Source organism: Emys orbicularis, chromosome 10, assembly GCF_028017835.1.
Source record: "Emys orbicularis isolate rEmyOrb1 chromosome 10, rEmyOrb1.hap1, whole genome shotgun sequence".
Taxonomy (NCBI): Eukaryota; Metazoa; Chordata; order Testudines; family Emydidae; genus Emys; species Emys orbicularis.
Genome location: NC_088692.1, coordinates 6,572,016 through 6,629,762, shown reverse-complemented (window position 1 = coordinate 6,629,762; position 57,747 = coordinate 6,572,016). Strand labels below are relative to the sequence as shown.

The 57,747-nt window shown below is 40.5% G+C and overlaps 1 protein-coding gene across 1 annotated transcript; it reads left to right on the top strand.

Annotated features, from left to right (window-relative positions):
* The first annotated feature begins 22,510 nt into the window (after nt 1-22,510).
* On the top strand, nt 22,511-57,364 carry EPN2 (epsin 2). The gene is given in 9 exon segments (XM_065412224.1): nt 22,511-23,147; nt 25,482-25,484; nt 36,311-36,423; nt 39,495-39,587; nt 39,802-40,003; nt 47,085-47,258; nt 50,266-50,358; nt 51,392-51,607; nt 57,027-57,364. Coding segments are annotated over 9 exon segments (1,827 nt in total). The 5' UTR covers nt 22,511-22,552.
* The last annotated feature ends 383 nt before the right edge of the window (nt 57,365-57,747 follow it).

Below are 57,747 nucleotides of genomic sequence, written 5' to 3'. Positions count from 1 at the left end.
ATGAACTATTTTTGTGTGTTTCCAGATTGCTTTGCAGTTGTGGATTCAGTAATATTTTAATTTTGATTGTAGTCCATCTTTACAGTGTTTTTATGTGGAAAGATACTTGTCAAACATATCAATTTATTAACTATATAATACATGCCCCAAATTGTGAGGATTTCCTTCTAAATATTATGTAATATATTAAAAGCACAAACAGTTTGAACTAGTTAAGTCTCTCAAGCAATATTCTCTGGATCCCTTCTAATAGCATCCTAGCTTCCTTGTGGTGATAGGCACATAGAGCTGAACAGTCCAAAGTCTAACACAGTTCATTTTCCTAGATATATAAAATTTTGTTTTCATCAAAATAAATCTTCTCAAGTTTTAGAAATATATCATCTGTTCTCCTTGAGCGTCTTAATATTTGTTGGTCTCAATTCCCATATCAGACTTCTTCCTCTGATGTTGCACTATTCTCCCTGTAGATTGTCAGCTGCTCCTTTCTGTGCTCCCAATGCTGCTTTTGTAGTTAGCTTTATTAGAGTTGCCTGCAGCTGCTGAGTCCGCTGAAATGTAGGTTTATTTTAATAAATACAGAATGTTGCAAAGCATAGTAAGTATAGGATGGCTTTGCTCCAGAAGCCATACTGTAGGGGGAGTTCTTGAGTTGAATCAACTCCCAGACAGACAGAGTAGGGTACAAAAAGATTTTATTGTCTTTGTTCAAGATCTCCTATTCTTTCTACTTCTTTGGCCTCCACAATCCTACTACATTTTGTACAATTGGATACATATATGTGTTTTTGAATTGTATTAATGTTTGACACCTGAGTGAGTTCTGGTATGCTTTTTCCTCTTCCTGTAAACTTCATCACCCTAAGCATCTAGATCCAAAGTCTTGACAGAAATCCTCTCATGGTACCCTACAATAAGTCTACTTAGCTGCACATTAAGGGCCTATGTTTAATTTTTCTAGCCTGTAGCACAGCATTTGGTTTTTTTATATCAATGCATTCACTGTTAGCAACTCTCAAAATTCTTTTGCTAGATTGTCTTAGGTTCTGTTTATCATTTTACTGCACTCAAAAGTGTGCTAGGCACCTCCCTAAGATGTTGCATCTTTTCTTCCATCAGGTTGGTAAATCTGCAAGTCAGTTTGCATTGTTAGGAGTCCAGTGTGGTGATAGTTAAATGCAGGGTCATTTTTACCATGTGTGTGATTCTAGAAGTGACTGTATAAAGATAGACATGGGGCCTGAGGATCTTGGAGTAGATGACATATCTCCATCTTTTAGGTCTGAAAAAATTGCCCCCCCCCCAACATTTAATTCACCTAATTACTTTATGACCCCACTCCTCATTTTGACCTAATAAGCTTTTCTCCAAATTCTCCAGATATTCTCTTACATAACTTAGTTTTAGAAACCACTACATTAGCAGTCTTAAGTGTTTTGGAAGCTGAACATAAAAAGGAAAATCAGAGCGTTTGTCCCTTGGGCCTGTTCTGTTTGGCTGTTAGTTACCCACTCTGAAAGACTTCTCTATGATTTGTTGTATTTGTATTAGCCTAAAATAGCATCAAGGATGACATATAATCATAATAGTTAAATTCTTCTTGTTGTTTTTGTACTGCATTAGAAATCTTAATTTTGAGACTTACGGTCAGTTGTGTAGTTTTCTGAACATTTACAAGTGCTATAGTGTTAGAACAAAGAACATTTTAAGTAGGATCTTTGCAGAGAATTTTATAATCTTAGTACAGCTGTTCCTGACTGTTTAAATCACTTCCGTACACTTAAATAAAAATGTCTCATTTACTATTTCTTTTCTGTTTTTTGTCATCCCACTCTGAGTTTGTTTTGTAACTTAATAACTTAATAACCTTTATCCTAATTGTGCAACCCTTACTCATGCTGGTGAGCAATTACCCTCACAAATAGTTCTTTTAACTTCTGTGGGACTACTCACATGAGTAATTGCTCACCAGCTTGAGTATGGATTGCACAATTCACAATTGAGACCTTTATTTGCAAGGGGTATAATACTAAAAATTCCAAGGACTTGATTTATGCAGTTCTTCTATTCAATGAGGAAGGGCAAACCAGTGTGTGTTAAAGTTGTCTTCCTTTCAGATTTTTGTCTCCCAAATTCTAATAGTGTGATATCTAGGTGGCTTCTTTCTTCTTGAATCAGTTCTTAATCTATTCACATTTTCTACCTTGGACTCCCCACACAAGAAGTGTTCAAGAAATGTTTAAAAACACACTACATGGTGTGGCTGAACTTTGTTTTTTCTGAGTTAGTGCTCTTAGGGCCAGTAAATAGCCATTCTTGATCTTTAATATTTTATCCTAATTTTATGTCTACCCTCCTCCCTCAGACACATGCATAGTGACATACTCTAATTTCTTTCTTTTGTGGTTAGAAAGCCTGCCCCGATTTGTGCAGTTGTGTATGTCATTAGCTGGGCAAAAGCAGCATCAGCTAGCACCTGGGTGAACAGAAGCTTTGCCTTTTTATCCTTATTTTCTTAAGGGTGCTATTGTTTGAAGCAGCAGTGATTCTCCAGGCAGCTTCTGTTGCCCCAGTTGTCCCCCCCCCCCCCCATGTTCAACGCTATCTGGGTAGGGGCAAGGCTTTCACCAACAAGAAGGCAGAAATAGGAGAGGGTAGGTTGGAGGCCTCTATCCATATAAAATTAATGTCAAAATAATTTTAAAAGATCAAGATTGGCCATTCATTAATCCTGATTTTCACTTCTAAACATGAGTATAACAGTACTTTCAGTATGGCTATATTCTGTATTAAATGTCTATGGAGAAGGTGATCTGTCATAGGAATATATGTAAAGGAAAGCAGTGAAATAATTACTTGAAATCCAGAGCTTTAAAGCTTTTAATTATTCCGATAGCTAATTAATCAGCAAAGCACTTCACCAGCTTGTGATATTGCAGGAGTGTGAATAGGAATGGCTGTTTGGGAAGAGGAGGAGATGTATGAATCTTACACCTACCTAGCAAGTCAGACTAATAGAATTTTTGTGAGTCTTACAAGGACCAGTGTCCAGGTATTTCATCATTTAAAAAAATGTTCTCTGCATAATAACCAGTTGGAAGTATGCAACTGACATCTGTTCTCTTATTTACTGAAATATTTTCCTCCTAAAGCATGAACTGGCTTATTTTATGATTGCTAACTAGTATTGTGTTTCATGCACTGACTTTTTAAAAGGCTTTGAAGCATTTGTTATGGGGATCAGAAACAACTAATTTTTGTTGTTGTGCAAAGTTCACATAAATTAAACATTCGGTTTACTAACCTTGTAGTGCATTTCCCAGAAAGTAAAGATAATGCCTTAGTTGGTTTTTTTTTTTTTTTTTTTTTTAATATGGAGATATCCTATCTCCTAGAACTGGAAGGGACTCTGAAAGGTCATGGAGTCCAGCCCCCTGCCTTCACTAGCAGGACCAAGTACTGATTTTGCCCCAGATCCCTAAGTGGCCCCCTCAAGGATTGAATTTACAACCCTGGGTTTAGCAGGTCAATGCTCAAACCACTAAGCTATCCCTCCCCCCAATGTTTGTAGATTAACAATGAAGTAGGTGCCAAGTACCTTTCTCATTAGGACTGTGCAAATGTAGACCAGAAATCATTAGTTAACACTTTAACCATTACTTCTGAGAATCTCTGTAGTGTACTCCCATCTGTTTTAATACACATGATAGCTGCATGCTGCTCAAAAGATCCAGAAGGTTGTTAGTTTTTCGTTGCTGTAAACTTTATAATGGTGCAGACTGCTTTTTTGGGGCACTTTTTGCAAAGGAAGAGGAACTGTTTTATCAACATTATAAATCATTTTACTAGGATGGCACCTTAATATGAGTTATTTTTTGTGCTTAAGTTCTTATATAAATTTGGTATGAGTATGAAATATGCAAAAATTCTTAAATTGATTTCTGCCTTGTTTTCAGAATTATGATTGTATTGGAACTGAAGTTTTAAACCTTTCTGTGATTGTTTAAAAGTTTGGAACGCACCAAAATGTATTGAATTTTTAAAATTAAGAGAAGGATTGGGCAAAATCACTTTTTAAATGCTCCACTACAGAGAATTGTCTAGGTATCATCAACGAGCAGATATTTGAGTGTAATGTTTAAAATTTACAATTTGACTAATTTATGAAGTATTGGGAATTTGATAGACTAAAATGCTGTTTTCAACTGATGGTTAAAATGATTTCTTAGCATAACTGGTTCAGGTAATTCTATACTTCTGTGTTGCAAGCAGTTAGATTTTTGAAGGATGTAGAGTAGGATTGTTTTATGGGCTGCTTTTAATACCTATTTTTATGTGTTTTTGCAATATTTTTCAGTTTATGACCCTGATCCATTAGAATGCTTAAGCATATGCTTAACTTAAAGCATATAAGTAGTCCTGTTGATTTGGGACTACTCACATGCTTAAAGGTAAGTACTTTGCTGGATTGGGGCCTGTGTCGTCATCTTGGATAATGAATCAAAATGGCTAAAATAAAAGAACATATACTTGAGTATTCTGAACAAACTGGTCTGAATGCTACAGGATAGTTCAGCCAGTCTTCTTTTAACCTTTCCTGGTCTGTTTGCAAAGTTTGATTCTTCTGCAGTCCTTTTTTATTCTTCTGAAATCATATCCACTAACTTTTCTATGAAGGGTTTTCTTTCTTTTTTTAAAAATGACTTGGAGGATAGGGAAGGGAAGCCTTGTGCTGTTTTCTATGACAGCACTGTATACATGAAATCTTTGTCAGAAACATTTTTGGGTATTTTTAACATTAAAAATTCCGACTAGCAGTTGGGAGGGAAAAGGATTTTCAGGTAGGGCCTTTGTGTACACTAGAAATCTGTACTGTAACTGTACACTATAGTTAAAGCAGTACAACCCCCCCCCCCATTGTGTGAACGCAGTTATATTGGTATAAAGGAGCTTTATACTGCCATAGATATTCCTATAAGGGAAGGGGAATAACTTTACCAATGTGTCATCTTTATAGCAGTATAGTTGTATTCACCCTAGGACTTTTACAAGAATAACCATATTGGCTTAAAAAAAAAATCAATCCTAACTAACATAGTTATACCAGCAAAACTTTTAAGTGTACTCCAGGGCTTTTGTTTTGACTCTTCAAAAAATAATAATAATAAAAAAATCTTAAAGCCCCTTTTTATCTTCAGTGCCTAATAAACATGAGAGACGATGTTAAATGCATGAGGTTCATGAAGATCAACCTCTGCTGTATTTTTGTCGAAACCCCTGTTTTAATTATTTTTATTAAAAATAGTGAATCTTGCATTGATTTCTCTTCATGGAATACCCAAATAGGAGGGATTTAAGCTCCACCCCCTGCTGACACAACCACTGTTTTCATGCTAAGCAGATGTAATAGCCCTCTCAATCACACCTTCTTTACTTACAGGTTGCTACATTGTTTTGATTAAAGCTGTTACATTGCTACTCCCAGCCTAGAGGGCAGTGGAGAGGAAAAAACTCATTACAGCTTGGTGATTAACATATTTGTGGCATTTGTAATGTCACGGTTTCACAGAAAACAGTTTCAAGAGCTGCTGAGGTAATAGGGGTGTGTCAAAAAGGCAAACGAAAGTCAGAAGAAAAGTATTTAAAAATATTAGAGGGATTTAAAAACATACATGCTTACATATAAGAGCTGTTAAAAAATTTAAAAAGTGTTGGATGTCACCTTTAAAGATTTAACACGTTATTCAGTTAAGATGTGGGAGCTCAGGATGCGACCAACTCAGTCTCTGTCTACTCTGGCAAGTTTCTGCGCGGTAAAGCAGCTTTCTGCATTGTAACTCCCGAGGTGAACACACTGCCAAGCCGCTTAGTGCGCAGAAACTGCACAGTGGCTTGGCCCAGAGGATTCAGGGGGCCTGGGGCAAAGCAATTTCGGGGGCCCCTTCCATAAAAAAAAGTTGCAATACTATAGAATACTATATTCTCGTGGGGGTCCCTGTGGGGCCCGGGGCAAATTGCCCCACTTGCCCCCCCCCCCGGGCGGCCCTGGCGCTGTTTAAAAAAAGAAACCCCCCCGACGAGAGGCGTACAGCTTTCTGCGCCGGGAGTACAGCACCAGGGTGCCAGTGTAGACACCCTGGTTGCACTGTACTCCAAAGGAGAAGGTTGGATATGATACCTGGACATACACAAATCTTTAACCGTCCCGGGACCCACCTCCTCCTGGGACCCTCCCTTCCCCCAAACCCCTCAGTGCTGATGTGTTTTTTTGTTTTTGTTTGTCTCTCTCTCCTCCGGTTGTTGTTTTTAATAAGAGAATTGTTTTGGTTTGAAAGCAATCTTTATTCCATTAATTGAAAGCAAACAGAGCCCTGCAAAGCAACTGGCCATTTTCTTACACCTTCATAGTGCATTGCCTGCACCAATCACAATCACCTCCTAGCATTACAAGCACTGCACTCCCAAGCATAGCAACAAATATTAGTGGCTTTCAGCTTCAAATTGCTGCCTCAAGGCATCCCTGATCCTTACGGCCCCACGCTGCGCCCCTCTAATAGCCCTGGTCTCTGGCTGTTCAAATTCAGCCTCCAGCTGCTGCGCCTCAGCAGTTCATCCCTGAGTAAAGCTTTCACCCTTCCCTTCACAGATATTATGGTGTGTACAGCACGAGGCTATAAGCATAGGAATATTGTCATTAGCCAGGTCCAGCCTCCCATATAGGCAGTGCCAGCGGGCCTTTAAATGGCCAAAAGTACTCTCAACAGCCATTCTGCACTTGCTCAGCCTGTTGTTGAACCGCTCCTTGCTGCTGTCCAGGTGCCCCGTGTATGGCTTCATAAGCCACGGCATTAAGGGGTAGGCAGGGTCTTCCAGGATCACAGTGGGCATTTCGACTTCCCCTATGGTGGTCCGAGAAGAAAGTCCCTGCTTGCAGCTTCCTGAGCAGGCCAGTGTTCTGAAACATGCGTGCGTCATGCACCTTTCCAGACCAGCCTGCGTTAATGTCCATGAAATGCCCACGGTGATCCACAAGTGCCTGGAGAACCATTGAGAAATATCCCTTCCGATTAATGTACTCGGTGGCTAGGTGGCCTGGTGCCAGAATTGGAATATACATTCCATCCATCGCCTCTCCGCAGTTAGGGAAGCCCATTTGTGCAAAGCCATCCGCAATGTCGTGCATGTTGCCCAGAGTTAGTCTTTCGGTGCAAGATGTGATTAATGGCCCTGCACGCTTCCGTCAACACGAGTGCAGCGGTCGACTTTCCAACTCTGAACTGGTTAGCGACTGATCGATAGCAGTCTGGAGTAGCCAGCTTCCACAGTGCAATCGCCATGCGCTTCTCCAGCGACAGGGCAGCTCTCATTCTCGTGTTGTTGTGCCGCAGGGCTGGGGCGAGCTCATCACGGTCCAATGGATGTGGCTTTCCTCATCCGAAAGTTCTGCAGCCACTGCTCATCATCCCAGACGTGCATGACGATGTGATCCCACCACTTAGTGCTTGTTTCCTAAGCCCAAAAGCGGCGCTCCACTGTGGTCAGCACCTCCGTGAATGCCACAAGCAATCTTGTGTCGTAGCTACTACATGCGGCGAGATCAATGTCGCACTCCTCTTGCCTTTGTAGTTTAAGGAATAATTCCACTGCCACTCGTGATGTGTTAGAGTGAGCAGCATATTGGTCAACAGTGCGGGATCCATTCCTGCAGACTAAAGAGGCAGAGTGCGCAGTACACAAACTGTTGGAAGATGGTGCCAAATGTGGACGGAAGTACAGGGATTGCTGGGATGCAAAGCAATGCATTACGGGGCATTGGGACAGGACCCAGGATGCCCCACGACCCCCTCTGCCTTCCCACAACTCTTAGCAGCAGAAGAGGAAGAGATGCTTTGCGGGATAGCTGCCCAGAGTGCACTGCTTCAAATACTGCTGCAAGTGTGAACACGCTATTGTGCAGGCAGCTGACAGTGTGAACACACAACAGCGGTTTCCCTTCGGCACTCTCTGAGTGGCGCTGTAACTCTGCCAGTGTAGATATACACTGAGGCATTGTCTGGGCCAGAGAAGTTCTTGAAAATTTAACCATTCATGCTAACATTGGTTCAGTTTTACCTGTTTCGACACTGGGAGTGCTAATGTAATCAGCCTGTTGGTTTCTGACACCATTTTCAGTACCATGTTGATTGGTCTTCTTGTGAGCTGAGTTAGATGGCATGGTGCTGAAAATGATGCCAGCAGCCACTGGCTGACTCCTTTAGTACTTCCAATTTCCCCCCCAAGAACTTCCCTAGTGTAGACAAGGTTTTACTATACACAAGGCTATAGATGTGTCCCAAGCTATTACTTATTGAATAAGTGGTGCACAAGCTGAACTGACGCTGATATCAGTAAGAGTAAACAGAAATAAGCTCGGCTGAGCACTGTTTTGGAAACTATAGTTAATTCTTGAGGTTGACCTGCAAGAAGTACTCTGCCAAATCCAGGGAAGATCAGACTTGACATTCCTGACATCTGTAAGGTTTTAAAAAACAACAGAATAGTCTCTCTTCCATGCTTTTGTTGGAAGACCAGTCTAGGTAATCTTTATACATCCTGCAGAAACACAGAATGTAAAAAAATTCCAATTACTCCCTCTATTTCCCCCCACCCCTTTCAGATCACCTTTAAGACAATGGCAGTTTCCCATCTTTGACAACCTGTCCTTCCTATTCCCATCCTAATGTTCCACTTCTATAGACAGAGCAACAGTGAATTTAAAGTACTTCTACCTTTCTGTGAGGCTAGTTTTTGAAACCTCAGCAAGTAAGTGTTTGTTTTGTTAAGTTTAGCTGCTCTCTTGTGTTTAGAGCATTATTAGCATTTAGGAAAAAACTCTCCTTGTGGTATAGCAAGGAGATTCAGTCAATAGCTCTGTAAAATGGATAACAAGGACAGATCTGAGACGGTTGAGTCAAAATCCAAGGCACTGTAACATTTGCAACAGCCTTGTATTAAGGAAACAATGGAGTTCTTGTTTACAAACCAAAACCTCAATTTAATATTTAACAATATCCGATTTAAACATTGACAAGCAGGGAAAGGCATGGTCCCCCATACCCTTTGCAGGTAAATGGACAATGGCAGCTTCTTGAGAGCAGGCTGACGACCCTACGAAGGTAAAAGATGTCATCTGCTGCAGCTCTTTCAAGGATTTGATTGGCATGGAAACACTACCAAGCACTTCAAAGGGGATAACAAAATTGAGGGTGATCTTAATACACACATTCCCCCTCCTTTAATGAAATGGTTGTTGTCAGCTTAACGCAGAGATGCTGGAATTTTACCAGCTCAAAATGCAGTCAATAACAGGTTCAGCACAATGTTTTTGTACCCACACATTTAGGGGCAGTATTGACTGATTCCTAGCCCGTCTGCCAGTAGATGGACATCAATAGGTTAGAGCAGTGCTTCTCAACCTGCAGCCCAATCAGCACACAGCTGTGGCCCATGTGGCATCCTCAGGGTCATACAAGTAGTATATATATATGTGTGGATGTGGCCCACATAACACACAGAGAGCTGCATATGCAGCCCACAGTGGTAAATAGATTGAGAATCACTGGGTTAGTCTGCTGTGCAATTTGACTAGATGTAATGGAATGCTCGGGGGGGGGGGGGGGGGGGGGAGAGGGTAGTGTGGGAGGGGTCTCTAAGCAAAAGAGTAAAATGGCCAAAAAGCACAAGAGCAAGCTTGACTGCCCCTTCCTCAGCTAAGGAGGGAGAGTTCATTTAGAGAAGGAGGAATCTGACAGAGAAATCTGGCAAATCTGTGATTAAGAGAATAATTAACACTCTTGGAGTATCTCCAGAACAAGAGGAAGAGAGTGAAAGAAAACCTTTTTTTTTTTTTTTTAAATAAGGCTTCATGCTTTTCCATTCTTTACTCTTCCTCCTTATCCTGTCAGTTTTGGTCAGCAGCTCTTGTTCTTCATGTCTAAGTTTTCTTGTCAAAGGAGTCCTCTAAGCTGACACCATTGACCTACCCACGCCTACTGTGGGGGTTAGGTCAACCTATCTATGTTACATGGGGCACAACATTTTTCACAGCTCTGAGTGATGTAGCTAGGTTGATCTGATTTTTAGGTGTAGACCAGGCCTTGTCTTCACTACAGAGTCAGCCTGGGCTTTTACTCCGGTGCTGCTGCCAACCCAACTCCTGTCCACAAATACAGTCCTCTGGCTTGAGTTTGGTCGTGCTTTATGCTCTGCATTTTAGGATGGGCCAGGTCAGAAGGAGTTACTTTGACAAATAAAAGCTGCTGCTCTTCTCCATGCCTGTATGGTATGAAGCAGTTGAACTGGGTGAAGGAAATCTAAAACTCAGAGTGAATAGTTAGGCTGAATTGATTCCTGCTGGATTTTTAATTGAATTTTGTGCCTGTGGAAGATATTAGATTGTAAGCCCAGGAGATTGTAGTCCCCAGTACACACGAGACAAGATATTTCAAAAGTGACTAGTGATTTTGCGGTGTCTCAAGTTTTGGGTGCCTTAAAAGGCGTCTGATTCTCAGTGCTACGCACTTTCTGAAAATGAGGCCCCTTTATAGTGTCAAGTTGGGCTCCCAAAATCTCTAATCACCTTTGAAAACTTTCATCATGGTGGGATGTAGCAATGCAAGCTTCCTGCATGTAGCCAAGCTAATATATTAAAACCTAGAGTTGGAGAGCAGGTTTCCATTCAGCTCTTGGCCACCACTCAGTTTAAGAAGCCCAGCGATGCCTGTCTCTGCCGCTACTACAGGTTTCTCAAGCAGTAGCAGCATGAAATTGGCATTCTTGCAATTTACATTCTGGCTGTCCACAGGCGTCTGAATATCAGCAGTGAAATTGGATTTTGTTAATTTAACTATGCAGTGTCTTATTCATTTGGAATTTCAAGACAAGTGAATCACATTAATTCTGTAACCAAAATCTGGCTTGAAACTATCAGAAGTTGTAAGTTTGACCCACAGGCTCCTTTAGTGTTCTAGCATCTTGCCTATCTAGAAAGAAAAACTGTTTTTTGTCTGGATTAAGGCCTCAATATGCACGGATTTAGCTGCAATTCAAAATAACAGTAATAGTTTTATGGTGAAAGCCCAATGTATAGCAGAAAATATACATAATTTCCAATGGCTAAAATTTTGAGCTAATTATCTGATGTGAGCACACTGAATACTTCAGATAAATGTGTTTACATTTTAATTCACATTTTCTTTTGATAGGAAGTTTACCTTTGCTTTGCAGGCTTCTTAACGTCTGAAATGACAGGCACACTTCATTAACCGGTAATATATTCTAAAGGAAATGTCCTTGTGCAGGTATAGCCCCAACATGCCTTAATTTCTCTCTCCGTGTTCTTTTGAAAGTCTCCCTCTACCTTTATTTCAGTCTAAAATAACACCCAAGTAGACATGGTAATCTGCATTTATTTCAGATCTCTACACTTTTTTGTGATTTTTGGAGTACACAGTATAATTTTGATTATTTTCCTTACCCTTTACTAAAGGGAAACGGAAGTGCTCTCCTTCAGGTAGGTATTTTCTATTGTACTATTACTATTGCATTAATCTGCATTTAGAATGTTTGGCTCAGTGCATAATGGCTTGACCTATATTCTTCCACAGTTCTACCTTATTCTATTATTCATTACCTATCTAGTAGTCTTTGTATTACTAGTGAGAAATAAAGCGAGACATGAAATGAAGCGTGTGTACTGTCAGTGACACTTGACCTAGCCATAGGCAAAGGAATATGTTATTTTTAAAGAGACTCTGCCAAAGCTTGTAAGTCTAAAATTAGACCTACTATGTAGCTGTGACTTGGATCATTTGTCATGATCTGCTCTACTCTTCCAGAGAGTGTTGCACTGTATTAATTCTGGAACACAGTTGCTTTTCTTTTCATTAATCCCAGTTGTGTTACAAGCTGCAGAAGGAAACATACAAATCATTGGCAAGTTTCACTTTGCAAGTCCTGAATCGAAGTGGCCAGGTGATTCATTTATGTTCAGTCACAAAGCAAAACTTCCCATTCATTTTTTCCCTTTCAGTAAACTATACAGGTATGTAGAGATACTGTACAGAGAGGACTCAGATGATATAACAGATGATAGGTCCTTTAAAATTGCATGTAATAAAAAGTGGGTTTGATCAAATATCTGATTAATGTGGGCAGGGATTTACACAATGGATCTCCATACACCATGATAAAAATTAAAGATTTAATTTATCCCTTGGAGCCTCAGGCACTGCTGAAAAATCAGTGTGGAATCTAACAATCTTGTAAATCATGACTATGCATACAATTTGGAGAAGCATAGCTTTGTGCATTAACTCTTTCTTTAAAGAACCTCTTTAGCCACCTGTCCTTCATAAAAGCTGGCTTTGTCCCCTTGTTTGTGAAAGGGGAGTGGAAAGCTTCCAAAACGTAACTTTTGAGTCTTCCCCCCACCCCCAAAATTAAAAGTTTAAAGAAGACCCACGTTTAGATTTCAGAGAAGGAGGACTGATTTTTCTCTTGAATTGAGCCCTTGGTCAACCCCTGTCCCTAATTAGCTTTCTTAAATAATGTGTGAGAGACTCTGAAGAAGGATATGTATGGGGTTGGCAGTAATTTCACTGCCTTCATTATCTTGCTTTATTCTCATGAATCAGGAGGGTTTCTTGTGCTGTACAATAGCACTGGAAAGCTAATATGTACTTATTCCCTTTTATGCATTGTGCTAAGCTTCATAGCTTCTTTTAATATTCTTCTCTGAGGCATTACAAAGTACAATTGCTCCTTTTCCTGTTTGGTTGTGGAAACAAGTGTTTGTATTAAAGTACTTTAATGTGGACTAGGAAATACAATGATACCCATTTGGTTATCTGTTCATTCTGTAAGAATTGTTTATGAATAAGGCAAATCTGTGAAACAGAATCAGTTTGAGCCTGAGGATATCTTTCAAAGTGCTGTGGGGTTAGAGAATGAAATCTAAAATATTTGAAGCCATATAGGACTACAAGCATATATCCAGTATTAGAAAATTATTTGCATGCTGTCATTTTTCTGGACTGTCTTATTAGCAGGGTGGATTTGATTTAAATCAAATTGATTTAAATCACTAGTCAGGAAGACTTGATTTAATCGTGGATTTCTACATAAAAGTGCATTCTTGTTGGTTGTTATAACCTTAATACATATTCTTCTCTACTCAGAGATAGAAGTAGGTTTAATTTTTAGAAGGTACACACTATACATTTTTAAAGTGATTTATTTTGAAAACTTTTCAGATTAGTTTTACAGCTTGTAGCAAAGCGAAGCCTCAGTGGTGTGGCGCCTCCTGCTGGTCGTCTTGGGAATTAGCTCTCCAGCAATCAGAGTGCCTCATACTGGCCGGTGTCTCGCCTGCTGCTGGCCCCCGTGTCCCTCCCTGTCCCTAGTACCCTTTACTTCAGGGATCTGACCCCGCAGTCCCCCACAACGCTCTGGGTCTCCCCTCCCAGGGGAACCCCCAATGTTGCCTCAGTGGCTACTGCTAGTCAGCATCTAGTCCCGCTCAGTGGGGCAAACTGCAGTCTATCATGGCCACTCATCAATGGCAAGGGGGTTGGACCAGCTGCCTCTGCCTCACCCCAGGCTGCACCTCTGCAACCCCAGTACCTACTTTGGGCCTTTAACAAGCCTGCCGCCTGGGGAGTTGCCAGGCTGGAGCTCCCCTGCTCCTCTTAGCCTTTCCCCAGCCCTGCTCTGCCTCAGGTACCCTGTTCAGCTCCCAGGCAGCCAGGTCCTTCTCTCTGCACAGCTAGAGAGAGACAGATCTAGCTCCTCCCTGTGCCCTTATAACAGGGCCAGGTGTGGCCTGATTGGGGTGTGGCCCCAGCTGTGGCTGTTCCCCAATCAGCCTAGCCCTTTTTCTAGGAGCAGGGTAACTGCCCTGCTACACAGCTATATCAGAAAATGAATGATTGGTTATTTCATTTACCAAAGGTAAATTGAAGCAGATATTTATCAAGTCATTGGGAGATGAACTATCTCCAGTTCAACAGGTTAATCAATTAGTATTTGGAGGATTTTCTTGCCATGCTGTATTAGGAGGAGAACATCACTAGACAGACATTTAAATTGTTGTATTTAACTAAAACAACAACGTTTTATATTCTGGATTTTTTTCAACAGCAAACATATATTTTAACAAAACAATCATATGAATTGTTGAATTTAGTGAAACCTTCAAGTTTTTAAAATCAGATTTGTTTTTGTTAAAATTGTTTTAACTAAAATAGTTAAATTAAAAAAAAAAAAAATTAAATCGACTCTGTCAGCCAGGTCAACCTGAGAAACTTAAACTATTGGCTTCCGCAGCTAACTCAGTCGTCTTCACCTTCATTTTCCTGTTTGTTCTAATCTGGAAAAGAAAAACAAGCTTTCCTGCTTTTTCAGGTCCCAAACGATTTCTCAATTTGGAATGAATTATTCTTTCTACACCGGCAGAAGAGATACTGCTGTTAAAAGTGAGATTATCACTTCAACAGTCTCTGAATCCAAGTGCTTAAGTGACTTCCACCAGTTCACTGGTGTGACTTTCTTTAAAACATCATCAGCAAACATATATTTCCCAAACTGGGTCTCTTTTTTATGGCCTGCTGCCATTATAGGTTTTCCCTTCTAGTGAGAGAATGGTATGGTAGATCTCAAATCAATGAAGGCTACACTGAGAAATACCTCAAGATTTCTGGAATATGCTGATCAAATCGTTTCACTTTTATTTCTACTGCTTATCCCTCCCTTCTCACAGTTATCTCCAGACTTTCTCCTTGTCCAGAATCTATTCCACCCCCAACAATCTTCTGTTCATTGAACTTTTTGAAACTTTGCGCTTTTAGAGAGAGGTAAGGGATTGACTCTGTGTACACAAATTTGCAGAGGGACAGTAGGGTTGAGGTCTGTCATTTCTTACCTCTATATATTATTGATTGATTTATTTTAAAAACATTTTTGCTGTTAACAGGCATGTTATCTCTGGAGACCCAAATCCACAGTTTGAGAACTGCAAAGCTAAGCATCTCTGATGGTATCTTCTAGACTGAGCACTGAGTCCCATTGGGTAGATAGAAAGATTAATCTAAATAATCTATACAGATGCCCCTGAAACCCCATAAGATTGGGTCCCTAATCCATGAACTATTGGAACTCATTTACAAAACTTTTCTTACATGAATATATTGTCTCATACTATAGAATTAGAATTTATAATCCCTATTCCATGATGAGATATCTTTGAGCTATAATGTATCTTAATTAAAACTATCTTTAGATTTAAATTAAAAAAAAAATCAGATTTTTATGTATTTATTTATTTATTTTAAATCATTGATTTTTATCCACCCTGCTTATTAGTGAATTCTGACTAAACTCCTTCACGGCACGTATTAATGTATTAAGTAAAGGTAGTCTTTTTTTCTCTGTGGAAAGTGAGGACTTTTCACACAGCGTAGCTACTAAATTATAAGACGACTTACTTGCATCTTCCAGGGAGCATTAAAATGTAAGCAAAACAATGTTCCAAAATTTAGCAATTGATGTTAATAACTTTATTAGGCAGTTATTGTGTAATAACATGGCTTGTCATGAAGATTTACAAAATGGATTTTAATATAGCAGTATAGGATTTGCCATAGTGGATGTTATCACTAGTCCTTCCAGTTCAGTATTACCAGGTTGCTACTTCAAGTTATAAAACACAAATCTGTGTGTGTGTGTGTGTGTGTGTGTGTGTGTGTGGTGGGGGGGGGGGGGGTGGAAGGAAGATTTAACCTTAACTTCACCAGTTCCTGACTTGAACGCTTTACTTTGAAACTGAGAGAGAGACAGTGGTGAGGTAATATCTTTTATTGGACCATCTTCTGTTGGTGTAGAAGGTACAAGCTTTTGAGCTACACAGAGTTCTTCAGCTCTGTTTAGCTCAAAAAGCATGTACTTTCCACCAACAGCAGTTGGTCCAATAAAAAGTTACCTCATCTACCTTGTCTTTCTCATATCCTGGGACCAACACAGCTACAATAACGCTGCAAATTTACTTTGGAATTGTAATATTCCTAATTAGCTTTTGTGTGTGAAACTTTAGGAATAATATATTAACAGATGAGCATTAACTTCATTAGAGATGCTCCTGCTTACATTAGGGTCTATATTTGACTCAGCTAGCTTGATGTTAAAATTTGTGGCATAAGGCATATCTCACGGGATGTAGTATGTGGATGAAGCAATTGGACTGAGAGTTGGGAGACCTGGGTTCTGTTTTTATCTCTGCCACTCGCTTGCTGTGTGACCTGGGGCAAGTCACTTTACTGTGCCTCTGTTTCCCCTTGCACCCTCTGTCTTAACTAGTTAGTTTGTAAACTCTTTGGGGCAGAGACTGTCTGTCACTGTGGGTACAGTGCGTAGCACAACAGGGATCTTGGCTGTGGCCTCTAGGCTCAACAGTAATACAGATATTTCCGTATTAAGAGTTAGTCATGTAATTAATGAATGAATGGGGCTGGGGTTTGAGGATCTCTGATATTACTAATAAAATGTATTGTTTTGTATTGTATAGTTGTGTAAACCACTCCTTTCCATGTACTTGAAACTGCACACACAACACCGTACAGATGTTATATTAATCCATTGTGTATTTCACTTTTCTAGAATATGAACATTTTTAGCTATGTCTGGCTGAATCCCTTTTTATAAATGTAATCTGAATCTTTGTGAGAAAACTTGCAGATCTCCCTTTCTTGTAGGAAAAGGGGGGGGGGGGAAATTGGATATTTTTGTATATGGGTTAAAATATCTTGTTTGTAGAAATGTGTGCAGTTTAACCTGTTTGATAACTCTCTCCTGAAGTAATGTGATAATTAGTACCAGCAGTTCAAAAAAGGCATTTTTTCTCATATGTACTGATAGTAATGACTAGCTTGTACGTGTATTTCTTCTTCCCAATATGTCCTCCAGCTAAAATCTAGTGTCTGTGTTCTGGCTATTTTAGTTTTAGTAATATTTAAAACATTGCCACTAATGTCCGCTTGATATGAAAGGGATATTCACACCTGTATTTTTTTCAGTTTTAGTTGCATACTCAACCTGACCCTGTTCAAATTTTCTTACTGTTTCTTGCTTTGAGTGAAGGCTATTTTTTCAGTATAGACAAACTTCAGTGTGTGGCTTTACATTTCAGATAACTCAATGGATTCTGTTGAAATCCATACATTAGGTGGATTTATATTGCTTCTCTTTTGAATTAAGTTTTATTAATGTCTATGTGGATTGGGCTCATTTCTGTGTTTAGTTAGCAAACTAAAGATGGTGGTTTCTCTCTTCTGAATTTCATTTAGTCTCTTGGTAGAGATCTGATAGGCAGAAATAGCAAGTGTCCTTCCATCTGCATTTGGTATCTGAATAACTGTCATGAGGAGAATTCTTCAGGGTTATACATATCATGAAAGTGTTTGAATAAGACATAGAGGAAATTGAGAAATTAGATATTCTCATCACCCCACCCCCAAGATTACTCCTGACATTACAGGTAAACATTAGTTTTCTCTCTGCAGAATTGCATATTCCATTCCTATTTGTACAAAAGGTGACAAAATTATTAGAAAACAGAGGAAAAAGTGGCCCACAGTGATAGGCAGCAATATTAGGTGGATGAAATGTTGGGGGTCTCAGTTAAAAAAAGAAACCACCACCGACAAAAAACCTTGGCTATCCCTTTTAAGAAATCTGTTCAAGTTGGTGGTCCCTGCAGCTGCTTTTTACAAAGAGCAGTAAATTTAATAAATCAGTTTTATTTTTTGCTGCAGTAGCAATTGTACTGTTTACAATGGGGACTCTGATTTTTGCTGAAGTTGCAAGTATATTGTACTTTGTGTTAGTTCATTGGTGAGATGTTAATTCACTAAGGCCTCTTAAAAGAATCCTAAATTTTCTATTAAAATAATTTTCTATGAAACCAACTAATCATGCATTAAAAATGTTTTCTTACTTTATCAAATGGTGATATTTAACTTTTATCTCAAAGGCTGTTCTCATATTCTCCAAATGTTAAGGTCAAGTAAAATATTAATTTAATAGGAATGGGGAAGCAGATGAGTTGTGTATCTTTTGGTGTTTGCTTTATGAAGTGCCCAAGAACTTGATTTATTGCTAGTGCCAAAATAGCTGTAAAAATGAAATTAAACTCTTGGCAAATTTTTATTTTAGGTAAAGAGCATTAACACAAGGTGGTCCTTCCCCCAAGCCCTTCCTTGCTATTTTTAATAGGATAAAATGAAAGTCTCTCAAAATCCTGTAGTTTGCTTTTTAATAGCAAAAAGTGGAATAGCTGTACCAGGGTGGCGAAATGTTTCTAAACTTACCTTTGGGTCAAAAAAGGTACCATGTTAATGACTGGATTCAGCACTGTTTTGCTGACTCATATCAAACTAAGCTATTTAATTAGCAATTGAAATTGCATAATTATTTCAAGGTATGAATATGTAAAGTATCTGAATGCTAGAGTTTGCACTGTGTAGCAATCTTATAATTGCCATAGAAGTACAAATTATCAAATGAAGTGTTTAATTTTGTTGAAGAGCTAAGAACACCTTTGTTTCTGTTGCATCTAATTCAGTGTGCTCACTTATTAATATAGCAAATAATTTAATATTTTTCAAAGTTAAAGATCCCTTTAGATCCCTCCATTCTATTCTGTCTACTGCAGGTGTATCATTTGTGCCTGTAACATATGTCACTTTCTGTTGCTACTGCAGCATATCCCCTTCAAACTGGGAGAATTACTCTATAATCAAATAGAGTTCCCATCACATTCCAGAGCATATACACATAGTGCAAACTCACTCATTTCCAGTGCTTGGCTTTATTGGTAACTCAAAAATAAATAAAACATAAGCCTCAGCTTTCCCCCCAAACTTTGGATTCCCTGAAAACCACCTCTGTACTGAGAGAGGCTTCAAATCCCACTTGTATCTTGGGCTTTGTCTTCACTACAAAAATAAATGTTTTTTTCCTAGTGTAGATATGGCCAAGGTTGGGGCTAAATCAGTCTACCTGCTAGTATGATTGACTATCAGATACACTTTACTTTTATGCTGCGGTTCAAGCACTTGGTGACTCAACAGAGGAAGCTCTGCTCTTGGCCCGTTTCAGGGCATAGGATTGACTGTTTGGTTTCCTCTCCATTAAAATAGGTGCTTCAGTCTAGGTCACATTCTTGAGTCAAGACGCATGGTTTCTTATGCACATGATAAAAGTCAAGCAATAATTAAGGGTCTTTTCAAAGGCTACTTCACTTCGAAATTCTCCTTTCGAAAGCTTAGCAGAGCAATGCTAATTTTTTTATATGAATCCTCCTCCAAGGGTCTTGAACTTAATTATGCTGTGGTTGCTCTTACTTAGTGGTTCAGCTATGGATGTTGAAATTATTTTTCCAAACCGTGTCCATTTGTGACACTGCCAGTTTATATGTAGGTAGTTGAAGTTGCTTCTTGTTGCTGTTTCATTACTTACCTCTTGGATTTTTACATAACATTGTTCTTGTTATCCATGTAAATATCCAAGCCTTTTCTGAATGCGGCTGAGCTATTGGCTTCATTGATATCTTCTGGTAAACCTTCCCCCCCAAAAACTTCTCCAGTTTTTTCCCCAGTTATGGAGGGAATGGAATTCAGATGTTTAGATGGGGATTCCTCTGCCATACTCTGGGGTTGCAAAGCTGAAGAGACTTCTCTAGGAGCAGTGTAATCTCTATTTCCTATCCAGAGGCTGCTACCGAGCTCTGTTCCTTCTGGTGTTTGTCTGATGATAAATCAAAATTCTTTTCCTATGAGTTGGATTTAAATAAATGTAAAGGAATACCCTATGCTGATGCATTTTATTTGAAGTTTGTTTTTAACTCTTATTAGAGAGCCAAAGTGGGTGAGGTAATATCTTTATTGGACCAACTTCTGTTGGAGAAAGACAAGCTTTCAAACTTACACAGAGCTTTTTCTTCAGGTCTGGTCTTATGGCCAACTTAATTTTCTGCAATACTTAAACTATAATAGTTTTTATCTTAATTCTTCCAAGAATAAATATTATTACAGATTTTTTTAATCTGTCTCAATTAATCTTGTTGTCATTGATCTTATTTGCTGAGAATTGTCATCTTGAAAGGACATATTCTTTTGTACTGTTCTTTCACTGTTATAAAGTTGTACGTTTATTACTGACTTAGAAAAGTTGTCTAAGTTGAAACTTAATTCTGCCTTCCTTCAAAATGGCATGATAGTAATTTGAAGAATGATGGTAATGTTAAGCTTGCAATCAGTGTGTTAATTCTCACCCACGCCTTTTGTTACTGATAGTGCAGTTTCTTGTACAAGTCTGGAGAAACATTGCTGGAGAACATTTTTAAAAGTACAATCCTTGTTCTGCCAGTGTGGTAACTTTTTCCTTATGGAATCAGTGTTTTTTAAGTATTTAAACTGGTTTTATTTGTAATTTGTAAAACATTGCAATTATTTTTTTTAAAATTTGAAAATCAAAGGATATAATTAATAGTAAACATACAGCGTAAATATCTGAATGTCTGTTCACTTGAGTAATGCATTGTAAAGCTTAACTGGGCCTCTGCCAATTTGAAATCTAATCATCTTCAAAAAAGTTTAAAAGGTTTTGCATTTATAAAGCTTACACTTGAGTTCCCCTGACAATATTTTGGATTTACAATTACATTTTCGTATAATTTAAAACACATCCTTCCTCAGTGCTATGTGAAATATGCTCCCAAGCAGCAGAAACTGTGACTCTGGTAGACACACAGTGCTGTCAAATATACAAAGTAAACAAACTGTTTTCCCTCTGATCTGCTTAGCTTTGCATGTCGCCTTGAATGCATTCTTCTGCTGCCCCTCTTCAGTGGCTTCCAGTTGAATATAGAACCCAGTTCAAGGTGTCTGCCCTGATATTCAGAGCCCCCTATGAATTTGTCCCTGGATACCTTAGAAACAGTGTGATTAGTTTATAGGAAATTCTCACACTCCATGACCATGAGTTCCCACAACAGCTATGTTACACTAGAACATTGAAATTGTTAACCAACAGAGGGAGGCTCATGAGTGCAGGAGACAGAACTTTTGAAGGACCCGGACCTGACTCTGGAATTTGCTCACTTGATCCTATGAGATAATTACTATAGACCTCACAACAAAACTAAATTCACAACTAATTTCTTTGGCTTAGCTTTCTCTCATTGTCAATGTGCATGCTTGTGACAAAACAACCGATAAACTAATCAGAGTATAGTAGTAATCATGCTCTTTTTATTGTATATTCTAATGCTTTTTTTACTTTTGATATTTATATTGCTTATTTTAAATAGTGTGAATTTCCAGCAGTTAATCTTACCTTAGGGCTTGGCTACACTGGCGCTTTACAGCGCTGCAACTTTCTCGCTCAGGGGTGTGAAAAAACACCCCCCCTGAGTGCAGCAAGTTACAGCGCTGTAAAGCACCAGTGTAAACAGTGCCCCAGTGCTGGGAGCCGCGCTCCCAGTGCTGTAAACTAATCCCCTCCTGGAGGTGGAGTACCTGCAGCGCTGGGAGTGCTCTCTCCTAGCGCTGGCGGGGGACCACACTTGCACTTCAAAGTGCTGCTGCGGGAGCGCTCCCGCGGCAGCGCTTTGAAGTTTTGAGTGTAGCCACGGCCTTAGTCTTGAGATAAGGAGCAAAAGTGGGTTTCTTCACATAAAATGCACTAGGGACCTTGAAAGCACTGTCGGAGAAAAACGGAGTTCTCACTCTTTTGTTTGGGTGCAGCAAGTCAGAAGCTTTATTAACTCTCACAATTGTGCAGAGGGAGAGAGCTAAGCAGGTCTCTCTCTCTGATACCTAATTACAACAAGCATTTATACCTTTCATTACAGAAAATAATGAGGGACAGCTGGATTTTGTTATACATAAGCCATCTTGATATCTTATTTCTTAATTGTTTTGACTCTTGCCAACATACAATATTTCCTATACCTTATCTACACAAGGTCTTCTACACCTTATCTATACAAGGTCACAATAACTTCTCACACAGTACTTTCTCACCCGCCTCACACAATCCTCGCTTCTACAAATCTCGCGTTATCAGGGCTACAGTTAGCCTGACTCTTGCTAACAAACTGTCATGCATTGCAGTTCTTTTCTGACAGTTCTTTTTCTGCTTCCACAACCCCCCCTTTTGTACTTCTATTTTCTGCTTCCACAGCACCTTCAGTTGACTTCAAAGCTTTGGACAATTTTGTTGGATGTTTTTATTCACAAAAGCACAATTAAAGCTACAACTAATTTTTTTTTCTTTTTCTTTTTAGGTTATGGTTTCCTGTGTCTTGCACCTTTTTCTTGAAGAGAGGAAATGATCTTAGCAGAACTTGTTTCAAATTGATCACTGATACAGCGTCTTCACAGTCCAGAAACGTGCATTGGGGGGAAAAAATTAGTCTCTTTGAAGTTTTTGAAGTTTGTCTTATTAAAAGGGGAAAAAAATGACGACTTCGTCTATTAGACGGCAAATGAAAAACATTGTGAACAATTATTCAGAGGCTGAAATAAAAGTTCGGGAAGCAACTTCCAATGACCCCTGGGGTCCTTCTAGTTCCTTAATGACTGAAATAGCAGATCTGACTTACAATGTGGTAGCCTTTTCTGAAATTATGAGCATGATCTGGAAACGGCTGAATGACCATGGCAAAAACTGGCGGCATGTGTATAAGGCCCTTACTCTGTTAGATTACCTGATTAAAACAGGCTCTGAGAGGGTGGCACAGCAATGTAAAGAGAATATTTTTGCTATTCAAACACTGAAGGACTTCCAGTATATCGATCGAGATGGTAAGGACCAGGGCATCAATGTAAGGGAGAAGTCCAAGCAGCTGGTGTCTCTTCTGAAGGATGATGAGCGACTCAAGACAGAGAGGGCCCAAGCCCTGAAGACCAAAGAGCGTATGGCTCAGGTGGCCACTGGAGTTGGTAGTAACCAGATCACATTTGGCCGAGGTTCCAGTCAGCCTAATCTATCCACTAGCTATTCAGAGCAAGAATATGGCAAATCTGGAGGCTCTCCTGCATCTTACCATGGCTGTAAGTACAAATAATCAAATGCATGTAAAAATGAGGGTGGTTTTGTTCTGTAAATCTACATCTGTTCCAGACCTTTCAGATTCTGATTTGCAGTTGGATGAGAGAGTAAGTGGAGCTTTCTAGAATATTAGTGTACAGATCACAAGGGGTTTTTGCAGTGATTGAAACTCTATAGGTCTTCTGGGAAGTACTAATGCCTTTACAAATTACTAGGCTTAATTGCTAGTCGGGGAGAGGATGAATATGTTGATTTAAATTGATTTATAAAACAATTTTTACTTACCTTGTCCCAAAGGTGGTGAAATCCAGCCATTTCCATGAATGGATTCCAATGTTTAATATGACACATCTGACTGGGGCAGAGCAGCAAAGGGGATTCTTTCAGTTAATATTCTGCATACGTTTCCAATTTTGAGAGGTGTGTGTGATGAAAAGTGTGTTTTGTTTTACACTTCATTCTTTTAGGTTTCTTTCTGAATTGTACTTTAATAAAATCAGCACAGGGAATTCCCTTGCATCCATCAGTTTGACCAGACTTCCTTTTATTTTGTTGCTATTTTATTTTAGTATGAGCATAACAGTTTACTTCATTGTTCAACAGTTCTTTTAAACAAATACTGTTGTAACAGTTCAATACTTCAGTGCTTAATTCTCCACTATACACATTTATAGTATCAACTTTTGGTGTACAAATATCGGTACTAAATACTGTTTCATTCTAAAAATTAATGAGAATACAATGCCAAAGGAATGGGTTCTTTGTATGGCTGCTTGGGCCCACTTGTGTTATGAAGTCTGGTTTGGCACTTCTTAACATAAGTAATGATCTGCTGAAGGCTGCTTTGGCTGAAATCTCAGTGGTTGTGGTATAATGCTAAAAGAAAACTCTTTTTTTTGTTTGTTAAACGAACACTTACAGTATCTGAAGTGCTATAACAGAGTCAATGGTGAATTGAATAAGTGTCAGTTATAACAATAATCTTACGTTTGTCGGGCCCTTCATCCTAAATTATTACCACCTCTCAAGTTATAAATACTGGAATTGCCTTAACAGCCAATGACGTGTCACCCGCTTGTTGTGCGGAAGGCAGCAGCAATTTAGCAGCACATAGCAATATTACACAACAGTGTAGGATAGGCAATGAAAAATACTTTATCTATTTAAAGTTACAGAGAAAAGCACGTTAAGCATCATTATCCAAACTGGAATTTTATCAGGCACCAAACTAATACTTTTTTCTTGTGAAAAATACCATGGGATCTTAAATGATCCCAAGTACTCAGAACCTCTGTTTTACCTCTTATTAAAAAAAAAAAAAACACAAACCATGGAACATCCAACCACTGAGTACCTCTTTTTATCATGCTGGAGCATTGTTTCAGTATTGACTCTGAAAGAAGAGCATCTTTATTGTGTCACTAGGATATTAGGTTTTCTTTTGAGGTCTCCCTTCAGAGTACTAATCTAATTGAACCATACTTGGCTAGGAGATTAAGATGAAGTATCATGGCTCTTAATTTTAATTGATTTATTGAATTGATCCTCACCACGGTATGTTAATAATGTCTTGGTTCTATTCTTCAGCAAATGATACATTAGTTGGTATATTTAAACATTTTTATTTGCCATACTAAACCAGGTACCAGACGTTCAAACTTTCTTTTGCTATAGTCATGCTGCAGGAGAAGGTATCCTGCTGAATTCTTATTCCTTTAATGTTTTAGGAATTGTATTGTGTGCTAGATAGCAGAACCATGTTCAGGTCATTCTTTCAAAACAAAATATTAGTGTCCTGTGTATCGTTATTTGTCTTGTACTTGTGCACCTGAGTGCTCCACATCTTTATTTGCAGAACCACTTGTGCAGCAAGGATTGATTGAGTTCCTCTAGTAAGGAAGTTTTTGAAGCTCCGGAGCTTCTGGCTATAGCATCCCCAACACTTTAATGCTAATCATCAAACATTTTGCTGGGTATTAAAAATATTTTTTGAAACAATCCAAACAACAAATTCGTTGCATTTTATTGAGCAGACCTTTCAACTTAATAGACCAAAGCAACATCCACAGATGACCAGAGAACCAGAAACTATTTCAAAGCAGCGGTGTCTGTTACCAGGGGAGTGGGAGATTGTATGGTGGGGCACAGAATATTACAGTGTGAGCAAAAAACCAACCCCCCAGAAATTTAATGTCTTCTCTGTTAGTGTAGAATTAATTTAGGCTTGAAAATAAATAAATACAAGATAATGGAAAATCCTGGTTTCCATCTTTAGACCATTCAAAGGAAGATGAGTCATGTCTATCGTATTATCCTTTCTTCTCATATGGTCTGAGCGTGTAGCTCTAGCAAACTACATTGAAAGAGTAAACATTTCACTTTGCAAGCTATTGAGAAATATCCTTGAAAGGACGTTTAGGAGGAAGTCACTGAACTATCTATTCCAATAGGAAAATAATCTTTTTTCCCCCTGCCTAGTCTCTGCTTGAGATGAGTACAGGGGCAGCCAATTTAATTGGAAGGCATTTTCTCACCCTAGCATGTGAGGCTTACCTCTAGAAAATGTATGTAATTTACAGTTTATCTACACCTTCATTAAATATTATTAAATTATTAACTCATGTTAATAACATTTTGATTAAATAGTGCTATATTATAAAAGTTTGTACAGTGGTGGTTTTTAATTTTTTATACTGTAGTAGCACCTAGGGAACCCCAAAACTATACAACCTTTCCTTATATCTAGCCATAGGATATTTTACTTCTCCATACTAAAAGCTTCCTTCCTCTCCCCTCCCACCCCAATGCAAATATCATACTTTTATTTGCTACATCCCCCTATAATTTAATGCAAGGTCACATCAACATAGCCAATTAATCTATGGGTGGATTTTTATATGGTTCCAAACTTCTGCTTAAGGCCACCATAGCTACTTAAGTGCAGGTAGACAGATAGCTACATCACTTCTTCATATATTTATTACTAGTATTTTGATTTATTGCTATTCAAAATATTTTGTACTTTTGAAGTTTGTGTGTGTGTTCTTATATCTAGCAGTGTTAGTGTAAAGAGACAGTTGGGATTCGTTCCTTGAGTAATTGTCTTGGAGGATTTGTAGATAATATTTTGCTTCATTCTTGCTAGACAACGTAGAGGAATTCTGGGTAATACCTCTGAATTTTTAATCAGATGCTTTTTGTGTACGTTCCTTTTACTTGAGATGAAGTTTATTGTGATGGGGCTTATACACTTATAATTCTGGTTTTGTGAGAGATGAGTTTCATGAAAGTGATCTTAAAAGGGCTCTCTTGTCAGTTTTATGTGGGAGTAGTCATGAAAACAGGGGCAGTGGGGTCCAGTGGACAGTGCTCCAGATCTGGTGGTGGAAACCGGGGTTCTATTCTCAGTTCTGTCATTGACTTAATATATGACATTGCGTTGGTCACTTAACCTTCCTGCCTCAGTTTCTCCATATGTAAAACTGGGATGATGATGCTTAGCCATAGATGTAAAGCATTAGGTGATCTACAAATGGTAAACAGTAAGAGCTTAGTACTGTGATGTCAAATGTGTGTTGTTAAATAAATAAAATTGCTTGACTGGCAGGAGACAGACAGGCGGTGGAATAGCAATAGCAGCAATGGGAATGGGATGGAAAAGGCCGAATAAGCATGGCATCTGTGAGGTGCTGCCTCAGGGTTACAATGGTGGGATTACATGGCACCAAAGGAGAGGTGTTCAAATGTTTGTATTTGTAATTGGAAATTTATAATTGGAAGATTATTTTCAACACAAAATGTTCTTGCAAATAGTCTTATTTTGCAGTCACTGTTAATGCTTCTCTACTTACCATCTGTAACATTTCCATTTCTTGGAAAATTCCTGATATCCTGTTTAAACTCTTAACTATTTAATTGTAGCTCAAATTCTGAGTTTTAAAATAACACCAGACTTGAGCTCTAATTCCCAGCTACTGTGGAGATACTGACATTTAAATGATTTTACTTCACACTAAAATAATTCTGAATCTACCATTCTCAATTCTTTATCTGATATTGCTAATATATGTTCCTATTAACATCAAGTTAACAGCATGTGAACTTGATCACTTCTTCCAAAAAAGCTTTATTCCTTATTTGAGGATGTTTAAATTTTGTGATGTCGCTTTTGCCATTAGATGGGTGTCTGCCCAATATAAGACAATCTCATGCACTCTTTAATCAGTGCTTAGAAATTATACCAGTGTATAACAGCAGTTAGTATGAACGTTTTTGCTGCTTTAATTCCTAGTAAAGTCACCTGCAAATTAAGCCCAGCAATGTAGTGTAAAACTTTTTAAAAAAAGGCAATCATGTTGACAGATCCTGCCTTGATACCAAAGATGATTTGCTGCCTTCTAGTTTTAAATCATCTGATAATTTTCAGGTTTTGGGCAGTTGCTTAAAAAATGGTAAACTTTAAAATCTTAAATATATGCTGAAGTGAGTTATGTGAAATCTTATATCAAAATTTTACTTTATTTCAAGTTAATTTAATGCTCTTGATTTAGTGCTGGATTGATAGCACTGGAAACCAAAGCTGCATCTTGATGCACAGTTACCTGTGACACCTCACCCACCAATGTGCCTCATTCCTGACCCAGTGGGCCACCTCTAGGGGTGAGAAGGAAAGTTTAGTCCAGGAAATTGAAGTGATTGGAAGCTGTGTGTGAAAATCAGTTCAGTTTTTTATGGTGACTATGGATCTGGGTGCCCAATTTAGGTATGTCATTTTAAAATTTCTGTGAGAAATGTACTGATCAGTTCAGTACATAGCTTTCTTGCTGATAAATGGAATAGCGTTCCTAATACAAAACACAATTATGAGTGTCAGTGGTGATGGTGTTTGATACGGAAACCTATTCTCTAAGAATTTGACTGAAACCACCAACCATTCCAATGTAGCAATGTTTTTAATATTCACCTTAAACAGGAGCCTAAATTAGACATCAGACTGCAGGAATCCTGCATTATTCTGGGATTGCACTGGTATCAACCAGTCCTCAGCAGAATAAGAGTGAAACAATGTTGGTCTGTTTCAGTGTGGCACTCCAGCTGCTGCTGAAGGACTCAAGAAGTTGCACAGGTGTGTAGGGAGTCAGGCCTTTCTTTTGTCTCAAACTAGCCCCCTTTTCCTTCCCTCCCACTCCCAGCAGCAACTGAGAATCACATTATGTCTTTTCATCATCACAGCTTCCCAGGATTGTCATTGTCAATCTGCTGTGGCTACTCAGGAAGCACAGCAGGCTGCAGCAGGAGGTACAAGGCATGATCAGGTGTGTGTGAAACGTTTTAAGAGGCCTCAGAAAATTCATAGAAGTGGAGGGAAGAAACAGAGAAGAGAAGCCAATTGCTTGATTTTTATGGAGAATATTATATCTGTATTATAGTTAGTTGGGCTGGTAGCCAAAAGGAACTCTGAAACAAAGCTGCTCTTTCTTTCCTTTCCCATCTTGCCCCATGAATGAAATAAACTTTGTCTTCCTTTTAAAGGACACTACGGTGTTAGGCCCAAGACGAGGTGTACCCTGCTTCATTTTGATTGTATCCAGGTATGCTTCCTGTACTTTCCCCTTGCCTATCTGTACTAGGCAGTGTGTCACAATGGACAAAAATCCTGCTCTCTGAAGCACTTGCAGAGCAGGCTTCTTACATGTTTTAACACCCTGGCACGGCCCATGTGAACAGAGCAGACTAGATGGACAACATGATGTGCGCATGGTGCCCCGGTTTCAAAGAACCCTCTCGCCTTGAGGCAGTAAATGGGTCTCCTAAATGAGAATTTAGAATTCTGTTTTACAGTCCAATTTTTAATGAAGAGAGTGTGACAGGAAAGATGTCCTAAAAAGAGCATTTCTAAAGTTTGCAAAATTTGGAGCTGTCTTAAGATTGTTTTAAGAGTTTTCCTAAGTAATCTTAGATGTGTGTTTAAGTCTGAAATCTGTTTAGTTTTAACATTGCCTGTTAGTCATATGAAATGTTTTGATTTTCAGTTTTTGCTCTTCCAATTCAGCCTTTTCTCTCTGACTCAATATAGAGAGAATGTCAATAGAATTAATTAATTGGACTTCTCACCAAAGGAAATTCAGAATACTCCTGTTTGTAAGGTTTTTTCCTGTGTCCTATGCTAAAGCATCACCAGGCCAAATTCATCCCTGGTGTTCTAGCAAAGTCAGAGCATATAAAGTAGTGAGGAAAATGGACCAGCATGTGAACAACTCTAATTAGTCCAAGGGGGTGTGAAGAGCTCATTTATTTTCTTGGGCTGTGTATCTCCATTGACATGTCATAGAATCGCAGGACTGGAAGGGACCTCGAGAGGTCATCTAGTCCACTCCTCTGCACTCATGGCAGGACTAAGTATCATCTAGACCAGGGGTTCTCAAACTGGGGGTTGGGACCCCTCTGGGGGTCGCAAGGTTATTACATGGGGGGGTCGCGAGCTGTCAGCCTCCACCCCAAACCCTGCTTTGCCTCCAGCATTTATAATGGTGTTAAATATATAAAAAGTGTTTTTAATTTATAAGGGATCACCAGTAAAAAGAAAAGTTTGAAAGCCACTGATCTAGACCATCCCTGACAGGTGTTTGTCTAACCTGCTCTTAAAAATCTGCAATGATGGAGATCCCACAACCTTCCTGGGCAATTTATTCCAGTGCTTAACAACCCTGACAGGAATTTTTTCCTAATGTCCAACCTAAACCACCCTTGCTACAATTTAAGCCAATTGCTTCTTGTCCTATCCTCAGAGATTAAGGAGAACAATTTTTCTCCCTCCTCCTTGTAGCAACCTTTTATGTTCTTGAAAACTATTATCATCTCCCCTCTCAGGCTTTTCTTCTTCAGCCCAGCCCAACCAAACCCAAATTTTTCAATCTTCCCTCATAGGTCATGTTTCTAGACCTTTAGTCATTTTTGTTGCTCTTCTCTGGACTTTCTCCAACTTGTCCACATCTTTCCTGAAATGTGGTGCCCAGAACTGGACACAATACTCCAACTGAGGCTGTATCAGCACAGAGTAGAGCAGAAGAATTACTTCTCGTGTCTTGCTTACAACACTCCTGCTAATACATCCCAGAATGATGTTTGCTTTTTTTGCAACAGTGTTACATTGTTGACTCATATTTAGCTTGTGATCCACTATGACCCCCAGATCCCTTTCCACAGTACTCCTTCCTAGGCAGTCATTTCCCATTTTGTATGTGTGCAACTGATTGTTCCTTCCAAAGTGGAGTACTTTGTATTTGTCCTTACTGAATTTCATCTTATTTACTTCAGACCATTTCTCCAGTTTGTCCAAATCATTTTGAATTTTAATCCTATCATCCAAAGCACTTGCAACCTCTCCTACCTTGGTATCGTCTGCAAACTTTATAAGTGTACTCTGTATGCCACTATCTAAATCATTGATGAAGATCTTGAACAGAACCGGACCCAGAACTGATCCCTGTGGGACCCCACTCATTATGTAGTGTGTAGTCTTAAAAAGTGATGCCTAACAGACAACTTGATTTAATTATCCCTTATATATTACTTCGTGTACCACAGGAACGAAAAACAAAGATGAATATTGTTACTGTAATCAAACTTTTCAATAACAATAAATGCTTTAAACCCCTCTCTCAAGATATGGCTAAGGGGGGATTAAAGAACTGATACAAAAATCACTACTTAATTGAAACAAGTTGTAGGGATCTGTTCAATATTAGATGATTTTCAAAATGCACTTTAAGTTACCAGTTTCTCAGAATGGACCGGATAACAACTATTAATTTTTTTGCAAAGCAGAGAAGTGACGCTTTAAATCTATGTATCCGTGTAGGTGTATTTTTACAAAAAAAAGATAGGATGTTAGTATTTCATGAGCCACAGTAACTGAAAAAAGGCTGACGGGTGTGTACTGGTCTCAGGTTTGAGCTATTTGGTGGATGACTCTTTTTTTAGTGATCAAAAACTAAATTGAATACTGAATGAGAGAAGTTTCAAGGTTAACCCATAAAATCAGTTATTCTCCTATCAATCACTAACTGGAATGAGGACGTCCAAAGTTGATTATGAAGACACTGTGCAGTAAATCTGACTTCTTCACACATTACTTTATTACGTGCCATAATTCCCCTCCTGGCATTGAAATACCCTTTTATACCAATAGACTCATGGAATATAAATTAACTCGTAGAACGTACTATTTGTATGCTACATTTCACAGTTGGAGAGATTAGATATTGGTTCTTTGGAAGTATCACTTCCTCTTTATTCTGTTTACCTGATTGCTGTCTGATTAGACTAGCATACAGTATCTGTGTATGGCTACTACTGGGTTGGTGTCCGTTTGTAGGATGATGCACAGGTGGTATTATACAATTTTTAGTCTTGCATTAGTCCCCCTCTCCTTTCTTTACATGATAGGCATTGCTATGATGTGTAGATCATAGAAACTATCACAGAAGATACCATTGACTTTACAATCAAGCTAGACCGTGAAGTGAGTGCCTGGGGCAGTGGGGTAGAGACCAGACTCTCTTCCCCATAGCATATAAAATGGCTTGGTATAGAGATGCTTTCCAAAAATTGTAGTCTAAGTATTTGGGTGAAAATGCTAGACCTATTTTTATGCTGTGGCTGATTTTCTACTAGTGTCAGCAGTGTTATTGTTTACATCAATGTAGGTCTGTCTGTTTACTCTAATATATTAACTGAAACCTTTGGGGTTCTCCAGCTGGCTTTTAGGTATAGCCAAAATATAATAAATGATCAGTAAATACGTATGAAAGACGTCATAGCTGGTAATAAAGACAGATGATAGAACAGAATCCTGCTTTAGTGATTAACTGAAGTTGGAAATTATTTCTTTATACTGTAGATAGACTTGGTGAGAGAGCAGGACAATGGCATTTATCACTGTAACCGCAAATATCCCACACAGTTGTTTCCATGTGGCCTAGAGATGCCTGAATCTGAAAATGCTCAAAGCAGTAACAAAGCAGAGCTTAACAGGTCAGAATTGATCTATTCAGTTCCATCTTACATAAACATCTGAGTTAATGGTCATGTGCTTTGGTATAAGAGATTCTTTGTGTGGCAGAGATACTGTTACTAAGGCAATAACCTTTATATTGGATCCTTGCAACTAAAACATATTATGCAGTAACCAGCTGATATACAGGGACAGTTCTGATAATGCAGGAATTTAAAAGTGGAGTTGCTGGACAGAAAAGTCAATACTAAATAACACCGGTGCACTTTATTTTAATTCTTTGATGAAAAATGTGCTGATGGCCATTATAAGCACCTCACATGGGTTAATTAAAGATGTTAAATTTTCATCAGTGTTTAATAGGAAGCACAGCTGAGAATTTCAATTAGACAAAATAACTTTGGGAACTCCAAAATGCAATTTTAATTTAAAAATAATAAAAGCAAATATGCTGAATTACTGAAACTTCTAAAAGATGTTTAGGCCATTTTATATGGCTTAATCTTGTTAAGAGTTGTGTTCAGTTCCTGGCACTGCTGAATACTGGTCACTATTGGGAACAGTGAGGTATAAGGCAAGATTGTCATTCTTTAGCACATTTTTTCAGAGATAGGAGGAAATGGGAGGAGGGGGAGAGTTGAGTGAATTTCTTCCACTCATTCTTGAAGCTTTTAGTGTGGAAATAGTTGGGATATTGCAACTTGTATGCCCCTACAAGCTGGAATTACTACGAACACAAGCTCTAAGAATCCCTTTCCTAGGGGAAATGGGGAGAATAATAAAGGAGTTTAACGTAATGAGCCCCATCCACATAATTTTAAAGCCATGCTAGCAACAGCTCCCGCCCCTCCCCCCCCCCCGATATTCTATAGCACAGATTAAGAACACTTGTAGAGGGGAAAAATCATTGTGCACAATATTCAGGGAAGCCCAGCTAGATTCTTGCTGACAGCAGTCATTGCTAGTATACTTTCATCTGCAATGTAGAAAGGGTTTAATAGTCTATGTAGTATGGAGAAAAAAAATTGTATTTTCCTTGTCACTTTCCTGTACTAATAATCTGCCTACATTCGTTCCTTCGGATCCCAGAGCCGTGTTGATGCCCCTGTCACTGCTGCTGTTTAACACCTATATTCCACCTTTGGAGGCAGTTGTGAGAAGACAAGACATGAGCTATGTAGGGCTATGAAATCAGCAGCACTCAGCATTTTTTGTCCTTTACCTGCAGCCTAGACAGAACTGTCTTCTGTCTGTCATGATACATGAAGGAAATAAAAGCCTGGATGAGGAACAGCTGGTTTAAAATGATCACAGGATAGGCTGGACTGATGCTAGTTAGAAGAGAAGCATTTTGAGGACTATCCATGGGCATATGATGCTGTCCAAGTTCAAGATAGCGTGCCGCCAAACCTTGCTGGGCTCTGTGCTGATGTTGGGCATCAAGAGTGGCTTTCCATCTTTGGGTAGCAAGAACACTCCATTTCCCCCGTGCCTGCTGGGACAGTATCCAGCTACTCCGGGCTGACTATTGTAATTCACTCTACCTGTGATTGTATTAGAGGTTTACAAGGAAGCTGCAGCTTCCTTGTATTACATTTAAAAAAAATTCTCAAGACGACACACTACACTAATGCTACTCACAGGTTTCCCTGCTTGTCACCAAAGCCACTGGTAGGATACTGGTACCGGGCTGCAAAGCCCTTAACAGGATAGGCCCATGCTATCTCAGACTGCTTCTTTTGTCAGGATCTTCCGTGGCAGCTGCAATTGTTTGGCATGCTATATTTAACAGAGCCCAAATATAAACTTGAGAGCGGCAGAGGTTGCAGTGCATGACTCGCTTCTTTACCAAGGCATCCCCAGAGAACCAAAAGAAAGCGCAGGCAGCACATCAAAAGGCAGAAGCTGAGAGCTAAAGAAAAAAGCAAGAATGACGTTGTGATTAAGAATGAAGCTGGTTATTTACTTAGTATCTTTTTTGCTTCCCCTTTGCCATTCGTTCACTTGGCAACATTTTGGAGCCTTTTATATTTTCAGAGCACTTCAGATCTTTTGGCTTTCTAGAGCATTGGTTTTCAACCTGTGGCCCATGGGCCCCTGGGGATCTGCAAACTATGCCTAAGATTTCCAAAGAGGTCTGCACTTCCATTCGAAACCTTTTAGGCACCCGCGACTGAAAAAGGGTTGAAAACCAATGATCTTGAGGAATTATGTTATCTCCAAAAGTAGGGATGTAAGTATGCAACTCCCCTGAAATTCAGCTGAGTACATGTATAGCTGAGTGTTGAAATGTGTAATGAAGAGTGGAGATCTCGATTAGTGATTGGCATGCTAAGATCTGTAGAAGACTGGAGGTTCTTCCCATGTGTAAGATTCTTTTGGCCTTGTTTTTTGGGAGTAAAGGGTACTTTTGAAGCAGACAAAACTTGGATATATGGAGAAGAGGTCTGAGAAAGTAGTAAGATTGGCAGAGGTTGCAATGGTTAAATAATGTAGATATGGTTAGAATTCAAAGTAGTGGGCCTGGCTGACTGGTTTGGAAGTCGAAGGATCAGTACAGGGTCAGAGTATATAGTTCAGGTATTCAATTCATCCATCGCTCCTTTAGATTTGGAATGCAGTGGAAATGGCGTGCTGAGTCGAAGAGTAGGGAGGAAAGGGAACTGCCTCATGTTGCTCTGGCGCTAACTTTCCCTTGCAGCATAGACTTCCTCTAAGGTGACTTTCCAGCCAGAAAGAAGGATTGGTGAAAAGTCAAAATTTATACCAATTCAGGAAATGTTATTGGCTAGAATCAGGTGGAGGGGGTAATGCACTTATAAAAGGTGATTAAAAACTGGGTTTTAAATGACCATTTAGCAATTTGACTTTTAAACACCAAGCTGTGCTATTTAGAAGAAACATTCATTTTTCCTACTACCTGGGTAATCTAGCTTTCAATGTAAATTAATTTTTACCTTTTTTTTTTTTTTTTTTAAATAAAATGTTAGTGGATTATGCAAGATCACAATTAATATTTCAAATGTTAATCAGCAACTGTCATGCCTTGGTAAAACAATGTTTCAGTGTACACAGAATAATCCGTGACAGAGCACTAAAGCTAGTTAATAGTTGTTCGGTGAACATAGTGGAGTTCCAAACCTGATCGGAGTGTCTGGTTGCTATTGTAATACAAATGTTACAATTGTAAAAAGGCAGCTTTGACACACACAGAAACATTTTTTTTAGCATGTAGTCTTTCATCTTTGATTGCTTTTCATTGCCATATAATGACATGACAGCATAGGTTTGCAACTAATTCTCAGCAGATAAATTCTTGAACTTTAGATGAAGACTTCTGTAGTAGTTATAATACAAATATCTGTACCTGCTATCATTTTCTTTAAACAAGGCTTCTTATGAAATATTGCATCCTACTTTTAAGATATTCCTTAATACTAAACTTTTAATCTTTTTTTTTAAAATTACCAATCTGTTTGAATGAAATGTTTTTGCAGAGAATATTACTATTTTATAAACTATATGTGTGAATAGATTACTTATGTGTCTAGACTGAGATTGGGCATTAGCTTATAAAAATGTGGGTGGTATCCCTTTTTACCTACATACTGGCTAGCTCTCAGCAAAGTCTCTTACTGTACTGTAATATTGGTACATGTTACAGGTACTAAAAACATGTCTTGAATGATTAACCACATGGTTTATGAAACCAGTGACCCCATCTCTAAAGCTCTGATTTGCTATGGCATTATTATATCTAGCAGCCATTGTAGTCAGATACTCAGTATTTCTTGCTAATCCTTGTTAATAAATTAATCCCTTGTTTTTCAAGCATAGTTTTCCTCTAAGCTATCAAATTCTTCCAGAAGTCTCTCTTTATAACTTCTGTTGTCTTGTTTGTTGACCTCATGGAAGTGGGGCTGATCTTTCAGGAAGCTGAGCATGTTCTACTCTCATTTGACGTCAATGGGCATGGCGAGTCCTTGGCACCTCTCAGGATAAGGCCCAGTATTTGTAATTCTTGGCTTGCAAGAGCAGCTGTATAGAAGTGAAACGCAGTGTGAAGAGTGAATTTAATCAGGCATGTTAAGAGGTTCATAAAGCTTCATAGATACTCTTATATTCAATATGTTTCTGTTCCTTCAACAGCTACATCCCCTCGAGTTTCTTCAGAGCTAGAGCAAGCACGACCTCAGACAAGTGGAGAGGAAGAGCTCCAACTGCAGCTTGCATTAGCAATGAGCAGAGAAGTTGCAGAGCAGGTGAGTTTCCTGTGTATTACAATAATTCTCTGTCTATGCTCTAACTGCAAAGGGGAACACCATCTTCCATTAATGCAATTTGGTTTCACTCCAGTTGGGGAGCTGTGTGAAGCAATAGCCATTTTGGACAAGGGCAGCTGTGGCTTCAGACCCATTGAGAATAAGACATGGCAGCCATTTTGAAATGAGCCATCTTCTGTGGAAGAACATTATTCATCAGTCCCTCCTGAACTTTCAGTTATGAAAAATTATTGCAAAAAAAGATGAATTCCTAAAAAAAACAGCGTACAAAATTTCAGTGAGTTGTAACTATAAACTACTAAGATTGAACAGCGTTTTATTCTGTTAAGATCATTTGGGACCAAAAAAAAAAATGAAAAAATGGTCTGACCTGGAATGCTCATTTTCCTAAATCACTCATTTTTAATTAATTTTAACTCAAGCTAGTCTACTGTATTTTTTGTAACTTCACAGAAAATTCATTCTGTATTCACAGTAAATGCTGTAATATTGGGGAGATATTATTATATTCTTAATACATAACAAAGGGGTTGCATCTCAGCTATACATTCAAAACTCACCCTTAATCATGGAATCATGCCAGGCACTTCCACAATGATTTTCAGTCTTTTTACAACAAGCATCAGTTTATAACTGTACATTAAATACGAAAGTCCTTCTGTCTGCAAAGGGATACTGTAAGGAAGAGGATTTTTTCCTCATTTAGCAGTAAAGCTGGAAATAATGAACTTAAACTAAAAGTAGAAAAGCTATAACTATTGGGGAATAAGATGAAATTCAGAAAGTGGTGATGGAATTGAAATCATTTGAAATAAAGTCAGTTTGACATAAACATATTAGAGATGGCCTAGAGATTTTAGAATCCCACAAAAAAGTGCAGAGTTCACTAGAACTACTCTGGTTCCTTGTAGACCTAACAATTCTATCAAATGTTGAGAGAGACTGACAAAAGCCAGGAAATCTGAAGTTAAAGCGGATGTCTCAATCTTCAATGTTTTAAAGGGGAAATAGATTCATAGATTATAGGACTGGAAGGGACCTCGAGAGGTCATCGAGTCCAGTCCCCTGCCTGCATGGCAGGACCAAATACTGTCTAGACCATCCCTGATAGACATTTATCTAACCAACTCTTAAATATCTCCAGAGATGGAGATTCCACAACCTCCCTAGGCAATTTATTCCAGTGTTTAACCACCCTGACAGTTAGGAACTTTTTCCTAATGTCCAACCTAGACCTCCCTTGCTGCAGTTTAAGCCCATTGCTTCTTGTTCTATCCTTAGAGGCTAAGGTGAACAAGTTTTCTCCCTCCTCCTTATGACACCCTTTTAGATACCTGAAAACTGCTATCATGTCCCCTCTCTGTCTTCTCTTTTCCAAACTAAACAAACCCAATTCTTTCAGCCTTCCTTCATAGGTCATGTTCTCAAGACCTTTAATCATTCTTGTTGCTCTTCTCTGGACCCTTTCCAATTTCTCCACATCTTTCTTGAAATGCGGTGCCCAGAACTGGACACAATACTCCAGCTGAGGCCTGAGCAGAGCAGAGTAGAGCGGAAGAATGACTTCTCGTATCTTGCTCACAACACACCTGTTAATACATCCCAGAATCACGTTTGCTTTTTTTGCAACAGCATCACACTGTTGACTCATATTTAGCTTGTGGTCCACTATAACCCCTAGATCCCTTTCTGCCGTACTCCTTCCTAGAAAGTCTCTTCCCATTCTGTATGTGTGAAACTGATTTTTTTCTTCCTAAGTGGAGCACTTTGCATTTGTCTTTGTTAAACTTCATCCTGTTTAACTCAGACCATTTCTCCAATTTGTCCAGATCATTTTGAATTATGACCCTGTCCTCCAAAGCAGTTGCAATCCCTCCCAGTTTGGTATCATCCACAAACTTAATAAGCGTACTTTCTATGCCAATATCTAAGTCGTTAATGAAGATATTGAACAGAGCCGGTCCCAAAACAGACCCCTGCGGAACCCCACTCGTTATGCCTTTCCAGCAGGATTGGGAACCATTAATAACAACTCTCTGGGTACGGTTATCCAGCCAGTTATGCACCCACCTTATAGTAGCCCCATCTAAATTGTATTTGCCTAGTTTATCGATAAGAATATCATGCGAGACCGTATCAAATGCCTTACTAAAGTCTAGGTATACCACATCCACAGCTTCTCCCTTATCCACAAGACTCGTTATCCTATCAAAGAAAGCTATCAGATTGGTTTGACATGATTTGTTCTTTACAAATCCATGCTGGCTGTTCCCTATCACCTTACCACCTTCCAAGTGTTTGTAGATGATTTCCTTAATTACTTGCTCCATTATCTTCCCTGGCACAGAAGTTAAACTAACTGGTCTGTATAAATGGTTTATAATAATTTGAAGATGGAATATCTGCTTTCTTTACATTCCCTCGTCTTTGTTAGTTCATTGTTTAAGCCATCTTTGTTTTACACATTCTGCGAAAGATATAAAGAAAACTAGCTTTCAACAAAGATTTCAAGTGGACTGTGTATATAGGTTTAATGATCTCATCTTTAAGATTAGTGAACTAGGGTCAGGTTGTTTTGGCTTGTGCGTAACTGGAGAGATCTACCCAAAGAACCCTCATCACATCGGGGGAGGGATAGCTCAGTGGTTTGAGCATTGGCCTGCTAAACCCAGGGTTGTGAGCTCAATCCTTGAGGGGGCCACTTAGGGATCTGGGGCAAAATCAGTACTTGGTCCTGCTAGTGAAGGCCGGGGGCTGGACTCGATGACCTTTCAAGGTCCCTTCCAGTTCTAGAAGATAGGATATCTCCATTTAAAAAAAAAAAAAAAAAAAAAATCACATGCAAGGGACAATCTGTCCTTTGTAACCCACTGCACACCTCCTTGGTGCAAATTGCTCCAAAGGGGGCTGGCAAGAGTTGAGGCTATAGCAGGCCTTCTCCCTGCACTGGCCTGCCAAGCGGGCTAGGCACATGGAGGGAGCAAACTGCGCCATTTTAAAGGACAGTCTAGCCCAACAGTCAGTATCAACGGTGTTGATTTCCTTTGCAGGAGGAGCGCCTCCGACGCGGAGATGATCTGAGATTACAGATGGCTCTGGAGGAGAGTCGCAGAGACACAATTAAAATCCCCAAAAAGAAGGAGGTAGTGCCTTCAATTAAGAAATTCCTGGTTATGCTGCAGAATGATGAAATACAGTCCAATCTAGCTTAATCTGGGCCTGTATATGCTTTTGGGATTTTGTTGTGGTAGATAAGATTCATCCATGCAGGTTAAAGACCATGCAGCTGATCAAGGAGGGTGTGTAACAGAACAAAATATTGCTTTGTGACATGATGGGCATGTTACTTCAGGGTAGTGTAGTCCTCTTTATTAAAGCTTAAAAAACATTTCTTCCCCACAGCACACAACTTTGTTGGATCTCATGGATGCACTGCCCTCATCAGCACCAGCCCCTCAGAAAACCGAAACCTGGGGACCCACAGCTGGAGCAAACCAAACAGACCCCTGGGGAGGATCTGCAGCTACAGCTACCACCTCTGACCCATGGCAATCATTTGGTAAGAATAAACACTGCCAGAAGTAGTGCTGAAAAACACTTTCATGGTGCTGACTGTCCAAGATTTTCTATACGTGGGCAGACTGACATACTCCATAACGTAAGTATTTTGATCTAATGTGGTTAATTTTTTGGCTAGCTTATTTCATCAAGAGAAAACTGTAAGGGAAATTTTAATCCATTTAGTTCGATTTTATGCCATTGTAGTGAGGCTTCATACCCCAAAGGGAGGGAAGTGATAACTGATTTTCCATTTTTCCCTTGGCAGCAGAAACTGCTTGTCTCATGTTGGAGATACTCAGACTCTGACTTGTAGTTGTGCTCAGCATCATAGATTAAGAAACTATATTAGGCAGTGACAGGCATCCAAGTCAGGTTGCTATAATTAGCAATCCACCAGCAGTGAATTACAATGTGTTATTACTGTTCTTAATGAAAAAGTGTGTTTATACTGACATACAGTCAATAGTAAATCAGTTAAATTGTCTAAATTAGTTATTTTTTATTAACAAAACTATACTGGGTGAAATCTAACTTTAAATCTATTTTAATTTTAATCCTTTATGAAACACTGAAGATTTCTTGACTTGAGTGCTAAATCCAAATGCATATGTATTTGATATGGACGATCCAAACCGGCACATGTTAGAGGACTACATATTTAATTTTCTGGGTGTCATCCCTATTCTTTTTACTGCCTCCCAGCAAAGTCCTTTTGGATTTGCAAGGCCTGTTTGGCAATCTGCTTTTAAGGCCCAGAGAGACACACGCTGTCCAAAGAGTTGTTCTTTTATATCAGAAAGTCCACAGCCCTTACAGTCAGTCTTCAAACCTCTTCATCTTTGGGGACAGATCCAGACAACATGGGCAGAGAGAAGCTTCTCCTTTCCTTGAAGTGCCTGACAGGTTAGTTCTGCCTCCTTAGCTGCAGGCAGTTGTTTACAGGATCCCATTCTATAGAACGGGTAGGCAACCTATGGCACGTGTGCCGAAGGCGGCACGCGAGCTGATTTTCAGTGGCACTCACACTGCCCGGGTCCTGGCCACCGGTCCGGGGGGCTCTGCATTTTAATTTAATTTTAAATGAAGCTTCTGAAACATTTTGAAACCTTATTTACTTTACATATAACAATAGTTTAGTTATACATTATAGACTTATAGAAAGAGACCTTCTAAAAAGATTAAAATATATGACTGGCACGCGAAACCTTAAATTAGAGTGAATAAATGAAGACTCGGCACTCCACTTCTCAAAGGTTGCCGACTCCTGCTATAGAACATTGGGGGGGGGTATTAATTAAAACAAATGACCCTCAAAAATTACTAGTTGAATTTCTGACGCATATCATCTGGGTTGATTTGCTGAGCTATGTAGTTGGGTGGAGGATGTATTTCCTAGAAGCTTTCTGGATGGGATTTGTTCACCGAGGTTCAGAAATACAGAGATGTGTGGGAATGGCAGAAAAGCCCTGAAAGCAGGGAAAGGCCAAGGATTGCTTCTTTTGAAATCCCTCATCACTGAATGCATTGATGGGGGGCCTCTGCATTTTCTGTAATCTGCAGCCAGGGACATCTAGGTGGTTTCAATCCAGCCAGGAATGACTCAGGCAGGAACCAAATTAGTCTAGCTCAGAGATCCAGGAGAGTCAGCTATAGGTGCTCCTGTCCTTCATCCTCTTTTCCCTGGGCATGAAGAAAGCAGATAATTTGTGAAAGGGTGTAAAACTGCTGAGGGCCACATCGTAACAGCCACTGCTCCTGGCCGCAGTCCTAACCCGCTGTCTATTCCACTCCCTCTGCCTCTCAGACCAACTGGTAACTAAACAGCTCAAACCCATCAAAAATCCCAAGTACTAGTAAGGGACGTGTTAGGTATCCCCTTCTGCCATTATACACTTCTGTTCTTCCAATATCAGCCGTTAACCAAATATTTTACTCAGCTGGCTCTTATTCAGATGGTCTACCACCTGCAGCCAGCTTCAGTAGCCATAATCTGTTGGCTTTTTTCTCCAACCTGAAACCAAAGGTCTGAGTTCTAACTTCTGGCATCTCCATTCATGGGCTAGAGTCCCTCCTTTCTCCAGATCCCCTGCTTACAGGCCTCAAGCCCCTCTGTCTCCATTAGGACAAGACAGTAGACCCTGAAGTCTACTTGGCATGTCTAGTTGGCAGCCGGTATCAAGTGGAGTGTCCCAAGGGTCGGTCCTGGGGCCGGTTTTGTTCAATATCTTCATTAATGATCTGGAGGATGGCGTGGATTGCACCCTCAGCAAGTTTGCAGATGACACTAAACTGGGAGGAGTGGTAGATATGCTGGAGGGTAGGGATAGGATACAGAGGGACCTAGACAAATTTGAGGATTGGGCCAAAAGAAATCGGATGAGGTTCAACAAGGACAAGTGCAGAGTCCTGCACTTAGGATGGAAGAATCCCATGCACTGCTACAGACTAGGGACCGAATGGCTAGGCAGCAGTTCTGCAGAAAAGGACCTGGGGATTACAGTGGGCGAGAAGCTGGATATGAGTCAACAGTGTGCCCTTGTTGCCAAGAAGGCTAATGACATTTTGAGCTGTATAAGTAGGAGCATTGCCAGCAGATCGAGGGACATGATCATTTCCCCTCTATTTGGCATTGGTGAGGCCTCATCTGGAATACTGTGTCCAGTTTTGGGCCCTACACTACAAGAAGGATGTAGAAAAATTGGAGAGAGTCTAGCGGAGGGCAACAAAAATGATTAGGGGGCTGGAGCACACGACTTATGAGGAGAGGTTAAGGCGACTGGGATTATTTAGTCTGCAGAAGAGAAGAATGAGGATTTGATAGCTGCTTTCAACTACCTGAAAGGGGGTTCCCAAGAGGATGGATCTAGACTGTTCTCTGTGGTAGCAGATGACAGAACAAGGAATAACAGTCTCAAGTTGCAGTGGGGGAGGTTTAGGTTGGATATTAGGAAAACCTTTTTCACTAGGAGGGTGGTGAAGCACTGGAATGGGTTACCTAAGGTGGTGGTGGAATCTCCTTCCTTGGAGGTTTTTAAGGTCAGGCTTGACAAAGCCCTGGTTGGGATGATTTAGTTAGGGATTGGTCCTGCTTTGAGCAGGGGGTTGGACTAGATGACCTCCTGAGGTCCCTTCCAACCCTGATCTTCTATGATTCTAAGTGCCAACAAAATAAAAGCAAAAATACCAAGACTCCCTAAAAAGCCAGCAGTGTCATATCTCATTCTGAATGCGACCCAGAAGACTCAGCTACTGGGGATAGGGGAAAAAAGGCAATGCCCAGTGCCATTGTAAATTTAAAAAAAAAAAAAAAGGTGAAAAGACCATCCCTCTTATTCCTTGGCTTATGTGAGACACAGGACTCCTAAGAAACACAATTAAAAATCGAAAGGGGCAAAGCAGGACAAGTCTGGCTCACGCTCATGGAAAAAGGGCTATCTGTCAAGGTTCTGGTAGTCCTGATAGGGGCACTCAGGCATGAGGAAGTTCATGTTTATCCCTTCATAGATATCTTGCTGATCAGGGCCCCCTGACCAGGGTGGTGGTGAATTAGCCAACAGATCTTTCAAACATATGGGTACAAGTCGTGATCATCTGGAACAGGAACTGGATACCACTAGTTCATTTTGTGCCTGGGGGTTCAAATGGACACCATACAACAGTGCCTCAGAAGAGAGGTAAAATAAGTTGAAGGAAATGCTTCATTCAGGAGTCCATCAGCTCCTTGGGAAACCTTGGTCTAGGTCCTTGTGAACCTTATAGGGATTATGGTCCCTTGTATAGATTCTTCAGTTGGCTAGATTCCATATGAACCACCCCCCCCAGGATATCCCTGTTGGCCAAAGTCTCCCCTTCCTATCCTGCCACAGTGATCAAGATCCCACAGAAGGTTATATGACCTCAATGATGGTAGACAAAACCTTTTTGACAGGTAGGAAAAATCACTTCCTTTTCTCCTCATTCTTCCCTTCCCTATGATCAGGAAGTTCCGATCGCAATCGTGTACCTCGCAACCTGTAGATCAGCTGGAGAGCGTTTAGTATTGAAGCATTGATGTCTTCTCATTTTAGCACTATGTGCAGCTGCTTAGCCACTGGGTCATTGTTTTGTTTTAAACAGAGTTTGCATCTTCATCTATGATGAGCAGTAAAACATGAGATTAGAAAAGGTCAATCAAAGTTCTGGGGTTTTGAGACTGTTTTTATTTTTTTTATGGGGAAAATACAAGCAAAAACTTGTCAATGGATGGTATTAGCTGCAGCTGTTGAGTTTCCTGTCCTTGGCTCCCAACTTTATTAATGCCATGTATAACAACTCTTTGTTCTTGCTTTCCAGCTACTTGGCTCCCAAGGATAGTCTTGAAGTTGTCAGGTTTATGAATCTTGACTGCTAGTAAAACAGTGACTCATTAAAATAGAGGGTTTTAATCCTGCCTAGCTGTGCTTTGACATTTCAATAGAGGGAAGGGAGGTGGGGGAAGGTATCTTCCTAAATGCTCTTAGTTACAACTGTTCTAATTTTGTGATCTATCTTATGAAAGAACAAAAGACATTTTTGAAAGCTTCCGTTTATCCGGAATAGTGTCATTAGCATTTCTTGTATGGCATCATCAATCGTAACTCAACACACAATGCAGATGAAGGAAGTGTGTATGCTGGAATGAGAGTAGCCGTATTCAAATAGAGCCCATCAGCATTTCCTGTTCTGTAGATGGAACAAAAAGATGCCACCTGTTGATGAAAGTGAGCTAAGAACTCTGCAAATCGGAACTCATGCTAGTATGCTTATTTCCTAGTTGGCTTTCATGGTGCTGTTCTTTAAACTGAGGATTTGGTTGTAAACTGAAACAGCAAGGTGAACCGAGGCGATACAGCTGTCTACTACAAGAGTGGCTCTGTCCTTTTCTTGTATTAAAGCATTCGTTTCTTTTTTATACTTGTATTTCCTGTTGCCAACTATATCTTGGTTTCTGTTGCAATCTAGTTTTCGGAAAAAGGGTGTATGTGAACACACATTCTAACTTGGAAATAATTGATCACTTTAAAGGGTTATGTGGATATGTGCTATAAAGGCAAAATTATTTGCTTTTATTATTTTGGGCTGGTAAGTAGAATTTTCTTGGTTTGGGGTTCCCGTTCGCACACTGGCATGCTGAGTGCAGGCATGTATCTGATACATTTGCTGCCAAGTGTTGTTTCATTAGAGATGCTCCTTGGAATCTTCAGACTATAAGGATGATTCCTAGGTACCGAAGTGCTTCTGTTGAGTAGGTGGCTGCATCGTAAATCCTGCTCTCTTTGTGATGCTTGTATACACTTTCAGAGAACATTGTTAAAAACGGTGTGGCACTATAGTAATGCCTCTCCAAAAGGAAACACCAAAGGTAGGGCTGGGGACGCTCTTTCTGATTGCTACTGCTTGTTGCAGACAGGTAGGAGGTCTGCAGCAAGTACTGGATCTGGGCAAGTGAGAGGTGGAATTCAGTTGTTTTGTGGGAGGAGGGAGGTGATGTTGGTAGTGGGGAAATACTGCTCTTTCTAGAGTTGAGCAGAATCTCCCACTTCCCCCCCACCCCCTGTTATGGGGGAGGGGACACAGCCAAGAGCAGGCCTTTCAGACTTTTGGCAGTTTGGGTTTTTGCCTCCTAGAATGAGTCTGAGGCCAGGTTCACACTACAGACTTCTGCTGGCATAGCTATGTCAGTCAGGCATTTGACGAGATTGACCGACATAGCATAGAGCAAAAACCTCCAATGCAGACACAATTATAGCAGCAAAACTGCTTTTGCCAGTATAGCTTATTTCTCTTTTGGGGAGAGGACTGGAATAAGCTGTGCTGATAAAAGTGCAGTTTTGCTGGTATAAGCTACGTGTACACTAGAAGTGCTTTCCTGGTACAGTAGAGCTGTAAAGTGTAGCCCTCACCAGAGGGTGAAGCCCCGGCCTCTCTGAAGTCCCAAGTTTGGCTTCTTCAGTGGGGCCTGCATTTGAGCCTGAGTGTTTTCGTATGATGGTGGGGGAGGCTGGAAGGAGGACACTTGGGCTGAGCAAAGATTGTGAAGAAGTTTGACTGGCATTTGATCACAAGGGAGGTTAGCAGGGAAAGGGGTTCATGTGAGGATGAAACTAGCAAGAAATCTGACTTTGCTTTGGCTGTTATTTTGTTGTTTGTGTCTGTTTTGTCAGATCATAACCTCTTTAGGGCAGGGACTCTGTCTTTGATTCAACCCCTGGTTGGGGTCTTTAGGCTTTACTGAAATATAAATAATTTGGAGGTTTTGTTCTGTGGGAGTGAAGAATCAGGCTTGAATCATAATGTACTGAAATAGGATGGATCAAACATGCTGTATAGGTATCCTTCATTAATAATAAGAGCCCTGAACTTGCAGATGATATGAATAAAACCTTAGAGAAGGGATATGTATTGATGGTGTTGGATAATTACAGCCAATAGTAGTCATTAAAATAGGAAAAGAACAGAGAGGATGATTTGGAAACAGATGGGGACAATTTAGAGAAGACCTATGGCAGGAATAGTGATCACAAATGGGGAAGAAAAATTGTAGCTCAGAGAAAGTTGAAGGATTTGTTTTACAAAATTAAAATATGGTGGAAACAGGAGAGAGTTTTAAAATGGCTCATTTTAAGCCTTTAAGTAGGTTTTTCCCTGAACACTTTGAGTTTTTACATTGAGTTCTTGGTTTCTTTTAGATAATGGCTTATAGAAACGATCTTTCCCTTGAGTTTTATTTTAAATGTAACCTGTGATTTAATATGTCACTTTCAATCTGAACAATAATTCTGTGCCATGGTGATTGACAGTTTGCCATGAAAGCAAATTGCTGCAAGTTTAATTAAATCTTCAAGTGGGAGCTTATTTTTATTCAAGAGACTTCCACAGAAATTAGTTGTCTGTACATATAGCATGGCAAAATTGATGTAACGCAGCATCTAATTTTTCACAATTTTCTCTTAGTGCTTACTTTGCATGGGTAGCGTTTATAACTTAATACAATTAATTTCCTAGAAAAGCTTTTCAAAGTGACTTTGTCTGATCTGTGGTTCAACTGTCTCTTGTTGCAGGTGCCAAGCCAGCTACTTCTGTTGATCCATGGGGAGCACCAACTGGATCCACTACTCAGTCTCTCTCCAAAAATGTAGACCCGTGGGCTCCTTCTCAGTCATCCTCTGTAGCAACAAAAGCTACTGTAGATCCGTGGGGACCAGCAGCTGCAAACAAACCTATTTCCACTTCTGGTAAGAGACTGTTTACGTTTGACATCCTTTCCAGTAAATAGACTGTACTGAACCTGTGGTGTAAGTGTGCATGCCTTTAAAGGTTTTTGTTTGTTTTTGTACTGAGGGGAGTTATTTTTTCAGCCTCTCTTCATTGACTAACTTAAGGTGAGATGTGGGTAATTGCTAGATGGAGCAGGTAAAAGAAACAGTTGCACTGAAGGACTTGCAGTACTGGATTTCAAAGTAAATAAGACCTATAATTACTCCTGGGGGAATTCTTCACCACTGCGCATGCGCAGAATTTATGTCCCCCGCAGATTTCTTTGTTTCCCTGCAGAAAAATGACTTTCTGACGTGGAAGCAAAGGGGAGCCACAAAAGTGGTCATGTGACCCTTCCCAGCAGTATGTTTTGGGTGCCCAGGGCAGCCGGCAGAGAGGTAAATCATTGTGGGGTGGGGGCGGGACTGGGGAAGACCCGGCTGGTGGCTCCTACCCTGTGCCAGGCTCAGCTGCTAGTCTCGGCTGGGCTGGGGGAGACGGGACTTCCTCTTCCCCTGCACGGCATCCAGGGCTGGGTCAGACCCACCCCCAGATTTCTCCCCTGGCTGTAGGAAGCTCTGCAAACTCTTCCTTCCCCTCCCCCCGCCCCGCGCTTCCTGCACCCATCACTCCTCAGTTGCAGGGGGAGGGGTCGCTATACAGGGAGTTGCTCCCCCATCCGTCCAATCTCTGTGCATCCGGATCCCCTCATACCCTGACCTGCCTGCCGAGCCTTCCCCCTCCCCCCGACCCAGAACCCCATTCTACTGAGCCCCAACCAGCTGCACTTGGATCCCAACCCCACTAAGCCCCAGTCCCCCACCATCTGGACACCCCCACTGAGCCTCCCACACCCAGCCCCCCTTCCCCCCCCTCCGCTGAGCCCCAACCACCTTCACCTGGACCCCCCCCTGCAGAATCCCATTACCTTTGGACCCAGAATCCACCAAAAAGCCCCTCTGCATCCAGATGCACCCCCACACCCAGATCACCCACTGAGCCGCCCACACCCAGATTGGCCTACACCGAATCCTCTCAACCCCCACCTGGATTCCCCCCACACTAAGCCCCTCCGCACTTGGATCCTGCCTTGCTGAGCCTGCCTGCCCACACCTGGTGCATCTGGCATGGAGGGGCAGGTCCCTGGGGTGTTTCTGGGTCAGGCCCAGGCCTTGTGCTGTGTCAGGGTTGGGTGCAGCCTCGCCGCTGAGTCCGTGTCCCAGGGCGAAGCTGCACAGTGATCTCCCACCTCTGTGCAGCAAGTGGCCTGTGCTCCCCAATGCCATGCTGGACCCTCCACGTTTATTTGACAAAATTTGCAGAATTCTAAAATATTGTGTGCAGAATTTTTAATTGTTTGGCACAGAATGCCCTCAGAAGTCTATTATAGACTTTAGAACAGACATTTCAGTGCCATTATTTTGAGTCAGAGCATTGCATTTGTGTGGTCTTTCCTCCAGACTCCTTTCCACATCCTCTCCAGTCTTTACTTTATGTACACCTGCCACCCAGTTCAGCCATGCACCTGTGACTGCCCTGCTGCCATTGGCCCTCTCTTTAATTAGCTAAACATTTAATTTCCAAAAAACAGAGTATTAAAACAATTTGAAAGCTTCAAAGCTACTGACATTTTCAATGTGGTGACTTGCTGTGCAGAAAGATGTCTCTGTAGATGTAAACTGTTCAGAGTTTGATTAGCATCCGGTGTTCTGAGGAGGGGGTTTTCAAAGGCGCAAATGGGAGTTCGGTGCTTACCTGCCTTTGAAACGCTCCCTCAGTAAATTCTTATGTAACGAAGTGCAGAAGGTGCTGCTGCAACTCCTTGCCTTATGCCTTGTGACTCTTACTGCTCCCAATAACCATAATAGCAGGGTGGTTTTGGATTGGTGCCATGACTTTCTGTGCTAAATGAATTCTTTGCAATCATTCATCTCTGTACATTTTATAATGAACTACGGATGTGTAGTGTGGAATGATGTCAAGATCATGTCTAATCTAGCTTTTTATGGGCAAAGGAAAATGGAATGTTTTAGAAATGATTCTGTAAAATTCATGAGACTAAAGGTATTTTATAACTTTCTCTTTTTTGCTGGAGATAAATAACATTTGCAATACAGAATCTTTACTTGCATTCTGTCTTCATATTTTATTTCTGTGAGTTAATTGCCTCTAAGTGTCATTGTAATGATTCAAAATGTAATGAAGTTTAATGCTAACTGATTGTTTAAAAAGTGACTTTCAAATTCCAACCCTGTTAGGTTTGGGGTAATATGATTACTCTTTATTTACTTAGGTTTTTTTCCCTTCCTTTTTGCTAAAGGTGTTTCCACATCTAGTGAATGTGTCTTCTTCACTGATTGCAGAGTAAAGCTAGGCTCCCCTTTGCTTAGCACTCTAGCGCCTTATCTACGCCAGGTACTGAGCACATCTTTTCTGTTGCCCTCCCAGTCCTTAATCTGTGAAACAAGAAGCTGAATTTGGGAATCAAATTCTTACCCCAAGTATGGCCACTTACATTCCATTTTGCTTGTTATCACTGGCTTATATCCATGCTTCTAATTCCAATACTACATGGAATTTGTGATGCCCGTCACCACAGCATCTGGATGCACCACTTGATTGCACAGCTGGTTAATATATATGCTACCTTCTATATTGGGCAGTAAAATCACTGACCATCTCCACTGCAACCTAAAGACACATAACCACATGTGCCTTGAAGGCCCTCCATTACTGAAAAGTCAGAGGAAGATTATACCGTAGGTGAGGGCCAAATACTGAAAATGCACTGCTACTAGTCATAAAGAGTTTGGTCTGGGGTAATGACAGCAGAAGCACCCCAGCTGAACCTTAATGGCCATGATAGGACACAGAGGGAAATGTTTCTCAAGTAATGTGAGTGGTTTCGAAATTGCTTTTAATAGCACTGGACATAATGCAATTGAAGATCTATTAATGACAGGTGTCGTTTGTTCTCCTGAACAGGAAGCACATCGTTCGACCTTTTCAGTAATTTGAATGGTACAGTTAAAGATGACTTTTCTGAATTTGACAACCTTCGAAATTCCAAAAAAACAGGTACGGATCAAATGAATACTTGGCAAACAGGCAGTTTTTTTTTGTAATCTTAGTTTTTTAAACCAACTGTTTAATCTTTTTATGACCGAAACAAGATCCACCTTTCACAGTGGATAAGTTCAAACTGGGGAGTACTTAGAACTTGTTGCCATTTTTATAGCTAATGTAACAATAAAAGCCAGTTGTTACCATCGTGTAGTCTGACCTCCGCGTAGCACAGGCCATACAACGTCATCGTGTTACCCCTGTATTGAGCCCAATAACTTCTGCTTAACTAAACCATATCTTCAGCCCGAGTTTCAGGTGACTGGGTGAAGGCCGTGGTAGGAGGCAAGGAGACAAAGTAACTTGAGTGATGGTTTGTCAAATAGACATGCAAACACTTGTATTCAACAATAGGGAAAGAAATACTGAAAGTTCACTTTTGTGGAAGTTTGTATTTCACCTAATGAAAATGAAACTGCTAGACTTCAAAAATGTAAATGCTTTGTGACTATGTCCCTCTTTATAAGGGGCACCTTCTGTAAGATTGGTGACATAGCTCAGCGTTGGCCCAAGTCCCTCTTTTTTTAAAAGAAATCTGTTAATTGATGAGTGGCTAACACTGAATGAAAAAATATACCAAGATGATAGTTCAGAGGCCACAGTTCTGATGCTCATGAATATCTTCTCCCTAGAGGCTATTCATTCGTGTCTGTATCACAGCACACTAAAGAAGGATATCAAGGTCAGTTGTGTAGAAGCTTTGTTTATATTACACTGCAGTTGTAATTCTACTTTTCTACACTTAGGACTTAAAATATTTAACAACCTGCTAAAAGTGTAAAACATACTTGGCAATTTAAACAAAATTATAGTATAAAATCAGATTTAAGAGTATATTTTTAGCAGTAGAATGAAATCACTTGCTTCCTTCATCAGACTTTTTTTTGCATGATTATAATACATAGTGAACAGACAGATAACTGGTTTTAGTAAATCGTAGCATTTAGCATTGTGAACCTAACAGATTGTTCTTGACTTTTTGTTACAGCCGAGTCGGGTTCCACTTTGTCATCCCAGCATAGTGGTACAACAAGTCCTGATCTCTTTGATTCTCAGTCCACGAACATGACATCAAGCAAACAAAGTGCAGCTCGGAAAACCCCAGAGTCTTTCTTGGGGCCCAATGCAGCTTTGGTGAATTTGGATTCATTGGTGTCTAAGCCACCACAGCCTGTTCCGTCATTGAATCCGTTCTTAGCTCCAGGTACGTCTCAATACATCCCTTTCCAAAATCTAACTTTGTTTATATCTTGTCTTCCAAATTTGTTCTTGTAGAAGAAACCCTACTCACCTCAGGTGCACATAGCGCAATCTAAGTCTTGTACTTCCTGGCTTGCTTGCCATCCTAGACTAGTTTAGCCAGCAGGATTTGCTCTGTTGCAATTAGGAGGGAAAGGCAGCATGGTCTTGTGGAAAGATAATGGATTGATACATGGAAGGATTTGGGTTCTATTCCTGGCTCTGCTGTTTTATCGGGGTGGGGGCAGTGACTTCAACTCTCATTATTATTTACTTTTGTATTACTGTAGCACCTACGAGCCCCAGTCATGAACTAGGACCCCATTGTGCTGGGTGTTATACAAAAACAGAACAAAAAGACAGTCCCTACCCTTAAGCGTTTACAATCCAGGTATAATACAAGAGACTACAAATGGGGGAATACAAAGAAACAATGAGTCCATATTGTTTAACTAGACAAGACAGACATAGGGCGGGGGAAGCGGTAGAGCACACAAGCATAGTGAACAATGTGATGGCAGCAAATGGCATGGTAGTTCCATGATTGCGGCCTGCTTCCCCGCAAACATCTTGTTTGTTTATTTCATAAGCTCTTTGAGACTGGGAATCTTGTACTATGAGTTTGTATGCTGTCCAGTCCAGTGGGGCCCCATCTTGGTTCGTGCCTAGGCGCTACTGTTACACAAATAATAAATACTAGTACCCTCCTTTATTGTTGGTATCATCCTAAGCCTTAATAGTCTTTTCCTATTCTTAGTCTAGTCCTGTAGGGCTGGACCCTGAGATAAACTATCAACTTCAGTGGGAGTTGCAGATGTTGAGCAGGCATTGGCTAGCTATGTATGCATCTTTCCTCTCAAACATGAACATAAATGCTAAAAATAATATATTCAGTCAAAAGTATGAAAACATGGAAGAGCTATAGTAAATAGAGATGAACGTATACTGAATACATGCTATCCCCTGCGGGGTGAAGATGGCGCCCCTTGTAGGAGACATTAGATATTACTCTTGATACTACGCTGGATCCTAAAGGCAAAGACGAAGTGAGCATCAATTCAAGTTGTTTTTAGATATTATTTACTTCTAGAGAACATGCTTCTTTCTCTGCCATTTCTACTGGTGTAGAACTCCACCCAGCTTGTTCCAGCAAGGCATACTCAATATTGTTCTGGGCCAGTCCTGGCTGTTTATAGTCAGTGTTCTTTTAAAAACAAAAATAAAAAACATTAGTGGGTTATGAAATCATTTTGAAATGTAGTCCACAGTATGGCGCATTGATTGTTGGTATAATCTGCATGCTGCTCAACCCTCTCTTCTCCCCCCCCCCCCCCCCCAACAAAAGAAAAATGAAACCAAACAAAAAAAACCTACCAAAAGCCTGGACTCTTTCACGCAGAGTTTGCCTGTGGCCCTCTTAATTCTGAACTGCATTAACATATCAAACTATATTGCACAGACTATGTTAAAGCCCACTAGGGAGCTCTGAGTGCACACCAACAGGGTTTACACAGACCAATTAATGCACAACACATTAGTGCACTTCAGAAATCACAAGCCCTTAAGTTCCAAAGTGCCAAAGGCACTTTTGAAAATGGGACTTAGAAACTTGCATTGCTTCGCCCAGATCTACACTATAGACTTACGTTGGTATAACTGCGTCTCTCAGGGATGTGAAAAATGACTAGACTGAACCCCTGGTGTAGACAGCGCTACGTCAGTGGGAGGGCATCCCACATTGACATAGGTACCACCTCTCGTGGAGGTGGATTAACTACGCCGACAAAAGAAGCTCTCCTCTTGGCGTACAGTAAAACCTCAAAGATACGAACACCACAGTTACAGACTGACCAGTCAACCAGACACCATGTGAAACTGGACATAACCAATCAGGCAACAGCGGAGACTTTAAAAAAAAAAAAAAAAAAAAAAAAAAAGCAAATACTGTACTGTACCTGTATTGTATCTTAAAGGTAGGCACATCTGAGCTGCCTGTCCCCACCCCTACCCAGAACTCCACACACGGGGCACCCACTTACAGCTAGGAGTTGAAGATGCTGAGATTCGCAGGCAAAGCTGTGAGTCATAGAATCCTAGAATATCAGGGTTGGAAGGGACCTCAGGAGGTCATCTAGTCCAACCCCCTGCTCAAAGCAGGACCAATTCCCAACTAAATCATCTCAGCCAGGGCTTTGTCAAGCCGGGCCTTAAAAACCTCCAAGGAAGGAGATTCCAGCACCTCCCTAGGGAACGCATTCCAGTGCTTCACCACCCTTCTAGTGAAATAGTGTTTCCTAATATCCAACCTAGACCTCCCCCACTGCAACTTGAGACCATTGCTCCTTGTTCTGTCATCTGCCACCACTGAGAACAGCCGAGCTCCATCCTCTTTGAAACTCCCCTTCAGGTAGTTGAAAGCAGCTATCAAATCCCCCCTCATTCTTCTCTTCTGGAGACTAAACAATCCCAGTTCCCTCAGCCTCTCCTCATAAGTCATGTGCTCCAGACTCCTAATCATTTTTGTTGCCCTTCGCTGGACTCTTTCCAATTTTTCCACATCCTCCTTGTAGTGTGGGGCCCAAAACTGGACACAATACTCCAGATGAGGCCTCACCAATGTTGAATAAAGGGGAACGATCACGTCCCTCGATCTGCTGGCAATGCCCCTACTTATACAGCCCAAAATGCCGTTAGCCTTCTTGGCAACAAGAGCACACTGTTGACTCATATCCAGCTTCTCGTCCACTGTGACCCCTAGGTCCTTTTCTGCAGAACTGCTACCTAGCCATTCGGTCCTTAGTCTGTAGCAGTGCATAGGATTCTTCCGTCCTAAGTGCAGGACTCTGCACTTGTCCTTGTTGAACCTCATCAGGTTTTTTTTGGCCCAATCCTCTAATTTGTCTAGGTCCCTCTGTATCGATTCCTACCCTCCAGTGTATCTATCACACCTCCCAGTTTAGTGTCATCTGCAAACTTGCTGAGAGTGCAGTCCACACAATCCTCCAGGTCATTAATAAAGATGTTAAACAAAACCGGCCCCAGGACCGACCCTTGGGACACTCCGCTTGAAACCGGCTGCCAACTAGACATGGAGCCATTGATCACTACCCGTTGAGCTCGACGATCTAACCAGCTTTCTATCCACCTTACAGTCCATTCATCCAGCCCATACTTCTTTAACTTGGCAGCAAGAATACTGTGGGAGACCGTATCAAAAGCTTTGCTAAAGTCAAGGAATAACACATCCACTGCTTTCCCCTCATCCACAGAGCCAGTTATCTCATCATAGAAGGCAATTAGGTTAGTCAGGCATGACTTGCCCTTGGTGAATCCATGCTGACTGTTCCTGATCACTTTCCTCTCCTCTAAGTGTTCCATAATTGATTCCTTGAGGACCTGCTCCATGATTTTTCCAGGGACTGAGGTGAGGCTGACTGGCCTGTAGTTCCCCGGATCCTCCTCCTTCCCTTTTTTAAAGATGGGCACTACATTAGCCTTTTTCCAGTCATCCGGGACCTCCCCCGATCGCCATGAGTTTTTAAAGATGATGGCCAATGGCTCTGCAATCACATCCGCCAACTCCTTTAGCACCCTCGGATGCAGCGCATCCAGCCCCATGGATTTGTGCTCATCCAGTTTTTCTAAGGCAGCGGGAGCAGAAGTAGCACTGGGGTCTGCACTGCTTTCCTGTAAGCTGTGGGTACTGTTTTCACACCCCCTCCCCTGGCTGGTGGGGGAGGGGGTTGGGAGGCTGTTTTTGCCCACCCTCACCCCTCCAGCAGGGGGACATGCTGTTTTTCACCTCCACCCCATCCTCACCCCAGTTGGGAGGGAGGACAAGCTTGCCCTGAAATAAGTTGCCTGCAGGGAAGCTGCCTAGCTGCCTCTGGAACCTGGCCTGAAGTGTGAACTACTGGAGCTGTGTTTTGTTCAGAGTTACGAACGTTTCCAAGTTATGGACAACCTTCATTCCTGAGGTTCTGCTGTAGTAGCGTTGTCACTGAAGCGCTATAGCGGCAGTATTCTAAGTGTAGACCTGACCGTAAGCTCTTCTGAAGATTTCACCATCAGCCTTCTCACTACAAAATCTGTTTTTGTCTTCAGTGTCTCCCCCCTGCCCTGGTTCCATTCTCCAGGCAATTTTATTGAAGACATGGGAAATGACTGTTTTCATTAATGCTGCCAGTAGTAACAAAGTGCAAACAAACCTGTGGTAAGGGGAGGCGAAGCCTGGAAAAAACTTTCGTGCTCACTCCAGTCCACATTTCAGTAGGATGAGACAGTGCCATAAATAGGTCATCCCTGAAATAACCTCATCTGATCAAAAAGAAACCCTTGGTGTACTTGGAAACTAATCTGCTATTGTAGCTCTCCTGCAAAAAGGCCTATACTTTAGTAGCATTTATGACTCTTCATTTATGGTAAAGACTAAGTGGTGGTGCCACGGTAAACAAATAGAAAAAAACACGTGAGAATCTTTATTTGCACTGAAATTTCTATACATGGTAACCCGGTGTGTGTTAAGATTATTTAAAATGGTGGTAATTTGTCTTAAAATATTTTTAAACAAATATTTGTTTATGAAATTCCTTAAAATATTGGGGAAAACAGAATGAACAATGGTTCTGACCAGCTTAGCACTATTCAGCAACAGGAAGTCTACATATCTGTCAAGTTTCCGAGGGGTCACTGAGCCATCCAAACAAGTCTAAACATCTATGTAAAGAACGTATATTGTTGGCAGTGGATCAAAGCCTTTGAATGTTGGGAAAGTTCTTTGCTTTTTCCAGCTTTGCTGTAATTCGGAACTGGCTTGTTTACATTATGAATTCCTGACGGATCTCGGAGCCAAATACCTGAACAGCTTCTAAAACTGAGTGAAATGGCTGAAATCTTGGGAGCAGAGGGAGGGAGAACAATTTTACAGTAGCCGAAGTGCAATAAACGAATAAAAATAACCTGCAATTATCTGTTGCAGTATAGCCTCAGAATGTCATGTTCCGGCACACTCCTGATTGATTGAATTCAGACTCTGTTTGTACAGCTCGTCTCACAGAAAATGGAAAACTACCCATCGGTGTTGTGGTATTCTGCTGGCATTCATACAGATCTAGTGGGACACATTCTAATTAGATATCCACTGAAGTAAATGGAATTTGTGCCACTGAGAGAGACATGTGGCCCAGTATATGTCAAGGGTAGTGTAAAAGCGATTTTCATTAGAAGTGGCGTTTGTTCTTTTGGGCTTGTTGTTTTTTTGTGGGGGGGGGGGGGAGGGAGAGGGAAGTATTGTGTAACTCGACCTTATCTGTATATATACATGGCATGCCTGCAAAACCTTGACCTTTTTGGAGCTGCATTCTTTTTTTCTCTTTTCAAATTAGGGACAGCTACAGCACCAACTCCAATCAACCCCTTCCAAGTGAATCAGCCCCAGCCCCTCACACTAAATCAGATGAGAGCAAGTCCCGTGATGGGCACAAGTCCTTCTTTTAATGCTGTGCCAGCAATGAGCATGGAGCCAATACCTCTGTCTTCCATGGCACCAGTGGCTGTGGGAATGGCGCCGTTACCAGCTATGGGCACCATGGCATCTATCACTCGAATGGGCCAGGGGATGAACATGAGCATTGCAGGATCAATGACCCAGCCTCTTCATAGTACGGGAATCCCTCCATCGGCATCCCAGCCCACAAATACAACTAACCCTTTCCTCCTATAAAGACCCAATCGAAGGAACTTTCTTTTCATGTTTCCAAGCTGAAGTCTTTGGGGAAAAACGAACAGGATCTGCTTGGACTGAATGGCGTGTAAGCGACTTGGAAGTAGATTTGCAGTTTACAGTTACGAACTTTGAAGAGTTGTCTATACTTACCAGTTAATCTAAATCTAGTCTTTGCTACAGATGGTACCTTACTTTGGCTTGTTGAGCATTACGTGAAATGTCAGACTTTTCGCCAAAGTTAGATTATGTCCATTTTGTTACTTTGTTAACCATTTCAATACACTTTCTAGGGAGAACCTGCCATTTTAAACTCCATTTGCTATTTTGTAGGTGTCAGATGATGTGCTGGATCCTAAAATTACTGTTATCTACAGCTATCA